Genomic DNA, 72,089 nt, shown 5'->3' on the forward strand with positions numbered 1-72,089 from the left:
GGGCGTTAGCCCAAAACTTCCAGTTAGGTTGTTCATTGTTCCATTCACCTGAATGCCATTACACTATGTGTGATGTCCTACACCAGGTAGGCTCCGCCACGTTCAGTTATTAACGTGATTCTTGACTTGTAATTTGCTGCTGTTTTCTTCAGATACAATCTGTTGGGTGACCCATCTATTAATCAGATGTTTGCTAAGTTGCGTGAATTGGGCAAAAATAAGACGTCAACTATGATTATTCGACTGTACTATTATCTCTGAAAAACATTAGCTTGATTCTATATTTATGGGTCTAAAATATAAATTCCTGTCAAGATTTTCTGACACAGAAATAAAGAATGTATATTTTATTTTCTATCGAACAACCAACATGGATCTAACTTTTTTGGCGATCAGAATTACATACACAATGTCAGGATTCAAAACAATGCATTGTCACTCCAACATTTTGAAAGCGGTTGGCTTCTGAATGATTAAATGTTCAGGGTGAGCAAACAATTGAACAATCAAATAGAATTAGCGTTCTTATACATTTATACACAATCAATCAGTTTAATTTCTCACTGAAATGTAAAAGCTGCAGCTATTTGCCAGCGAATTAGAAATGGCTATAATTCAACATGCACTGTGAATATTAAACTAAATAAATGATTTGTGTTATCAAATGTCAGTGAACAATAATTTGAAAACGTTTAATTTTAGAAAAAAAAGTTATTTAATTTGAAATGCAGGCAGTGAACAAAAACGATACACATTTTATTGTGTGAGTGAAAAGTCAAACCTGTTCAAAGAGACTTGTGCCAAAGCAATGACAGATTTGTTTTCGTAATTGGAATACAACGTTTAAAATATTCATGTTCTGAGCAATAATTAGACTATATAATGAAGATGGTCTTGCAATACTTGCATTTTAAATGCTTATGCTGCACTGAATGATCAGATATGCGCGAGCATTTACAATGGGAAATAATCGGATACTGACTTTTATTCACATCAGACACATGATAGAGTGCAAAACTTTAAAGTACAGGAGGAGGCCATTGGCCACTGTGTGTGCATCGGCTCCAGGAATGTCTCCAAAGCCCTTCCCATTTGCTAGCCTTATCTTTGCAGCCTGTTAAATTCATATTTCCAAATACACATCCAGATCTCTTTTTAATCTTCACCCACAACTCTCCCAGGCAGTCCATTCCAAATCCTAACAACTCTCTCAATAAAGAAGTTTTTCCTTATCTCAAACCTGGGTCTTTTGCTAAAAATATTGAAACTAGAAATCAATGATGCTGTCATGCCAACTATCATTCCGATTATTTTAAGGTTATTTGTATTCTTCTGCAAAGTAATTTGGTGTCTGTATTTCTGTTTTCTGAATGTGTTTGTGTTGGGGGGTGTTGGTGCGAGAGAGAGAGAGAGAGAGTGAGAGAGGGGGGGAGAGAGAGGGAAAGAAAACAATCCTCTGTAATCTCTGGATTACTCCCCGTGCCATGTGGAAAAGAGGGAAGGATGTGGAAGACAGTAAAGCTTAACATATTGTTAACAAGCTAGTTCAAGGGTGGGGGTTTCAGATTTTTGGAACAATGGGACCTCTTGCAAGGCAACGAGCACCTGTACAAAAAAGACAGGTTGTATCTTAACTGGACGAGCACCAACATCCTTGTTGTGAGGTTTGTTAGTGCAAGTCAGATGGATTTGAATAAACCAGGAGAGTGAGAACCAAAGCAGCAGATCAGGAACTGAGTAGAAGATCGAGATGAGTAGGACATCAGACACGACCAGTCTAATGACCATGCCGAGAGAAGGAATCAAATCAGTCCAAAATGTGAGTTGGTAGTTGTAATAACTTATCGAGAACAGGCGCAGATTTATCAGGGATTAAAAAATAAGGATGGAGAGTGTGGGAGATGTGAGGGAGTGAGGTGTGTGAGATCAGGGAGACAGTGCACAAGAAAATGATAAAGTGGAAAGAGGTTGGGGTGGGGAATTCTGTGAGAAACAACTGGCAGAAGAAAACACAGGAAAACTTGCTGTTTGTCAAAGGGAATACCTGGGAAATAATTTATTATGTTTCAGAGAAATAACATCCTTATTGCTAAAGATCTGTATTATAATGGAGGAAAAGCTGTGTTCAAATTATGGCTGTAACTATAATAATGGTCGCAAACAGTTGGAATATTATCAGTGCTGTTGTTGGATAATGCTTGCACAGAGCATGTAAATTACCCTGGATGTTCCCAGAGATGGCTGGGCTGACTTTGGTTGAGTAAGTGCTGAAGCTGCATGAGATGCTGCTGCTTTGTAATATAGCTACTGACTGAGTACAGTCAAAGGAACAAAGCAGCAACTGCCATTGCTTATTGTTTCAGAATATACCAGAGTGTTCATGGGGGTCACTGCAAAGAATCATGCAGTGAAAAACAGGCCTATCACGTCTGTGCCAGCAAGTGCATATCCAATGGCTTTTTAAACGTTTGAGAGGTTACCTGCCTTAACCACCCTCCTGGACAATGCATTCCAGATTCATACTATCCTCTCAGTTCGAAACACATTCCCAAATCCTCTCTCAAACCCCTCGCTTTCTCTTTAAAAGTGAGTGCCTTTATTTTTGACCCGTTGACTAAGGAAAACAGCTGCTGTATGTCCATCCTCTCCATACCCCTTATGCTCTTGTCCACCTGTACCATATTCCCTCCTCAACCTTTCCTGCTGCAAAGAAAAACAAGCAAATTTATCCGTCCTCTTTCATACTCACTTTTGAGTACTCACTTGTCTTGTTACTTCTGACTTGCATCTTTCAAATTTATCGGTGTTAAATTTCATCAGGCCATTGTTCTGGCTATTTGAATAATTTGGTTATATCCTCCTGTAGCCTAACACTTTCCTCCTGACTGTGATCCACCCAGCACATCTTTGTGTCATCCACAACATTGATCATCATTCCACTGATCCCCACCTCCACATTCTCACAATCGTCATTTCTGAATATCACAAACAACCCGTGATTTCCTTCCTGTCCTTCAGATGTTATTCAGAGGATGATTTGACAATTCCAGTTTCTTGCTTTCCCTATTTTGGTGAATTTATAAGTGATGTAATTAACACATTTTATGAGGGAGCCACAAATAGCATTTTCGACACCTTTGTTGAATTCACCTTTTACACTCTGCCTCTCCGCATGTTTTATTTATAAACCTTGTAATAATTTGGGATAAGCCAGTGCATTTTGCGTGGCGCTGTTCTTTGTAACATTCCCTGCAATAGCCAGAGCTGAAGAAATTTTTCATCTGCAGGATGGACGTGGACTCATTCATTGTTTGTTTAAATCAGCGAGTGTGATGGGGATAAATATTCAATTAATTTCGATGTTATAGGCAAACTGCAGACGATCAAACCATATTCTCATATCCACCTTGAATTGGAAGCAAATACATGCTAGAAAATAATCAAAAATGTTGAAACACCACAGTAGAGGAGAAAAAAAAACATGTCGTCTGCACTTGATGGAGATATAGAAATATATAGTACATGTACAACCTGAACAAGAATCAAGCGATAGAAGAGAGAGTACAAGAAATCTTTTCTTAATTTTGAATGGAATCCAGATCCCTATTTTCTTGAACAGGGATGGTTTCTCATCCAATCTCACCATCCAGTCCCTTCTGCATATAAACCAACATTTTCCGTATAACCATCAGTTCTGAGGAAGGGGCACTGGATATGCAACGTTAACTCTGATTTCTCTGCACAGATGCTGCCAGACCTGCTGAGCATTTACAGCAACTTTTGTTTTGTTTCAACATTTTCATCACAAGTTCTCACAATAAAATACATTATCGATATTTAGAGCCCTGTCAAACAGAGGAATTTGGACAATGTGGTCCTTTCTTGTTTCTATTACAGTTGGTGTGTCTGTGACACCAGAATTACAGCCGAAATCCGTTTCTTTTTTAAGATAGAAAGTAAAAAAAAATCTGAACATCTTGTAAATCTCTGGAAATCTATTTTTTTAAAATGCATTTTAGAGGCAGCTGAACTCCATGAAATAATCGGGATAGATTTTTGATGATGGAACACTCTATGTCCTTCATTGAACAAGCTTGTCTCCCCACTCTCCAAAAGCTTTCAATGCATAACATAGAATTATTACAGCAAAGGTGATGAAAACTCAGCCCATTCTCTCTTCCAGTTTGGAATGAGCGATATCTCTACTATTATTCTCCTGTATTGTCCCCATAGCCCTGCACATTTTGTTATTAGTATCTGTTTTTAATTGTAAGCATCCTGCAAGATATGAACAATATGATCAATTTCAAACAAAAACAGACTTTGTAGGGAAAATTCAGCAGGTCTGGCAGTATCTGTGGAGAGAAATCAACATTTATGCTTCAGATGCGGTGACCCTACTCAATCTGTATTCCCAATGATTAAATGGTGTGTACATAAAATATAAATTATGAAATATCCTTGTTGTGAACTATATTTAATTCTATCTGACGTTAAGAGTGATGATGACTGGGGAATACCATTGTACTCCCCTGCAGTCTCCACAGCCACTGCCCCCATTCTGTCCTATCTCCCAGCCAAACGTGACTCATTAATTCACAAGTCTTAAAGAATAAGCTCACTTTTGGTTTTGGACTGAGGGAAAAAGTGTAAAAATCGTTGCTTTATAGCAAATAACACTGCATTAAGATGTGTGTCAATTTGTATAAATTAATTACTGAAACATATTATGAATGGAAGGTCCAACGTTTCTTTATTAGAGCAGGGGGAGGAACATTCAGGTAAGTCCACACTTCCTGTCTATGTGAAGAGCAACTGTGCCCAGTGACAATGTGTTGGCTGGCGTGTGTTCCCGTGGAGAAGAGATCAGCACAGTAACAAGTCCTGATTGTGTTTTTTTGTGGAGGGGTGGAAATTCGGGGTAAGATGGTTACAGCATTGCAAACGTACAACAGAGCAGAGTCATCTAGCCTGGGATAAGAAAGCATCCATCATTTTCCCTCACAATTGACTTCACTAGAGCAATTAGTAACGGGAGATGTGACCAATAGCCAGTGATGTCAACATCCAGTCCAGTCCACTTATATTGTGAACTGAAAGTGCTGTATTGAAAGCTAGAACTGTTTTCTCAGTGACTGTGATTGGTATCAGACTCCATGCATTGTAACTGTGTCACTGGAGCGTTCTCCTCTCCTATTGGTGAAGGGCTTTACTCAGTGCGCTATCCCAGTGTCTGAGCAGATGTATCACCTCCAACAATAACAAAGATCAGCAGCTGCACAGACGTGGAGAGGACAGATCTGAATCTGAGAATAATGGACTGGATAATTACACCAGTGGAGAGGAGGCTTTCCTTGGGCCTTTTCAACATTTCCCTCTATTGGGAATTTCTACCATATCGGATATCAGCAGTACTGATTATTATTCTGGGCGGGGTGGAGGGTGTGTTACTAACCTATTCTCGCTATTGTTGGTGTTCTCTACCTCTGTCCATTCATTAATCCCATAAACAATTTTGAACTTCATTGCAATTTCTCTTACCTATATTTGTCAGAGAAAGAAACTATTGTCTTCAATTCAAATTGCAGTCTCCATTCATCTGAATTGCAGACCACTCCCTTACAAACATCTGAGAACAAAACTGTGGACAACCTCAAGATCCCTTTTGGCCCTGAATTGATTTATGTCTCGTGCTCTCTCTGTCACCAACCCTGTCCACTACCAGATCATGATATCCCCAATCTCCATCTCTTCGTCAGTGCTGTGTCTGAACAAACCATTATCTGCACGTTGGTAAAATTCAGACTTTATATTTCAAGCTCTCTTCTGGCCACTTTTCCAGTTGCAAGTATTTCAATCTCAAAATTGTTCTTGTCTCGGATATTACTTCATGATTAGGACAATGTATCAGAGTAGGAATGTCGCTGAATATAATTCAGGATCAAAACTTATTGAACGAAAGACATTGTTTCAAGCGACTTGTTTCAAGTACTACCACAACTGATGGCAGAATTTCAATAAAAATGATAAGAATTTGAATAAAGTGCATTTTACGAAAAACAACCATAACACCCAGATTTTGTCTGAAAATCTTGCTGTTTCACTGATTACCTTAAAGAATTCTAACGTTACTACCCGGTTTTGGTTAAGTGTGACTTCAGACCCATATCAATGTGCTTGATTTTATATTGACTTTTGGAATGGCCTCACATTAAGGGCAATTAGTGATGAGTAACAAATGCTTCCCTGGCAGAGATGCCGATTTCCCATGGAATGACAAATTTGAAGTTTAAACCAAATAAAAGAAAATGCTGGGGATCTGAAATTGCATAAAAAATGCAAAGCAAAGAACAGAAAGTGCTCGGAGCTTTCCTGAACTGAAAACAGTTGGAAAATCGTGTGAATAATGCTGGTGAAAGGGAAGTCTGCTTTGAAAGGGAGAAGGAGTGAGCTAAATCGATAGAGAAAGAGAGATATAGAAGAAAAAGAGCAAACAACAGGAATGATGATCAGCTGGGATGGAAATAAAATGTGAGATTCACCTCATTTATTTTTGGCTTTTCCCATCTTCCTGAATGTCTTGCCCATGCCAGTACATGTATACCCCGCTTTTCAAAAAATCGCTTTTTGCCACTTCCCTTTCCGAAAAACCTCAATTACGTCCTGTTTTCGCTAACTAAAAGAAATCCGAAGAGGATTTTCACTTTTACCAAGAAAGATGATTTTTTTCCCACATAAATTAGTGCTACTTCACTTTACGCCATATCAGCTTATGAAAGGTTTTGTAGGAACACTCTACTTTCAGATACTCAGGGAAACTATATATATCTAACATCATTTTTAAAGCGATTTGATCCCAACTGTCTGTCTTCCGTGAGTGTCGTCATCTTCTTAAATTTATTAATGGGATATAGGTATCGCTGGCTGGGCCTGCATTAGTTCACTTATTTGATTGCCCTTGAAAAGACCTTGAGCCTCAATGCCACTTAGACAGAGTGAGGCATACAAGGTGACAGCTGCACAGGAGGTGTGCAAAGCAAGAGCGACTTTCGCAAGATTAATATTATTTGGAAAGTTAGAGACTTCAATTCGCCAGGGTAATTACGGTGGGGAAGAACTTGTTCCTGAGCATGCTGGTCCATGTTTTCAAGCCTTTGTATCTCCTCCCTTTTGGAAGAGGTTGTAGGAGATCATTATCAGTTTTGGAGAGATATTTGATGCCAGCAAAAGGCTGGCAATGAGAAGTCTAAATGGATGGAAGATTGTCTTCCATGATAGTCTAGGCTGTGCACACAACCGTCTGTAGTTTCTTATGGTCATGGGAAGAGCTGTTACCGTCACACTATTATGCACGTGAATAGAATGCGTTCAGTTGCCAGTATGCAGAGCACTGGGAGGAGATAGTTCCAAATTATTTAGATGTAAGAATTGGTTGTTAAATGGATATCCAAGTTCTGCTTGCTGTTTTGACAGCAATTGAAATTTAACCAATAAATTTAAATTATGTCCAAGATACCAAAATTGAGTTTATTTTATTGCCAACATCCAACCAAAGAGCCATCACATGCTTCAAGAGAATAGAGACGCCATCACCATCACAACGAGGGAGAAATAGACAGATACGTATAAGGAGAGAGAGAAAACAGCGAGGGAAACAGAAGGACAGTCAGTAAAACAGAGAAAGAAAACAAAACAAGAAACAAACAGTCACATGGACAGGGAGAAGGGGAGATAGTAAGTTCAGGGAAAGAAACAGAAGATAGAGAAAAGGAAAATACAAGGAAGCAGACAGTGTGAGAGAAATAGTTAGATACAAAGCACATAGTGAGCTGAGGATGGGAATGGAAGGTGCTGGGGATGAGAACCAGAGAGAGCTCGGAGTGAGCTGGGGAGAGGAAGATGAAGATTTACTATGACATGTACCAAGGTGTACAGGCAGATCATAGGAAGCAAGGATGTGCAGAACGATTGCTATAAAACATGTCTGAGAGGCATTCAGGTTACGTTGTACAGGGCGTGCGCGATGCGAGATCAACATGAACAAGATCGTCATTATCTGAGATTAGAAAGTACATTCATCAGTCTAATAACAGTGAGGAAGCAATTTTTAATTAACCAGCTGCTCTGTGTTTTCAAGCTTCCATATCTTTTAGCCTGATGAAGTGGTTGTGGGAGACCATTACTGGGGTGTGATTGGTCTTTGATAATGTTAGAACAAAACATTCTAGCACAGAAACAGGCCATTCGATGGTCCAAGCCTGCGCCGATCCAAATCTTCTATCTGAACCTGTCGCCTATTTTCTAAGGATCTGTATCCATTAGCTCTCTTCTCATTCATGTATCTGTCCAGAAACATCTTAAATGGAACCACTGGTCACAGTTCATCATTTTGAGAAACTCCCTCCCACTACTATTTTCTGTCTTATGTTGCCCAGCCAGTTCTTTATCCACGTAGCTAACCCACCATTTGACTTCAATTTCTCCATAGCCCCACCGTGGGGAAACATACCAAACGCCTTCTTGAAGTCCATGTACATGACATCTATAGTTTCTCCCTGATCAATCAACTTTGTACCTCCTCAAAGAATTCTATTGAGTTGCGAAGACATGACCTTCCCTGCACAAAACGATGTTGTCTATCACTGATAAGACTATTTTCATCCAAATGAGAGTAGATCCTATCCCTCAGTATCTTCTCTAGCAGGTTACCTACCCCTGACATCAGTCTCACCGGTCTATAATTGACTGGATTATCCCTACTACCTTCCTTAAACAAGGGGATTAACAATTGTCCAGTCTTCCGGGACATCAGCCATGTTCAAGGATGCTCCAAACATATCTGTTAATGCCCCAGCTATTTCCTGACTCCCTTCCCTCAGTAACCTGGGCTAGATGTTGGCAGCCTTTCTGCGACAACGAGCCATGTAAATGGAATCAATGGTTGGGATGTTAGAGTCCGTGTTGGTCAGAGCTGTGCACCCAACCTTCTATAGTTTCTCACGGTCCTGAGTAGAGCTGTTGCCGTACCAGGCTGTTATGCACCGGGACAATACGCTCTCAAAGGTGCATCTGTAGATGTAGCGCATGCTGAATTTCCTGTATCACCTCAGGAAGGAGAGGCATTGTTGAACCTTCCCGACTGTTGGACCTATGTGAGAAGTTCAGGACAGGTTGTGAGTTATCATCACTCCGATGCACTTGATGCTCTGCACTCACTCAAACGGTTGATGTAGATGGGGTATGTTCCCCTACTTTCTTCTCAAAGTCAGTGATCAGTCCTTTATGTTTACCGGATTAGAGAAAGAGGTCATTATCAACAGATCATGCCACCAAGCTCTCTATCGTCTTTCTAGATTCTGACGCGTTATTGTTTAATATCTGTACTACTATAGTGATGTCATCAGCGAACTTGTAGCTGGCGTTGTTTGGAATTTGGAAACTCAGCCGTGGTTGTACAGGGAGTACGTCGGGGGTTGAGGACACAGCTGTGCTTGCACAGGGAGGACATTAAGGGGCTGAGGACACAGCCGTGTAAGTACAGGGAGAACAGTAGGGGGCTGCAGAAACAACCGTGGGTGTACAGGGAGCACAGTGGTTGGCTGAAGGCACAGCCGTGGGATGTACAGGCAACACACTAAGGGACTGAGGTCACAGCCGTGGGTGTAGCTGGAGTACCGTAAGGGGCTGAGGGCACAGACATGGGTGTACATGGAATACAGTAAGGGGCTGAGGGCACAGACGTGGGTGTGCATGGAGGACACTGGGGGGGGGGGGGGGCTGAGGACACAACCGTGGGTGTACAGGGCGTACAGTAAGGTGCTGAGGGCACAGCCTAGGGTGTACAGGGAGGACAGTAGTGGGCTGAGGGTACAAACGTGGGTGTACAGTGAGTATTGTTGGGTGTTGAGAACACATCCTTCAGCAGTGGTGATTGTTATTGTGGAGGAGGTGTTTTACATATCTTCACGATTGTGTGTCAAAAGCCTGAGGAGCCAGTTGCAGAGGATCGAACCGAGACCAAGGTCGCAGAGTTTTGTGATTAGTCTGTAAGGGATAATGATTTTGAAGGTGGAGCTTTAGTCAATGAGCAGAGTCGGGTGTAGGTGTCCTTGTTGTCCAGATTTCCAGGGATGCGTGCAGGCTCGGGTATGGCATCTGTTGTGAACCCGTTACATGAGTCGGCACGTTATAGGGCAGCAGGTCAGGCTGGGAGACTGGAGTTGGTGTAGGCCATAACCAGCCTCTCAAAGCACTTCATCGTCTATAAGGACACGTTCCATGTGCTTTATCACTTACGCGGATGATGATGGCCTTCTTGAGTCAGATTGGGGCTTCGGCTCCTGGAGAGAGAGTCTGAGGTTGTATATGAATACCTCTGCTAGTTGGTACAAACAGGATCTGAGTGCTCAGCCAGGAACACTCTCCAGGCCCATCACTTTCTTTGATTTGACTCACTGAAAGACTGACCATGCCTGCAGCGGTGACAACAGACACAGGTACATCTGGGACTTTCACGGCAGGGGTCAGCCCTTAGTTACAGTCACACAGTCATTTATGATCGACATCCCCACCCCCCACCTCCCTCTGTCGTCTTCAACACACAATGTCATTGGTTGGTGTGAGCACCACACAGTCAGCATTGAGACAGATTGCCATTAATAGACTGGGATCATGCGCCATCAAGTTCTGCATCACCGGAATGGGGTAAATTCATAATAAAATGGTGGGCAGTGGTGCAAGGAGTGAAGACTTTGCAGGTGTCATTCCAGTCAAGCTACTGCTTAAACCTAAATGGAGTCACGCATCTTGAGTGTTGTGCCTTTTCAATGGTGGGCAGTCCTTAGGTAGTCAGGAGGTGCCATTTATGTGAACCATCTGACCTGATGGCAGTTTTGCAAGGTTTGCAGATGATACAATGATGATTGGATGGGCAGGTGATATTGAGGAAGTGGAGTAGCTGCAGAAAGACTTGGATAGTTTAGGACACTTGGAAAACACACGGCTGTTGGAACACAATATGGAAACATGTGAGATTATGCACTTCAGTAGGCGGAATACAGGCAGACACTATGTTCTAAAAGGCTTCATGAAATCTGAAGCACAAAAGCAGTTTGGAGTCCTCGCCCTCTCTTACGGTTAATGCACAGGTTCAGTTGGCAGTTAGGAAAGCAAATGCAATGTTAGCATTCATTTCAAGAGAGTGAGAATACAAAAGCGGAGACATACTGATCAGAATGTAATGGACTATGGTCAGACGGCATTTGGATTATTGTGAGCTATTCTGGGGAAGGATCTACGGGTGTTGGACACGATTTATCCTGGGAATGACGGCTTGTCAAATGAGCGACAGTCGAGGACTCTGTGTCTGTACTCAATGGGATTTAGAAGAATGGGGGGGGGGCGCATCTGATTGAAACTGACTGACTACTGCAAAGATTGATACGGTTAGAGTATAGAAGATATTTCCACTTGTCTTAGAGACTAATACAAAATGGCGCAGTTTCAGACTGAAGAGATAGGCTGAATAGCCGAAATCTATTGCTATATCTCATGCCCTTATGGTCATACAGTCTATTATTCAGTGCAGAGTTGAAAGTCTCAGACCTGCTCTTGGAACCCTTGTATCTGTGCGTTGATTTGACTTCACCTTCTGGTCAATGGTAACCCCTGTAGTCCGGACGGTGGGAGAATTCAGTGCCAGTCAGTAGCGCAGCAATATGTTGGATATAAGCTGCTATCTGTGAGTCTCATCTGGCGGGAGTACGTTGTCTCTACGATGATTGTCATTTTCAGTTTGGTATTTTTGAAGGAGCGATCCTGTTATGCTAGTGTTGTTGAATTTAACAAAACAAGTGCAATTTATCACAGCACTCAGCAACAATATGTCATGGAACACTGAACACGCATCTAATAACAGAAAGGTCTAAAATGTCCAGTATCAGAAACACTGCTTTCCTGTTCATGTTCAAATTAGACAACCTGTCACATTGAGGTGTTCAACTTGGAACTTTTTAAACTTATTTTTTGGTTATGGGAATCGCTGAATGGGCCCACCATTTCTTGTCTGACCCTAGTTGTCCCCTTGAGAAGGTGGTGCTGAGCTGCCTTCTTATACCGCTGCAGTCCACCTGCTGTGCGTTGATCCACAATGCTACGAGGTAAGGAATTCCAAGGTTTTGACCCAACAACAGTGAAAGAATGGTGATATATTTCCAAATCAGGATGTTGACTAGTTTGGAGGGGAGTTTGAAGGTGGTGGTGTTCGCAAAAGCCTGCTGCCCTTGTCATTCAAGACGGAAGTGTTCGTAAGATTGGAAGGTGCTGTCTTGTAGATAGTACACACTGCTGCTACTGAACGTTGGTGGTCAATGGAGTGAATGCTTGTGGATGTGGTGCCAATCAATTGGGCTGTTTTGTCCTGGATGGTGTTAAGCATCTTTAGTGTCGTTGTGGCTGCACTCATTCAGGCAATTGGGGAGTATTCCATCTCACTCCTGACTTGTGCCTTGTAGATGGTGAACATGCTTTGGGAAGACAGGAGGTGAGTTACTGGCACAGTATGCCTAGTCTTTGATCTGCTCTTATATTTATGTGGCGAGTCCAGTTCAGTTTCTGGTCAATGGTAACCCCAAGTGTATTGACAGGGTGAGGGGGAGGGGAATTTAGTGACAAATATGCTGCTGAATACCAAGTGGTTATATTGTTTCTTATTGGTGATTGTCATTGTCTGGAATTTGTGTGGTGCGAGTGTTACTTGTCACTTATTAGCCCAAGCCTGGATATTATCCAGACCTTGTTGCATTTTGGCACGGACTGCTTCCGTACCTGAGCACTTGCTAATGGTGCTGAATATTGTGCCGTCATCGTCGAATATCCCCATTCTGACCTTATGATGGAGAGAAGGCCATTGATGAAGCAACAGAAGATGTTTGGATCTAGGTTTCATCCAGAGGGCAACTGAAGATGTTACCTAGTATGGTGACGAAACGTCTGTAAATGACCATTCCAGCTCATGGAGCAAATCTACGTCCACATTATCCTGATGGACTACGGCAGAGATATTCTGAAAGTGAGATGACTGACCTCCAACAACAATGACCGTTTTCCTATCTGTCAGGTATAACTCCAATAATGAAGTAATTACTCACAATATCTTTTTGCTTGGGTTCCTTGATGCCACAGTTGATAGAATGCAGCCTTGATTTTCAAGTGCTGGGATTCAGTTAATTTGTCTATGTTTGAACAAAAGCTGTGATGAGGTCAGGAGCTGAGTGGCCCTGGTATAACCCAAACTGGGCGACATTGTGCAGGTTATTGCTGAGCTGGTGCTGCTTGATAGCACTATTGATGAACCCTTCCATCACTTTATTGATGATGGGGAGTAGAGTGATGAGGTGGTATTTGGCTGGGTTTAATTTGTTCTGCGTTTTTTGTACAGAAAATACTTGAGCAGTTTTTTTTTCCCATTGTTTCACTCTCTATTGCACTAGGGTAATCCTCTGGCTTGATGGTAATGATCGAGAAGTTTATATGCTGTGACATGACATTACAGATTGTGCTGGAGTATTGTTCTGATATTGATGGATCACAGCGTCTTATGGATGCTCAGTCTTGAGTTGCGAGATCTGTTTGAAGTCTGTGCCATTTAGCATGGTGATAGTGCCACACAACACAATATAATTTATTCTCAATGTGACCGTGAGACTTTGTCTCCTCAACGACAATGCGGTGGTCAGTTTTACTGATGCTGTCATGGACAGATGCATCTGCAGTTGGTAGATTGGTTAGTGAAACGGTCTGAACTGAATTGATGGTCATAATATGTAAACTTTGGAAAGGTGCAAGTCAGTGTTTTCAGTTCCAATCAAAGAATCCATTCCTTACAAATTATAACTAGCAAATTATTATTTACAAATTACGCACCAATATGCGAGGATTAAAAAGACTGTTCTCCTTGATTTATTTTACTCCTGTACAAGTTTACATTTCCATATCCTCTCCAGTCAACAATCCTGTCCAGTACCACCATCGTGACATCCCAGTCTCCGCCTCAGCCTCAGTACAACTCCTGGATAAACCATCGTTTTTGCCTTTGTTCATCTCCACATACAGCTGTTTCAAGTACCTTTTTATCACTTATCCATTGCAAAATAATTGCACTTGAGATGTTTACGTTCTCTGCACAGATATGGAAAGATGGGAAAGATGGGAAGACAGTGTAATCATAATCAAAAGCCACAAAATAATAATCTGTTGATATCGGCTTGCCTCATGTCCATTAAAGAAGGCAATGAGTCATTCTTCCCTGGTCAACTCTCCGTGTGACTGCAAACCTACAGCACTGTGATTTACTCTTTACTGTCCTGTAGAACAGCTGAACCAGCCACTAAGTTCAAGTTCGGCATAACATGCTGGCCTGACCAGGGCTGCACACATCCCGTGAGGGCAGATCAAAAGGAAAGATAATTCCCTCCCTCTGCGTGTATCCCATATTCCTGCAGCTGAATTCCTTTCAGGTAGGTGGCCATTCACTATTTTAGATGTATTCTTTGTGACTGAGTCTCTCCCCAAGAGGGATGTCTATCTCGATAGGCACCTCTGGTGCTGGCTTTATTGTTGCTAACCTACAGATGTAAGGATGTTTTAAATTCCACATCAGTGGCAGTGCATTGTAAATGAATGGTTTCCTGTGTCACATGAAGGAAATGGAGCCAGCTAAGCGAGGGAAAGAATTATTGTGATCAACTCCGAAAGCGTTGTTGAGGCAGTGTTTGGGGTATTGTGGACAGATTTTATCTTCTTTATAAGGAGTGATCTCCTTACCACAGAGACAATGAACAGGAGTTCCACCGGATTAATCCCTGGGATGTGGCACCATGAGGAGTGAATAAAGGTTGATCTGTAGCGCTGTGAGATAATAAGAGATGATTGCTTTGAACCTCGAGGGGGATGGACATTTACTTATATTCTAAACATACAATGAGAATGTGATAGGTTCCATGACTGTATTTCACTCAGGATGCATGATGCTGGATAGTTTAAGTGCCTCTGTGGACGTTACGCCTACCCACAAAAACCCCCCACTCCCTACGGCGATTGAGAGAGATAGAGAGGTCCAGCTTTTGAATAAACTCTCCCCACATTAATACAGTGCAGTTGGTGTGTGATCTTGCACTGAATGTCATATTATCCACCACCCCGGCAGCAGCCACAATACCTTCATTCTATAACAGTCAATTATTTCCACCAGCTTCTGACCTTCATGAAGAGCATGAATCCATATCATCAGAGATGTAAGGTGCATCCTTAAGGTATAGACCACACGACTATAAGACATACGAGCAGAAATTAGGCAAGTTTGCCTATTGACTCTACTCAACCATTCATTCATCGCTGATAAGTTTCTCAAACCCATTCTACGACCTTCTGCCCGTAATCCTTCATCCCCTGGATAATCAAAAAAACTCCGTCTCAAATATATTCAATGACCTGGCCCCACAGCCTTCTCTGGCAATAAATTGCAAAGGTTCACCATTCGCTGGTTAAAGAAGTCTCTTTATCAACGTTCTAAAAGATGTTCTCTTTAAGCCAAGGCTGTGTCCTTTCGTCTTAGTCTCTCCTACCAAATGGAAACATCTTATGAACATCCACTCGGTTCAGGTCATTCAGTATTCTGTATGTTTCAATTACATTTCCTCTCTTCCTTATAAACTTTATCAAGTATAGACCCAAGACTCAAACATTCCTCATACAATAAACCTTTTCACTCCTATGATTATTCCCGTGAAAATCTTCTGAACATGCTCCAGGGACAGTGCATCCTTCCTGAGATATGGAACTCAACAGTAAGCGCAACACTGCAAATGTAGTCTGACCAAAGCTGTACACAGCCTGTTCTTTCATTCAATTTCTCTCGTAATAAGTGCCATCAATAATGACTGCAGTTGCCCTCCTAACTACTACCTCAGCCTGCAAACTTATCTTAAGAGAACCCTGCACTAGAACTCCCAAGTCCCTTTGCACTTCAGATTTCTGAATTTTCTCCCCATTTAGGAAATAGACCATGCCTCTATTCTTCATGCCATTTTCAGACATTTTCAGACATTGGAATGCATCTGCCAACCCCTTTACTTGGCCAATTCTTTCTTCAGCCTCTCTTCCTCCTCTCTCCGACCTGACCCTCTACGTATCTTAGTTTCGTCTGCAAACTTAGCCAGAGTGCCGTCAGTTCCATCATTTAGATTGTTAACGTATAAGGTAAAAAGTTATGGTACCAATACTGTGCCTTGCTGACCACCACTTGTCACCTACTGCCATCCTGAGAAGGACCATTTTATCCCCACTCTCTGCTTTCTGTCAGACAGGCAAGCTTCTATTCACGCCTCTACCTTGCCTCTAACACTACGGACCCTTATCATAATCAATAATCCCCTGTGTGACATCTTGCCAAAGGCCTTCTTGACGTCCAGGTAGATAACATCCATTGGCTGTACCTGATCGAGCCTGCTCATTTTTTCTTCAAAGATTTCCAACAAATTTGTCAGGCATGACCTTCCCTTGATGGAACCATGCTAACTTTGCCCTATTTTGCCAAATACTTCCAAGTATTCAGAAACCTCATCCTTCACAAGGGATCCCAGGATCTTACCCACGACAAAGTTTAAGCATTTGTTTTTGTCTTTTCTTCCTTACTCCCTGGGTAAAAACAGATGTCACATTAGGGGGTTTCCAATGCTCTGGGATCGTTCTTTTCTCGAGTGATTCCTGAAAAATCACCACCATCACCTCAACTAACTCTTCAGCTATCTCCCTTATAACACAGGCATTTAATCCCTCTGGTTCAGGTTATTTAACCAACTTTAAGCCATTCAGCTTTTTCCTATCATGTTCTCCATTGTGGTGGTCACCATACTCAGCTCGAGCCACTCACTCACCTGAATGTTTGAGATATTATTCGTGTCTTCCACCATGATACTTATGCACGGTAATTATCCAATTCCTCGGCCATTTTCTTTGTCCCCACTACTATCTCTCCAGTGTCATTTTCCAGCAATCCAATGCCATATTTTGACTCTCTTTTGTACTTTATATATCGAAAGAAACTCTTTCATTTCTTGCTTTATATTACTGGCTGGCTTACCCCGATATTTAATAATCTCCCTCCTTATTCTATTTTGTTTGCCCTCTGTTTTGTCTTTGTAAGTTTCCCAACCCTCTGGTTTCTCACTGCACTTTGTCACATTATGTCCTTTCTTTTTTTCTTTAATGCTATACCTGACTTCCTTCGTCAGTCATGGTTACCTCATTCTCCATGTATCATGCCTCTTTTTACTAGGGGTAAATCTCTGTTGCATCCTGAATTACTCCAAAAATCTCCTGCCATTGCTGCTCCACTGTCTTTCCTGCTGGGCCCTTCTATCAGTCAATTCTACCCAGCTCCTCTCTCATGCCTCTGTAATTGCCTTTATTCAGCTCTAATACCGTTACCTCTGATTCTAACTTTGCCATCTGAAATTGCCGAGTAAATTCAATCATATTATGATCATTGCCTCCTATGATTTCCTTCTCCTTAAGCTCCCTTATCTAAAATGCCTGCACAAGCTGCTCCAAAAAAACAACTTATCGACATTCCACAAATTTATTTTCCTGCAAACCACTACCTACCTGAATTCCCAGCCCACCTCCGTAATGTAATCCCACATGATCACTGTAACTTTGTCTTTCCTACACTTCTTTCTAGCTCCTGGTATATCTTGCACCTCAGCTCCTGACTACTGTTTGGAGGCTTGAACAGAGCTCCAACTATATTTTCTTAACCTTTTTGATTCCTCAAGTCTACCGATACAGATTCCACACCACTTGACCTTACTTGATTTCGTATTATTGATTTAATTTCATTTCTTTCCAATAAGACAGCCCCATCCCTTCTATCCAACTGCCTATCTTTTGATAAGATGCATATCCTTGAATATTCAGCTGCCAATTCTGATCCTCTTGCAGCGACGTCTCCGTGATGGCGACCTGCCAATTTGTGTATAAGTCACAAGCATTTTTATTTTATTCATTATACTGCATGCATTCCGATATAACTGTTCAACCCTGGATTAGCCATTCCTCTTCTCATTGTCATTTGTTTGTCCTGTGTGTTTGAAGTTTGATGGCTCACACTTTCCATACTCCCTGTGTATGGTGCTGCGTCTGTGCTGGAGATTTGAATAACTTGGAGTCATAGAATCATAGAGATGTATAGCATGGAAACAGATCCTTCGGTCAAACCTGTCCATGCCGACCAGATATCCCAACCCAATCTAGTCCCACCTGCCAGCACCCGGCACATACCCCTCCAAACCCTTCTTATTCATATACCCATTCAAATGCCTCTTAAATGTTGCAATTGTACCAGCCTCCACCACTTCCTCTGGCAGCTCACTCCATATACTACCACCTTCTGCGTGAAAAAGTTGTCCCTTAGGTCTCTTTTATATCTTTGCCCTCACACCCAAAACCTGTGCTCTCTAGTTCAGGACTCCCCGACCCAAGGGAAAATACTTTGCCTGTTTACCCTATCCATGCCCCTCATAATTTAGTAAACATCTATAAGGTCACCCATCAGCCTCTGACGCTCCAGGGAAAACAGCACCAGCCTGTTCAGCCTCTCCCTGGAGCTCAAATTCTCCAACCCTGGCAACATCCTTGTAAATCTTTTCTGAACCCTTTCAAGTTTCCCAACATCTTTCCAATAGGAAGGAGACCAGAATTGCATGCAATATTCTGACAGTGGCCTAACCAATGTCCTGTACAGCTGCAACATGACCCCCTAACTCCTGTACTCGGTACTCTGACCAATAAAGGAAAGCATACCAAACGCCTTCTTCTTGAGTTCTGCAGTCTTAACCCCTCCTTTAATTCGGGTTTTCTAATTTTCTCTATAACTGACACCACCCCACCCTCACTTAGCTTAAAGCCAAGTCTGCCGCCCGAGTTATGTGATTTGCCAGGACTCTGGCCCCAATACGGTTCAGATGAAGACCGTCCGATCAGCACAGTGCCCCCCTTCGCCAGTACTGGTGTCAATGTCCCATGATACAAACCCATTTCTCCCACACCAAACTTTGAGCCACGCATTTTCCTGCTGACCCTGTGCTAATTAGCTCATGGCTCAGGCCATAATCCAGAGATTATTACCTTTTTGATTCTGTTTTCTAATTTAGCTCCGAGATCTTCGTATCCCTTAGTAGAACCTCTGCCCTAGTTTTATCTCTGTCGTTGGTACCTACACAGACCACGACCAATGGATCTTTACCCTCCCACTCCAAGTTCCTCTGCAGCCCAGATGAGACATCCCTTACCCAAACACCAGTAGGTGACGCCGCTTTCATGACTCTCCATCCCGGTCACAGAGAACAGTGTCTAACTATACTATCTCCAATTACAATAATATTTCTCTTCTCTTGTTCCGCTTGAAAGTTTCCCTCAACTCGGTGCTGAGGCTAATCAACTCACCCTCCCTGCAGTCTCCATTCTCATCCACACAGGGAACAAGATTCTTGAACCTGTTAGACATGGACAGGTGCTGAGACTCCTGCAACTCTACCTCCTGGATCCCTCTACCTGCCTCACTCATAGCCAAACCCTCCGCTTTCAACCACTGGCTGACTTTGAGTCAGTTGATCTAAGGAGTGTAACTGTCTCTTGAATTACAGCATCCAGGGAACTCTCCCTCTCCCTGATGCCTCGCAATGTTTGAAGCTCAAACTCCAGTTCATCGACTCTAAGCCAGAGTTCTTCTAGCATGCAACATTTATTCCAGACATGGTCACTGGGAACCACAGTGGGCTCCACCACTCCCACATCATGTAGAAACAACACATCACCCGACCCTCCATCCTTACTTTATTTAACTACTATTGAATTGTTCCTTTACAATTTTTAGTTGTTTTGGTACATCTGCTTATACAAGTTACAACCAATAAATTAACATGATTCAATTTAACACAGATTCAAATTTAACACACTCCCTGTTAGCAAATCATATCACATCTTCCCTTTGTCAAATCTGCTCATTATCTTCTGAAAGAATTCTGACAGACTTGTCAGCGGGACCATTCCCTGATGAAGCCATGCTGACTCAGTCCTATTTTACCATGCACCTCCAGGTACTCTGCAATCTCATTGCTAGCAGTGCATTCTAAATCCCTAATAATGGCCGATGCCAGGCTATACTGCCCTATGATTTCCTGTATTTTGCCTTTCTTCCTTCTTACACAGAGATTTTAAATCGTCTATTTTCCAGTTCTCTGGGACTTTGTTTGATGATAGTTTTTCCTGAACAGTCGCGACCAATGGTTTCACAATCTCCTCCGCTAATTCCTTCAGAACATTGGTTGTTATCGTTCCAGTCTGTGTGATTTATCCATTTTCAAACAATGCAGCTTCTCTAGTACCTTCTCCTCAGCGCTGATCACTACATCCATTCCTCACCCTTGACTCGCTTGAAGTTCTCGAACGTTCATAGTATCTACCATTGCGAGGATTGACAGAAAGTACCTATTCAGGTCATTCTCCAATTCTTTGTTTTCCATTTCTCTGCAGCCAGCCTCAATTTCTGGTAGTCCAATGTTCACTCTCCCCTTTTATGTATCTTAACAAAACTCCTGCAATCTCCTTTTCTAAGGCAAGCTAGCTTACATGCTTCGTGTTCATCACTTTATTGCTTCTTGAATTGTCCTCTGCTGCTGTATAAAGGCTTCCCAATCTTAGACAGGCTGCGTAAGAGCATTCCTGTTAACTAACTGTCGAAAATATACTAATGTAACTGTCCTAATCCTATTATCCATCATTAGATAGCGTGGTGACACAACATTGCTGCCTCACAGGGCCAGGGACTCGGGTTCAATTCCAATCTCTGGACCCTGTCTTTCTGGAGATTTTGCAATCTCTGCATTTGGAGAATTTCCTCTTTTCTCTCTCCACAGTATGTTTCTGTGTTTGTTTCAGGTTTCTGCCATCTACAGTATATTTGCTTGTGTTTGATGGAGAATTGCTGCAAATATGACGGGTTTATTGTAAAAGTAGCTCTGGTCCTCAGGCTTCCTGAGTGCTTGGGAATCTTGCCCAGCCACTTATGTGAGTGCATGTCCCTGATTACCTACTCTGTCTCTCTCAATCCCTGAGTCCATCCGTCACTGCATGCAGCCTTTCATCGAGCCACCCCTGGATTCCCCACACCCCATTGCCTGGCACTGGATGCTCCCTCCGCAGTGAGCGCACAAAGACACTGGGCACTTTCTGACGCGCTAGGGATCCGGGTAAAGACCCAGCCATTAAAAGGAACAGAATAGCTACAATCCAATTGAACAGCAACCCAGAGTAAACAGGCTGACTGGCACCCATCTGTTGTGACATTTTCAGGTCTTTTGGACTAATTTCTGTTTATCCTCGTCCATGTACAAATAGATGCTCCATAAGTATATCTTGTCACATAGGTTTGGTGGAGGTGACAGATATCAGATCCTATGGTCATTACGACTGATTCGTTGGGCTCCACTTTCCTAGTTAATGAGATCACATTTAAGTTTTGATTGTCAAGTCTATCAATTTTAAAGTAAAGGTCTTGCTGGAGTTGTGCTGAAAGCGTATTTGAATGTTGGGGAGACTATATTATGCCACGTGCCAGTGAGGTTAGGAATAGGAAGGCAGTATAGTTAAAAAACATGACCAAAGAGCTGGTAGGGTAGGCAGCACTTCCAATATGTGGATCATTGGGATTCCCGGGTCGGTAGGATAAACGCAAGAAGGACGAGATGCAGCTGAACTGGCAGCAATCTCAGATACGTGGGTCATTGGGAATCCTGGGTCAGTATGAAATAAAAAAGAAGGACGGGATGGACGTGAACTGGCAGCAATCACCTGGCAGGCAGGTTTGCTATTGTCACTCAGGAGGGTTTAAACTAGTGTGGCGGTGGGGGAGGGACGGTGGAGCCAGAGCAGTACGTCCACAAGCACAGTGACTGAAGAGCAGTTGGAGACTAATTCCAGTACAACTAAGACCAGCAACAAACTGGCAGAGGGGAGTGAAAACAATGGGGATGGCAGTCCGATGTATGCTGATTTTAATGTGAGCAGTGTGACAGGCAAGGCAGATGAGTATATATAACCATGATACAAATATGAGAGATTTGGTTGAGAGAGGGATCAGAAAACTGTCAATCCAATGGGTCAAGAGCGAGTTGAAGAATGTGCAGTGAGAGGCTGGAGACGATTGTTTGAAGCAAAATAATTACCCAGCAGTTTATTGGAATTGGACAGTGTGGGATGCAATGTACAGATTAAAGGGACAAGGGAGGAAACTGAAATTGTCTGTTTACAATATTTTCCGCTTTACTGACAGTCCTTTGTAATCTCCTGTTACCAGAGAATAGACGAGGAGGATGTACATCAGGGAAACTCAAACCAAATATCAGGTCAGGATCTGATGGGGTTTGGCTAAAGTGTATTTATTTCAATGGAAGAATATAGGTAAGGACGATGAACTGGGAGTCTGAATCCATACATGGGTCTATGATGTTGTGGCATTACAGAGACTTGCTTGAACGAGGGAAAGGACTGACCGTTCAAAGTATCCAGGGTTTCATTGGTTTAGGCGAGACAGAGAAGAAGCTAAAAGATGTGGACGAGTTATTTTACTGATCAGGGAGAATGCTACATCTGCACGTGAACAGGGCATACAGGAGGGACCATCCAGTGCAGCAATATGGGTCAAGCTCAAAAATAAGATGGATGCAAGCACTGCGTTACTATAATCTCTCCAACAGCCACGGAGGGATTGAGGAACAGATATGTATGTCGATTAAGGAAAGGTGTATTAAAAAAAAGAGTGGTCATAGTGAGTGGCTTTAATATCCCCAATAATGAATGGAAGTCCATTAGAGCAAGGGGCTTAGACAGGGCAGAATTTGTTAACTGCAGCAGTATATGGATAGTCCAACGAGAGGAAGAACCATACTGGACCTTGTATTGGCTAATGAGCCTGGCCAGGTGACTGACCTTTCAGTGGGACATAATTTTAGAAACAGTGGTCACAGTTCCTTCAGATTTAAGATAGCTATGAACACGGATATGTCAGGACCTTGTGGGAATCAACTGAATTGGCGGAAGGCAAATTACGTCAGCATCAGACAGAGCTAGGACGTGTCAATTGAGAGGAGCTGCTATCAGGCAAATCCAATTTTGTATGTGGGAACTGCTTGTAAAATCCTAACAGCAAAATCATCTGGTGAACGTTCTCCCAACTGCTCGAATTTCTATCTATTTTTTGAACTGATATTTCAAGGCCGCTGCATTTCAGACAACAGGAAGAGATAAAGGATGATTCTGCATTGTGTCCTTCGCAGGATCAGCTTGTCTGTCCAGGCTCCTTAAATCTTTATTGTTGGTCAGAGAACTTCAGAATTGATAGAGCACTGAAGGAGGCCATTTAGCCCATTGTACACCGACGAGCTCTCCAACAGCACAATTTGTCAACAGAGAGAACAAAATGTGTGTGCATGTGCGTGTGTGCGTGAGAGAGAGAAAAATTAACAAAGAAAAAAGGAAGTGAAGAGAGATAAAAGGAATGGAGAGAAAACGGAGCCACAGAGTGAGTGAGAGCAAGATCTGTCAGACGAGTCTGAAGTTATATCAGAAGACAGCCTGAGGAGAAATACACAGAAATTTCATTTAGAAACTCCCTCAGACTGCAGGCCCTTTGTCTGGTGTCGTACCCTGTGAGCACTATGCTGTCATCCCAGATCACTTATCTCCAATAATTTCACAGAACCGGGTTGCTGACGCTGAACAGGATCCAAAAGAACAATAGATTAGATCCAGCGAGAAGGTGAATTAATTTAAATATTCTTGGCCAATAGGAACTTGTAGTCCCTCTAGACACGGTGTGAGAGACAGGGCGAGAGATTCTCAGTGAGGGGGATCACTGACAGGTTTTTAAATTCACATTTCAATTCATATAACTCCACATCGTAAGTGTATTTTAACAAACTTGCATCTTTGCAGTTTTCATGTTTTGGTAGGTACAGAAAAGCTTGTTTTTTGTCCCTTTATTTTGTGTTGGGACCACAGTCCAATTGAATCCTAACTAAGGCTGGAGACAGAGGTCGAAACTGATTAGGAGTGTGTGTGTGTTGGCAGGATTGGGGGGGTCCATTATAGGGTTTAATTAGAAAAGAGCAGGTAAATGTACAGAGCTCAGGAGAGGTTATTAAAATCTCCAGCACAGACGCAAATAAGACAGAGTGTATGGGAAGTGGAAGCAATCAGACTTCAAGCACACTGGACAAACAAATGTAAATGAGAAGAGGAACCGTTAATACAAGATTGAAGGGGTTATATCTGAATGCACGCAATATAAGGAATAGAGTAAATGAACTTGTGGCACAGATTGAAATTGGTAGGTATGACGTGATGTGCATCACAGAGAAGTGGTTGCAAGGGGATCAGGATAGTCAAGGACTAATATCCTATCGAAAAGACAGTTAGCAGAGGGAGTGGGTTTACATTATTAACAAATGAAATTAAATCAATAGTAAGAAAGAAAGTAAAGTCAGATGGTGTAGAATCTGCGTGGGTAGAATTGAGGAATCACAAAGATAAGACAATCACAGTTGGAGACTTCACAGGCCTCCAAAGAGTAGTCAGGAGCTGGGGTACAAGATACATCAGGAGATAGAAAAGATCTGTAGTAAAGACAAAGGTACAGTGAACATAGGGGGATTTCAATATGCAAGTGGAATGGGAACCCATTTTGGGAGTGGATCGCAAGAAAAGGAATTTGAGGAATGTCTATGGGATGGCTTTTTGGAGCATCATATGGTGGAGCCCACTCGGGAACAGATGACACTGGATTTAATGACGCAGGCTAGATAAGGGAGCATAAGGTGAAAGAAAACTTCAGAAGCAGTGATTAGAACATGGTTGAATTTATTCTGCAATTTGAGAGAGAGAAAGTAGAATCAAAGTTAACAGTATTTCAGCTGAATAAAGGCAACTGGAGAGGCACAAGGGAGAAGCTGGGTAGAATTGACCGGGACAGGGGTCTAGCAGGAAAGACAGGGAACAGAAATGGCAGGAAATTCCAAGATTAATTCACGAGACACTGCAGAGAGACATGCTGAGCAATAAAGGCATGGTACAGGGAGAATGAGGCAACCAGGGCTGACGAGGGAAGTCAGTGATTTCATATAAGTAAAAGCGCAAGCAATGTGAAGGGCAAAGGGAAACTGGAGAATGGGGCCAACAGAAGGCAAGGAAAAATAAATAAGGTGGGAGAAGGTTAAATATGGGGGTAAGCTAACCAGTAATATAAAGGAAACTTTAAGAGATTCTTTAGATATATAAAGTGCAACAGAGATATAAAAGTGAATATGGACCACTGGAAAATGATGCTGGAGAGACAGTAGTGGGAAACAAAGAAATGGCTGAGGAACTTTGCATCAGCCTTCACAGTGGAAGACACGAGTAATTTCTCAAGAATTGAAGAGACTGAGTGGGCAGTCCTGAATATGGTGGTCATCGCCAAGAAGAGCATGTTAGAAAACGGAATGGCCTGAATGTGGATAGCTCACCTGGACCAGTTGGACTACACCCCAGCCTTGTAAGGGAGATAACTGAAGAGTTAGTGCAAGCGTAAGTGGAAATCTTTCAGGAATTACTAAAATCAGGAAACGGAAAAGTGGATGTATAATTGCTAACCTGACACCACATTTAATAACGGAGTTAGGTAGAAGATGGAAAACTGCAGACTGATTAGCCGAACCTTGGTTGTGGGTAACATCCTGGAATCCATCGTGAAGGATGGGATTTCTGATACTTGGAGGTGTTTGGTAAAAGAGGACAGAGTCAGCATGGTTTCATCAAGGGGAGATCAGTCCTGCCAAACCGGCTAGAAAACAGTGAGGGAGTTATGAGCAGATTGGATCAAGGAGAACCAATAGATGTTATCCTTCTGCACTCAAGAATCCTTTGACAAAGTGCCATGCATGCGGCTATTGAGAAAGGTATGGGCCCATGGTATTAGAGACAAGGTGCTAGCATGGATAGAAGTTTGGCTGCCTGAGAGAAAGCATAGAGTGGAGATAAAAGTGTTTTTCTCAGGATGGCAACCAGTAACAGGTGGTGTTCCACAAAACTCAGTGTTGGGACCACAACTTTTCACTTTGTGCATTCATTATCTATATGAAGGAACTGAGGGCATTCTGGCTAAGCTTTTAAACAGTGCAAAGAAGGATATGGGGACAGGTAGCATTGAAGAGGTGGTTCGGCTGCAGGAAGGTGCTCTCGTGCATCTCCTCAACTTCCCACACCTCCGCCCTTGCACTCCACCCTTCCAACAACAAGAAATTAGAACCTCTCTGGTGTTCGCCTTCCATCCCACCAACCTCAGGATACAACGCATCATCCTCCGCCATTTCTGTCACCAACAGTCAGACCCCAACACCAGAGATATACTTCGCTCCCCACCCCTATCATCATACTGCTGAGACCATTCCCTCACAACTCCCTCGTTAGGTCCACACGCCCCCACCAAGCCACCTTCCACTCCCAACACCATCCCTTGACACTGCAAGAGATATGAAACCTGTGCCAACACCTCCCTCCTCACCTCCACCCAAGGCCCCAAAGGATCCTACCACACCAAACAGTGAACATCCTGTGCATCCAAACACCTCTTCTAGTCAGTCCATTGCTCCTGCCTCCTATACATTGGCGAGACAGGATGTCAACTTACAGATAGGTTCAGGGAACACTCTTGGACCCATAAACCCAACAACCCCACTTCCCTTTGGCCGAATATTTCAACTCCCCCTCCCACTCCGCCAAAGCCCTAAAAGCTTTTGGCCTCCTCCACTGCCAAATTCTAGCCACCTGACCTCTGGAGGAAGAACGCATCATCTTCTGCCTTGGGACCCTCCAAACACACGGTATCAAGGACAATTTCACCAGTTTTCTTATCTCCCCTCCCTCCACCTTATCCCAGATCTAACCCTCCAACTCAGCACCGCCCTCTTGAATATCCTACCTGTCCATCTACCTTCCCAAGTATCAAATCCACCTTCCACTCTGACCTATCACTATCATCACCCACCTTCATCTAGCTGACGCCTTCCAAGCTACCTTCCTCCCAGCGCCACCCCCCTTCCCTCATTTATCTCTCTGCCCCCTTCAGCCCACCTCACATTCCTGATGATGGCTGTATGCCTGAAACGTCGATTCTCCTGCTCATCGGATGCTGCCTGACAGGCTGTTTATCTATGACCACACTTTTTGACTCTGATCTCCAGCCTCTGCGGTCCTCACTTTTACCTGCTGAAGGACTTTCACAGGTTTGGAGAGTGAGCAAAGAAGTGGCAGTACAATGTAGGAAGGTGTGGGAAAGCATTTTGCCAGGATGAATAGAGGCATGGCATATTCTCTAAATAGCGAGCAAATTCAGAAGTCTGAAGGGCAAAAAGACTAGGGAGTTTAGTCCAGGCGTCTTGAAAGGTAAACTTGCAGTTTGTTAGTAGTTAGGCAGGCAAATACAATGAAGGTACTTATTTCAAGAAGGCTTAAATGTAAAAGCAGGGATGTACTTCTAAGGCTCTACAAGACTTTGGTCATGCCACATTTGGATTATTGTGCGCAGTTTTGCTTTCCATATCTCAGGAAGGATGCATTGGTCCTGGAGCGTTTTCCAAAGAGATTCACGAGAATGGTGCCAGGAAATAAAAGCTTAACATATAAAAAAATATTTGAGGGCTCTGGGTCTGTATTTGGTAGAATTCAAAAGGATGTTAGGAGGTCTAATTGATACTTACAGAATACTAAATGACCTGGGAGAGAGGGGATTTTGGGAAGATGTATCCAATGTCGGAGAGACTAGTACCCGAGGGGACAGTGGAAAGAGAAGATCTTTTCGAACAAAGATAAGGAGAAACCTCTTCAGCCAGACAGCGGTGAATCTATGGAATCCACTGCGACAGAGGGCTGTAGAGTCCAGGTCATTGAGTATATTTAGGAGTGAGACAGATAGATTCTTGACTGGAAAGGGGATCAAGGGTTACAGGTAGAAAGTGTGAGAATGGGGTTGAGAAGCTTAACAGCCATCATGGAATGGTGGAGCAGGCTCAATGGGTCTAATGGCCAAATTTCTGTTCCAATGTCTTCTGGTTCTGTGGTTAATATTGGCTCTCCTCATTCCATATTGGAGATGTACCCTTGAATTTGATCTTCATATGATTTATGAAGAATACAATTCCAATACTGATGGCTGGTAAATATCATGTTCCCTCCCTCCACTCTCAGCAGCCATGCCCCGATATCATAATCACACTGCAATTGAAATCCAGTGAAAGTTACTTCAATAAAGTTGATTGACATCGATAACATTAACAGCATGACCCTTACCTGCCCTCTCTGATCCTTGAATAACCATCTGAATTGTGTGTCACATCATATTCTCTGTTAACATACCATGCCATTTGTCTGTTATCACTCATGTTGTCATAAGCAATTTTCTGTCAGATTATGGACTAAAAGGTTCTCTACATATTTTACGGACATTATAATCACTGATCAGTAGTTACAGACTATATGTTTCGATTTATAAGCCAAGAAACTTGTTTAAGTTCTGACAATCCTTTGACATTACTGCCATATCTAAGGCAGATTGAGTGATTACATTCAATCAAACGACCATCTCAAATATTTCTTCCTGTTCACCCCCCACACATATCCCACGCCAAATGTGTAAAGTTTAAAAGTTCTTTTGAATTTTAATAAAATCATTATTGTATTCAAAGGGGTGAACTGGAGTTATTTGTTCAGTGACTGTGATTAATATCAATCTCAGTGGATCCTAATTATGGCAGTGGAGAGTTTCCATGGTTGAAATATAAATGGGCTTTGTTCAATTTGCTATCACATAGTGTGAGTAGGAGCATCACTGACAGCACTAACAGGGATCAGCAGCACGAGAGAGAGCGCGGGAGGAGAGATCAGAATCTGAGAACATTAGACTGGAACGTTACAATAATGATTCATAATCTGAGGACCATGGATTAGAATGTTCCAACAATGGATCAGAATCTGAGAACATCAGGCTGGAATGTTTCAACAATGGACAGAAGTTTATCCTTGGGTCTTTACTGGCTTTCTCGGCCTTGGATATCATTAGCATCACGGATCCAGCATATCCTTTGGATTATTCAAGGTGGTTACTATCCCATCCTTACGATAGTTGGTGTTCCTGGTAAGTCATTATATTTGTCTACTAAACCGGGTTGAACTCAATTTCTGCTCATGATATACAAATTTTGGAAAGTGCAAGTCAATGTCTTCAGTTCCAAACAAAAAATCCTTTCCTTATTACTGCATTGGATAAATCTTTTCTGTGTTGCTGGTTTTAATTAAGCAGGAGAATTTATCCTGAATTGTAAGACTACAAACCCCCAGCAATGTGTTGTACTCTTTACTGTCCTGTGGAACAACTGAACCAGCCACTCAGTTTAAGATGCTGCCCTGACCAGGGCTGCATACGTCCTGTGAGAGAAGAACAAAAGTAAAGATAGCTCCCTTCCTCTACCTGTTTACCGTATTTGTACAGCTCATTTCTATTCAGGTAGGTGATCATTACATCTTTTAGGTGTATTCGATCTCATTGAAATTCTCCCCGAGTGTGATGCACATCTCCATAGGCAACTCTGGTGCTGACTTTATTGTTGCTGACGTAGAGATATAAGGAACTTATAAATTCCATGTCAGTCGTAGTGCATAGATAAATAGTGGTGTTTCATAACACAGGAAGGAAACGACGATGACTAAGTGAGAGAAAAGGATTATTGTGATCATCCATGAGTGTGTTGAGGCAGTATTTGGGGTACTGTGGATAGACTTTCTCTCAAGTCTCACCAGACTAATTCCTGGGATCATGGCAACATGAACAGTGAGTGAAGCTCAGTGAGAGAATAAGGTGATTGCATTGAACATTAAGGGGGATGTACAATCACTTATGATGTTCTAAACAGACACTGTTACGGTGATAAATTCCATGGCTTTTTTTCACTCGGGTTACATGATTCTCAATAGTTTAAGAGCCTCTGAGAACGTTCCACCCAACCACCCTCACTCCCTATTTCGGTTCAGAGAGAGAGAGAGGTTCAGGCTTTTGAAAAACAAACTCTCCCAATGTTAATACAGATCAATTGGTGCGTGATACTGCAATGAACGTCATGCTATCCATAATCCCGACAGCAGCAACAGTACCTTCATTATAAAAGAGTTAACTCTTCTCAGCAGCTTCTGACCTACACAGAGCACATGGGAGTGTCTTCTCGGAGATAGAAGATGCCTCCTTGAGACTTTACACAAAATATTTGGTTTCCCTTATCACTGCCAGCAAACCATGTTAAGGTAGCACACGTTCTACACACAATGGAAACATGATTAACACCATGGAGCCCCCTATCAATGCAGTCTCGGTTTCATTGGTTTGTCATGTTAGAGTATCAATGACGCCCTCCTGTTTCTGTATAACTATCTCGTGGGGCTGAATAGCCTCCTCCTGGTCTCATGGAACAGGTTTAAGGGTCTGATTAGGCTCTGCCTGTTCCTGTTTAACAGCTCGATGTACTGACCAGACACTTTCTCTTCCTGTGGAATAGGCAGGTGGATTGAATGTCCCTCTTCTTGTTCAGTAGTTTCCATGGGCTCAATGGCTTCCACATATCAGTGTGCAACCAGCCTGGGATGCTGATTGAGCTCCTCTATTAACTGTGGAAATGTGCAGTGTCTGGCAGCGCTGTTACATGAATGTTACCGACACTTTAACAGCACAAACTGAATGCTGCCCAGGTCTTGCTGCACATGGACACAGGATGATTCAGGAGCTGAGGGGGCACAAAATCTCTGAATATTGTGTGATCTTCAGTCATCATCCTTACTTCAGATCTTATGATGGGGAAAGACATTGATATAGCAGTTGAAGATGTTTGTGCTGAGGAGGCTAAGCTGAGGACCTCCTGCAGAGATATCCCGCAACTGTTCGGGCTGTTCGCCACCGACCACAAGCATCTTTCTTTGTGCTCGGAAAGACCCAGACAAGTGGGAGGATACACCTTATTTCCATTCAGCTCAAATAAGTGGGTGGTCCTGATCCCATCCTCAGTCAAATATTCACTTGATATCAAAGCCATTCACTGTTTGCTGAGCCCCTGTGTTCACCTCTCGTTCCTATCAATTAGTTGACGATGTATGTGTAGGGAATGTTTTCCTCTCACAGCGGGTAATCTATGTCAGGAATTATCTGGGCTAGCGAGTTATGGGACCTACATCACTGAAAGTATTTAAGGAGGAGGTAGATGGATTTTTGACCTGTCAGACAGCTAAGGGATGTGAAGAACTGGGCATTAAAAAGGGGTTAATGCCAATAATAGATCAGCCATGATGGTAGACAATGGCTTGATCGTACGACTTAGCTGATCCGGATCCTTACGTCCTCATATTCTGTAATTACAAAGTTAATGGTTGTAATTTTCCTGAACGTTCTGTTATTGAATGTTGCAATCAGACAGAGCAAAGTATTTTGTGAGTCATCTCTGGATGAGATATGAGGGTTGTACTCACAGTGAATCTGGGCTTGTATTATGACCAACAAATAAAGCACAAGTTGCAGAGAGGAGACACTCTGCAAAGAGACCAGAGGCGTCTTTCGAACCCAGCCTGGATTTCCAAATAGCATTTTCCAACCCATGGAAAACCGTGTGTGTGTGACACTCTTGAGGGACTGAATGAGATGCTGTGTTACTGTGGATCAGGTATTTGGAGCAAGTGGCCTCCAAATACTCCTTGCAGGAGCTGTGAGTGGTTGGATGGAACATAGGAACATAAGACTGAGCAGCAGGAGTGTACCATTAGACACTTTGTCACCGCTCCACCATGCACAAAGATAATGGGTCATTTTATTGTGGTCTCCCCAGCACTTTTCTGTCTGTATACCATTTTCTACATTCTCTTTTCTGTCAAATGTCAACACATCCAACTTTGAATAAGTGTAAACATCCAGGCACCACAAACTTCTGGGGAGGGAATTTCCACTTGGACAGCCCTTTGAAAATTTCTCATTTGTGTTCCAGCCAATGTTGGAGGGTCACTGTTTCCTTTTCCGTCCCACTCCTCCACTGGTTACACCAATCTTAAATGTAACCATTTTAATGAGGTGGCCAATGATATCGGTCTCAGAGTAGGTCATTTTCTAGAAAAAAAGTGTAAGACACAGAACGTTGAACTCATATCAAATGGTAAAATGACAGAGTGCTCCAAATATTACTCTACCTTTGAGGTTATTCTGTTCAAATAAGCTACTGGTTGTGGGATTTCTTTCTGGAACAGTTGTATTTGGATGAATTCCCTTTGTTTCGGGCATATGAGATTTCCAATGAATCCTCACCAGGAATCCATCACAAGTGGCAAAGATAACTCAGGGAGTTTATAGACTGACACTTTGCTATCTGGTGGAACAAGGTAAGAGAAAGGGATCAATATATATGTATATGTGTGTGTGTGTGTGTGTGTGTGTATGTGTGTGTGTGTGTGTGTGTGTGTGTGTGTGTGTGTGTGTGTGTGTGTGTGTGTGTGTGTCCGTATGTGTGTGTCCATGTGCTTCTTTTCTGTGTATTTGTGTGTCTACATCTGTGTACCTATGTATCAGCCTCTGTGTATCTATCTGTGTTTGTGTCTATTTGTGTGCAACTGTATATGTCTTTGTGTGTTGCAATGTGTGTGTATGCCTATCTCCTTATATGTGTTGTGCATGTTCGTATGCTGGGTGTTTACCAATACGTCTGTGCATTTCAGTCTCTGCATCTCTGTGCAGTGAGGGATCTGTTTTTGTTTGGGAGTGAATGGACTGACGTTGGAACTGACAGTGGGTTTAAAGTGAGAACTGAATGTTACTCTTTACTCAGTTAATGGGAAGTGGATGTTTCCGAAGCTCCGCATGAGCCATCTTGTTTCTGTCCGGCTCATGCCAGGCTCCTCCCCACATGGTGGGGGAGAAGGGGGTGTGAGGGAACAGATATCAGGCACAGCACCACCCGGCTTGGCGCTTTCTGTCCCATTCCAGACAGTTTCTCCTGGAATAGAAGAAAGGGAGAGAGGGAGGAAGAATGGAAATGGGTAATCCTGCTGTTAGTGCTGGTGGATGTGGGGCTGGGGGGAATGGTGAGGTGTTCGGAATGAGTCAGTCGACAGTTGTCAATCAATTTAGTATTATTAGTGTGGGGGGTAGTGTGTAGTTGACAGAGAAAGTGAGGAAGAAAGTTGCTAAATTCAATAGTGAGTTTCGAAATGCCTGAGCCTTATTTGGTAATAGAGTGTGAGCCTTGTTCGGGGTCCGTGCTCGAACAGGGACTCAGGGAGTGTGAAGGAGCAGATAGAATATGGTGACCCTTATTGATGCTTGTCCTGCATCACAGCGTCAAGGTGACCCTTCCAGAATGTCTTGTCCAAGTCTATCACCAATAACGCCACAGACAATGTCCCTCAGATTCAGTTTAAAGGGAGCTTACAAATAACAAGGAGAAGCAAACATTGGTGCATTATATATCGAAACTAAAACTGTCGCAGAAATTCTGAGCGTCATATGCTCTGAAAATTAGACATGCAAATATCATGGATACTGCAGTCTTATTGGATGGTCTCATGTTGCATCTCAACTGCGTTAACTAAGTGACTGCTCATGCTGTGAAAAATAAATTCCCTAAATGTATATCAGGTGGGTTGAAGAGTATGTATTGAACCAAACTAGAGATCAAGTTTTTTCGGATTTGGTGTTGTGTGGTCAGGAGGACTGATCAATGTCCTTGCTCTGAAGCAGCTTTGGAGGAGTAGTGTCATTAATATGTTGTATTTTACATGGTGTCTGCATACAATATAGAATGTTTGTACATTTTAGTCAAACATGATGGAAGCATGGAGCCGAGAGGGTCAAGTTTGTTCCAGTGAATTGGGAAAATACAAAATAACATTCAGTGGGAGGTAAGCAATGGTTGTTAGAGTCATAGAGTCCTATAGGCCCTTCGGCTCAAACTGATCCATTCCGACCAAAATGTCAATTCACACTAACCCCATTTCCCAGCCACTGCCCCGTATCCTTCTAATCCTTTCCTATCCTGTATTTGTCAAAATGCATTCGAAATGTTGTGAATGTACCCACCTTAACGACTTCTGCTGGCAGCTCATTCCATATGCGTATCACCCTTTGTGTAAAAAAGTTGCTCCTCAGGTTCCCTTTTATTCTTCCCCTCTGACCTTAAACTGATGCCCTCTAGCCCGCGATTGTCCAATCTAGGAAGTAAAGGCTGAGCGCATTCACTCTATCCATGCCTGTTATGATCTTATACCCTTCAATAAGATCCTCTCCCCAGTCTCATACACGCAAACTTAAAAAGTCCTAGCTTTTCCAACCTCTCCCTATAACTCAGAGCCTTGAGTCCTTGGCAACATCCTTGTAAATTTCTTCTGCACTCATCCTCGTTCAATAACATCATTCCTATAGCTTAGTAAACAAAACTGAACATAACGCTGTAAGTATGGCCTCATCTGTGCCCCGTATTCTGCAGCATAGCTCCCAAAATTCGCTACTTACTGCCCTGACTGATGAATTCCCGTGTGCCAAAAGTCTTCTTCAATGCCCTGTCTACCTCTGAATCAACTTTCAGAGAACCATGTACCTGAATTCCAAGGTCCCTCTGTTCCACTACATTCCTTAAGACCCAGCCATTCACCATAAAATTCCGATATTGATTTAAGTTTCTAAAATGCAATAACTTACACTGATCTGCATTAAAATCCATTTACCATTTCTCAGCCCACTTCCCCAGCTGATCGAGGTACTGCTGTACGTTCTGAAATTTCTGATAACCTTTGTCATTCTCCATGTAACTACCTATTTTATTGTCACCTTCAAACTTAAAAATCACGCACGTACATTCTCATCTAAATTATAGATATATGTAATACATTTTGGTGCCAGCATCGCCCTGATGCATTCCATTAGTCCCAGGCCTCCAGTTTGACAAGCATCCTTCAACTATTACTCTTTGCTTCCTACCATCAAGTCAATTTTGTATCCAATTTGGCAGGTCCTCCTCAACTTCATGCGATCTAACCTTCCAGAGCAGCGCACCATGTGGAAGCTTTTTGAAGGCTTTACGTGAATCCATATAGACTATGCATACCACCCTGACCTCCTCAACATTGCTGGTCACTTCGTCAAAGAATTCAAACAAATTTGTGAGCTGTGGTGTCCGATGCACAAAGCCGTGCTGACTTTGATGATAGACTTTTGCCCGAAACGTTGATTTTCCTGTTCCTCGGATGCTGCTTTCTCTGCTGTGCTTTTCTAGCACCACTCTAATCTTGCTCCGAATCACACCCTGTCTTTCCTAATGCACGTATATCTTATCTCTCAGAACCTTTTCAAGTAAGTTACCTACTACAGATTTTAGGTTTAGTGGTCCATAGTTCCCAAGTTTTTCTTTGTAGCCCTTCTTGAGTAAGGGCACAGCATTCGCAACCCTCCAGTCTTCCGGGACCTCACCTGTTGGCCAGCGATGATGCAACAATATCAGCCAGGGCTCCCGCAATTCCTTCTCTGTCCTCCTGCAGTGTTCCTGAATAGATCTGGGCAGGACCAGGAGATTTAGAGAAATAATGCAAAGTCTGAATAATACGTCTATTTATTTCAGGTATAAACATCAAAGAAAGGGAACGTGACACAATGTTGTTTAACATAACAAATTAGAAAACGTGTTAATCATAGGAAGTGGCTTCGGAAGAATTTCAGTCATTGTGGAAACCTGAGAATTCTCAGAAATTCACGATCCAGAATCAAGGGCCATGAAATTTATAAGGAAATCAAAAATAGAATATGAATGCTAACAAACAAGAACAAAAAGACTGCATAAATCTACAATCTATATTTCAAAGGAAACAAAATAAAAGCAAGGTCAAATATGGAAATTGGTAATCGGGAGAGGAGAAAGTTTATTGTGAAAGACAAGGAAATGGCCAAGAAAATAACCAGTTACTATGCATCTGTCTTCATGGAGGTAGATCCACAAAACCACCCAGTAATACCAAGTGATCATGTAGTGCTCGTGGAACTGAAGACATAAAGTCAACTTATATCAGTAACAAGGTGGTATTTGAGAATGTAACTCGATTGAGCATTGCTAAGTCTGGCAAACCTAATGTACTTCATATTAAAATATCTGACATAAATTGGTAATAGAAATATTAATTGCACTGTCGATGACTGTGTTTCATTTTCCTGTGCATTCTGCAGAGGCTGGAAGGCATTGTGGATAAATGGAAGTTAGCAAACGTTGTCCAAGCACTACAGATTAATGAAAGGAATCCAAGCATCTATAAAGGGAAGAGGACATAGTTTGGAGAACTGCCGAACATTTAACTTGACATCTGCAAGTTGGAAACTTTTGGAATCTATTATACAGTATGTGAAATTGGATATTTAGAAATTAACAGCAACAATGGAGAAAATCCATATGTATTTCTTACAGATGTCTAACTCGATGTGCTATTAGTTTTTAGACCCCATCAACCACCCTCTGAGAACAGGAACAGGAAGTGACTTCGCCACAGGAAATAGCATCACCAATACAAAGAAATCCAAACATATAAATGGAAAGCAGGAATTTTAAGCATTGTTTTGCCTGAGGTCCACTGAAGATGTTACCTAGTAAGATAACGAAACGTCTGGAAATGTAGCGAGCAAACCTACATCCATTGTGTAAAGTGTTGGTGACCCAATCTGAGAAAGAATATACTGACCACAAAAAAGTGCAATGGACATTGTCCAGATTAATCCCTCAGATGGCGAGATTGCCTGATGAGGAAACTTGGCCTGTGTTCTTTCGAGTTTGAAAGAATGAGAGGAGGGTCACAATGAAACTTGGAAACTTCATAAAACATATGCCAAGTTGGAAATCAACAGGACGTTTTCCTTGGCTGTCAGTTCCACATTCAAGGCAAATAATTGCAGTTTCAGGGACAGACCATTTAAGACCGCAATAATGAGGAAATTCTTCACTTGGTGAGAACTGACTAAAACAGGGACATAGAAACCTGCTGGTAGGGCAAGATTAGGGAGAATCCCCAGATATTCTGCAAGTGTGTCAAGTGGAGAAAAATAACAAAGGAACAGGTCAGAGTCATTTGTGACTTGCCAAGTTGCATCCAAATCACCTTACTGTTAGGAGTCAGAGGGTAGTGGTTGAAAGCTGTTCGTGTGTCTGGAGACCGGTGTCCAATGGTGTATCACAGGGATCAGTATTGTGTCCCTTATTATTTGTGATACGGAGGTGTTGGTGTTGGACTGGGATGGACAAACTTAAAAATCACATAACACCAGGTGATAGTCCAGCAGGTTTATTCAGAGGCACGAGATTTCAAAGCGTACAACCACCTGATGAAGAAGCAGTTCTTCGAAGCAAGTGCCTCCGAATAAACCTGTTGGACTATAACCTAGTGTTGTGTCATCTTTAAACTGATTATTTGTGGTATTCATAAATGATTCAGCTGTGAATATAGGCGGCGGGGTGGGGGGGGGGGGGGAGGGGGGGCGGGAGTGCGACAACTCAGTTTGAGTTTGATACAAAGATTGGCCGGGTGGTTGGCAGTGAGGAGGAAGGTCTTATGTTACAGGAAGATACAGATAGAATGGTCAGATGGATGGATCAATGGCAGATGGAATGTAACCCTGATGAATATGAAATGATGCACTTTGGAAGAAGGAACTGGACAGGGGAGAACTCAATGAATGGCAGCACACGAGGAAGGTCAGAGGGTGCTTCTCCACAAATCCCTGAATGTGACTAAACTGGTGAATGCACAATTTGAGAAAGCATAGGGGACCGTAGACATTGCCTTTTTTCATCAAGGCATAGATTATAAGAGCTATGCGGAATTTTGCTTTTGCCAAGATGGAATACTGATTGTAGTTCTGGGAGCCACATTACAGGAAGGATATGATTGTAGTGGAGAGGGCTCAGAGGCGATTCACCAGGACGTTCGCTGGGATGGAGCATATTAGCTATGGAGAGAGGCTTGATAAGCTCGGGTTGTTTAGTTTGGAGCAGAGAAGGCTGAGGGGGCCGTGATTCAGAAGGATAGGATTCCGAGGGACATGGACAGGATGGATAGATAGCAGCTTTTCCTTTTAGTCAAAGGGCCAAGAACAATGGAGCACATTTTAAAGTGAAGGATTTGAGATGTGGAGAGGAATTGAGGATTGTTTTTCACTCAGAGGCTGCTGGGGTCAGGAATGCATTTCCTGAGAGAAGAATTGTCATGGTAACTTCACAACCATTAGAAAATACACGGTTGTGAACTTGAAATGCCATAAGATTCACGGCTACAGTTTTGTGTCGGAAAGTGGGGCTAATGTAGACCGTGCTGTATTGTTGATGGGACAAAGTCGGTGGTTCTGTGTTTGTATGGCTGTGGAAGGTCAATCATTGAGTAGCTTAAGGTAGGAATTGATGGGTTTCTGTAGAGTATATTAACAAGGGTTTTAAGATTGAACTTATAATAACTTCTGAAAATATGTCAATGGCAAAAGTACGGGAAAAAAGGTGCAGCTTTCTTACAGTCTGATACCAGAGAATTGAGGACAGGGAAAAGGCAGAACTGTGGACCAAATATTTCAGTTATGTCTTCACATAAGAAAACGAAGCAAAAAAGAAAACTTCCCATCAAAACTAGTGAACATTAGTCTGTTTAGAAAAAGGGAATAGAATGAAATTAGCAAGTGAACAGTTTTAAAGGAAGTATTGGAACTGAAAGTAATGAGCACAGACAAAGTCAACAGAGATTGATCAAATGGGAATCATATTTGAGAAAGTGCCTTTAGCATAATTATGGAGAAGCAATCAATGAAATATGTGCATTTTCAGAAAGATTTTTGATAAACCCTATTATGCAAATTCAAATCCTATGGGTCTGGGACTAATATGGCTTTAGAATGGGAGAGCTGTCAGGAAGCAGTGAGTAGAAATAAAACAATGTATTTTTTTGAATGGAAGGATATAGCAAGGGTTGGGGTTTGGTCCCCAGTTATTCCCAATACACATCATATATATGATTGAGTGGATCAAATACAATATTTTCAAGTTTGCAGATGGCACTAAACAATATCAGAATGTGAGTGGGTGAGCAGGATGTCAAAATGCTCCAAGGCGATTGAGACAAGTGGAGTGTCTGGGCAAATACGTGGCACATTAGGAGCAATGGGGAGGGGAGGCGTGGGATATGTGATATTGTGACCTTTGATGGGAAAAACAGAACTGGAGCCTATCATTTGAAAAGGGATTGGTTAAAAAATGTTGATCTATAAAGGAACTTAAGCTGCATGTTTGTTTCTTCTGTGCAGCCCTCCAAAGTCAATGTAGGGCAATGAGATCTGAATCATGAAGTCAATACTGGGAATGGCATTGGCACGCTGACACAGACCACAGACCCAACAAGTGGGGAGCTGTAACATTGAAAAAGGATCTGGATCTCCCTGTACACTAGTCACTGAAAGCAATATTGCAGGAGCAGAAAGCAGATAGGCAGATAAATCGTGTATTCACCTTCATTTCAGGGGGATTTGAATACAGGAGTAAGGGTGTTTTACTGCAGCTGTACAGGGCATTGGTGAGACCTCATCTCGAACACTGTGCAGTATTATGTACAGTTTTGGTCTCCTTACCTAATAAAGGACAAACCTGACATTGAGGGAGAGCAGCGAAGATGACCAGACTGATCGTTGTTGTGGGAGCAGAACCTGGGGCGGCTGGGCCTGAATTCGATGGGCTTTAGGAAAATGAGTGGAGATATCAGTGAAATATATAATACTCTGTCAGGACAAGACAGATTGGAAGCAGGGGTGACAATTCCCCTAGCTGGGACATCAGATCAAGGGGCCACAGTATTAGGTAAAGACAGACCACTCTGCATTGAGATGAGAATAAATGTCTGCACTCAGAGACTGGTGAACCTGGGGAATTATCTCCCAGATCAGACTGTGGAAACCAAGGCACTGGATATAAAAATGGATTTCTGGAAACTAAAGGGCTAGGGAGAGAGCAGGGTATGATATGAAGATAGAGGATCAGATATCATTACAGGTTGCTCTCAAATAACGTGGTAGCTGTGTTCCTGTGCATCACTGTGTTGCAGAAAATCATGCAATATTAATAATGTGGTCTATGGGGAAAAGAGAATAATGGGCAAACCGCAAAATATCAGTAAAAACCAAAATTAAAGTTCATCTAACACACATACAATAGGACAGTCTAATTAAACCTTTAAATCATATATGGTAATGAAATAGTGCTATAAATGCAACACTTTCACAATACATTCACTGGCTACATCCCTGTACCTTTCACCTAACTCTTCACCAGAAAGTGCGCAGGACTGACTGACCACGTGATGCCAACATGGAATTCCAGTTCTCCTGAAGATTCTCCCCCGGTTTGAAATAAAGTTCCTTCTAATTGGAGAGTGCAATTCCCCGTTTCAGGCTCAGGTTCAAGGCTTTGGCAGAGTGGATTGAATTCCTGTTTTAGCTGAAGACTCAGTGGGTGCATTTTGCAGACAGAGGATCCTGAAGCTGGGTTTTGTTGTTCAGCTGGTGCCTGGCAAGGAATCGCGTCACAGTGAACGGGAGCTCACTTTATAGAAAAAAGGTGCACAATTCAGGAATCGCATTGCAGTCAAATCACGTTTAATAAACCCGGGTTATCAGAGAACTGCTTGTATATTGAATCGAGGAGCAAGATTGATGGACTGAAGGGACTACAACAGTTCTTATTTTATATTTCACAATGTTTAAACATATTAATAGGTATGAACACTTGTCAGGAAAACTGTATTGAGGAGATTTTCTCAATGAACTAGAATGGGGAAGGCTCAATGTGTTGAATGGCCTACTCCTTTCCCGATGTTTCCGTGCAGCCTGTGGGAAAGCTCTGTCAATGTTGTCACAAGCTCTCAGATGTTAGGAAGGTGGACTCTGCAGGATCAACAGGACTGTGGCTCCCGTTCCCTTTTCTGATATCGAGGCTGGTGCTGGGTATTCTTTTTGGTTTTATCCTTTAAGACCTTGGAGCAGTGTGATACAATTGAGTGCCTTGCTTGGTCGTTTCAGGGACCATTGAAGACTTTATCACATGGCTCTGTGTCTGGAGTTATTTTTAGGCCAGACCAGGAAAGCACGGGAGATTCACTTCCTGAAAGTACGTTGGGGAAGGAGATCGATGTTTACAATCAACATTGGATGCAAGGTCACTGCTGCCATCACCAGATTCTAGATTGTGATATTTTTTTTTTAACTTCCCCCAGCTGCCAAGAGCATTATCCTGTATTGGATTAGCAATCCAGTGACATTCCCACAACAGCACCATGTCCACAAAGGAACCTATCCGAAATCACACTGAGCGGGTTATTTCTGTACTGCTTGACAGCTCTGTCAAAATGAACTCCCACCAATGTGATTATCGTGAAGGAAATGAGGGAGTGTTAAATGGTCAGAATGTAATTATTAATCTATTAGGTGACGAGACATAGTGTGAGTAATTTCCCACATTGCCAGGGAGTTGTCAGAATTGGAGCTGGAATGGAAAAGCTTCCCCAGGGACACGGCTTGTTGTGCAGCACAAGTCTTCAGTACCATTGCGGGAATCGTGTCAGGGCCCATTGCCTTTGTCGTATCTACGTGTCCAACTGTTTCTTCATGTCAAGTGCAGCGAATCGAATTCGTTGAAGCCTGGCATCTGTGATTCTGTGATTCTGACGAGGGTGATTTGGATAATCGATTCAACACCTCTGGCTGAGGATGGTGCAGATACTACACCCTTGTCTTTTTCATTAATGTGCAGGGCTGTTCCATTACTTAAAATGGGTATATTTCTTGAGTCCTTTCCTCCAGTAAATTGTTTAGTAGTACACCGACATTTATGTCTGGATATGGCAGGACTGCAGACCTTAGATCTGATCTGTTGGTCTTGGGATCATTTCGTCCTCTCAATCAGATGTTAGTTCTGCTGTTTGGAATGAAACCATTCAAGTGCAGTAGCTTTAATGGTTTGTCATCAGATTTAGGTGCTCCTGGTCCTGACATTGGCATGTTCACCCACACACATCATTGAACCATCACTCGGCTTGGTGGTAATTGTAGACTGATGGAATATCCTGGGGAAAATGATATTGATTATGTTTGAGTACAATCCTGCTTCTATTGCTGCTGTTTTCAACAGCATCACGTGATATCCCAGTTTGAGCTGCAATTCCTGCAATTCAATTCTACTGACTGCCCCCCAGTTCACATCGAGACCCATTCACCCATCAGCCGTGAACTCAGTGACATCACCTGGTTTCTGATGCGGAAAGACTTCCATTTTCCTACTCCCATTCTGCTGAGGGTCTCTCCTTGATGTCATGCTTCCAATTTGTTACATTACTCAAACCCTTTAACATATTCATCTGAATCTTCTCCTTTATCTTAATGTCACCTTCTGCGGTTGAATTGAATGTGTTTCTCTCTGGTTTTCTCCCTGACCATGATGAAGAGCTCTGTGGTGTCAGTGATGCCAGCCAGATGCAGTTTCAGAGCCAATGAATGTGTGCACTTTGCATTACCGTTCAGTTCCCAGGGTACGACGCTCCGTTTTGGACAGGGCATTTGAGAAGCTTTCACAAATTGGAACTTGTTCAAAAATTGCTGAAGAAACAAAGCAGGTCTGCGGGCGTCTTTTGTAGTGAATGTAGAGTTAATCTTTTGGGTCCAGTGACCCTTTTAGAAGCTGTCAGTTTCTCCAGCAATTTTTGTGTTTTTAGTTCCAGTGTCCTTCGCTATTTCTTTAATTGAAAATTTGTGCTGTGTCTATTCGTTTCTGGAGAAGCCCAGCAGGTCTGGCAGCATCTGCAGAGACAGAGAAACAGCATTAGCCTTACAAGTCCGTGTGACTTGTTCAGAACTGAAAAAGGTTAGAAACTGGGCTTTCTAATCCCTTGCCAGAGTTGAGGGATGCATGACTTGGAAAATAGGGCATGACATAAGATAAACGGGCTATTAGCAGTTGTGAACGAGAAGATGATGCAAAATGGGTTTAAATTAAGATGTGAATGAGGGAAAGGGGTTCTCTCTATCTGAGTGTAAGATAAAGAAAACACAACCACACAAGGTCACAGAGAGAACAGGTGAGAGAATGTTGACCATGTGGTATTATATAGATCTAGAAAGAGATAGGTTTTCACTCTATAGATCATCACCTCCTTCACCCTTATGACTTCAGGTGATTGACCTCATATTGGCACTAGTAAGAGTTTCAATCTGCCCTAGTTTTGTAACATAGAGCAGAACTGACAGTATGAAGTTTGGACTATTTTCTTTACCTGTCATCTTTATAATTCTTTCAAATTTGAAGTGCTTATTGTTAAACATTTTATCTTGAAATTAGTATCAGATGGAGTGTAGGAGGTTGAGGGGTGACATTCTCGAAGTTTATAATGTCATGGGAGGCATGGATAGGGTGAATAATCAAGGTCTTTTCTGCATGATCGGGTAGTTCAAACGTAGATGCATAGCTTTAAAGTAAAAGAGGGAAAACTTGAAAGGGTCAAAGGGGCAACTTTATTTACACAGAGGGTGATGTTAGTGTGGAATGAGCTGCCAGAGGAGCAGCCGTAGATGCAATAACAGCTACAATATTTCAAAGACATTTGGACAAACATATGAATGGGAAGCGTTTAGAGGCATATGGGCCAAGTGCAAGCAGATGGGATTAGTTTAGTTTAGAAAACCTGGTCAGCATGGACAAGTTGGGCCAAATGGTCTGTTTGTGCACGATATGACTGTATGAATCTTGAAAGCGAGGAAAATGTACGAAAAGATATGATGTAATACATTTGCAAGAAATATAAAAGCAAGCATCGCGAGCTTCTCCGTCTGTGTAAAAAAAAAATGTTTGTGAGATGAGGCAGAAGTACAGTAAGGAAAGTACATTGAGGCCACAGGGAACAGGCAAATAACTTACACCAGTATTTTAAATCGTTCCTCATGGGGAAAGTACTGTAAGCATTTAAATGGTATAAACAAAATGGTAATAGGAGGGAATTTCTTGAACTGTCTGTAACAAAAGTGACAAGGTTTTAAACTAACAGAGAAGAATAAGGATAGCAGGTCAGCATTAATTCATAGTTAATTTTGAAAGAAGTGGTCATAGAGTGACTAGCGGCACTGTGGGAAATATTCCATACCACTCTGGATTACAGGAGTGTTCCAGCGAAAGTGGAGGCCCTCCAATGTGGCGCCTGTCTTCAAGAAACGAATGAGACAGAAAGCAGGAACCATTTTGCCTAACCATTATTGCTGGGAATCTTCTAGAGCCTGTTGGTAAGGAAGGAATTGCAGGGCAGTTAGAAAAGCTAAACTCAGAGTTGGCATGGTTTTGTGAAAGGGAAACTACTTTTGTTCTGTAAAATCATACATTTTTTCTGGAGATCCCTGAGAATGTCAAGATTAGAGTCATGCTGGAAAAGCACAACAGGTCAGGCAGCATCCGAGGAGAAGGAAAGTCAATGTTTCAGGCAAGAGCCCTTCATCAGGAACTCCTAAGAATGTGACAAACAGCCTTGATAAAGGGAACTGATCAACATAAGGCTTTCCAGAGATTTTCCACAAGATATCACAAAATAAACGTTTTGACACAAGACAGAGACTTTTAGTTTGATGGATAATATATTAGCATGGGATGACGGTGGGTTAACACATAGAAATCGGAGAGTCAGGATTAATGGATCTTCATGATAAAGGTGTATCTACTGGATTACCACAAATATCAGGTCGATGGCATCAGTTATTTAAAATCTACACTGATAGCCTGACGGCGGGAGCTGAGTGCAATATACATCCGAGTTTCAGGATGGCACTGAGAACCAAAATTCCGGCTGTTATTTCATGGAGAGGACTCCCAAAAAAGGAGCAGTACAAAGGGATTGGAGTGTTCCTGTGCATGAAACGTAGCGTCAGCATGCTGATGTTGCAAGTAACTAGGTTGGTTCATGAGGCGGGTTCCTGGCATGAAAAGGTTGATTTATTGAGTGCATCGAAAATGGTGAGGCGATTATTCATTGTGGTTGAAATGCATACGGGTGATATTACTAAAATGTACAAGATACAGAGAGGGTTTGACAAGGTAAATGCTGAGAAGGTGTTTCCCCTGAGCCTCGAACTCAAGGAGATAGATACCGAATAAGGAACACCAATTTCAATCTTCTCTCAGAAGGTAGTGAATGTCTGAAATTCCCTATTCCAAAAGAGTTGTGGAGGGATACAACGAATTGCGTGGGAAAGCGGAGTTCAGACCTGGAGCCGATCAGCCATGTTCTTATTAAATGAGCGTTCAGGCTTGAGGGGCCGAATGACCGAATCCTGGTCCTTTTTCTTGCATTCTTATGTTATGTTTTTGGAAAGTAACGGGTTATTTTCCTGTAAATCGTATTGTACGATGTTGCATTCAGGGAGAGCAGAAGATTTGTTTGAGTTAACCCTTGGTGGGGTATGGTGACTTTATTCACTGTGAATCTGGTTCTGGAACATGACTCACATATGGAGTAAAAGTTACAGACAGGGGAAGCCTGCAAAGAAGGATTGAGGTTGGTGGTCACTTTCTGGCCCAGCCTGGATTTTCTAAGTACATTTCTGAAACTGCACCTAACCATTGGAGTGGTCTCGATCTGCCCCTGTGTAGCAGGTCCCAAGGGCTGAATGGAACATCAGAACACAGGGCTGAGGGACACAAGGGGGTCATTTGGACCTTTGACACTACTCCACACGTAAATAAGGTCGTGGCTCATCTCATTGTGTTCCCAGCTGCACTTTTCTCTCCATGCACCATTATCCCTGATTCACCTGACTATAAACAATAAAACGAGGCCAGCCTTGCTTTAATATAAAGATTCAACCATCCCAAACTTCACTTCTGAGAAAGTGAATTCACACTTTAATGAAATCCAACTTTGAGAATTACTCCTGAATCCGGTTGTGACTGAAGTTGGAGGGTGTCAACAGTTTCCTTTTCTCGTCCCACAGCTCATAACACATTTTAAAAGTAACCAGGTTGGTGATATGACCGATTATAAAGGTTTCAGACTGGGCCAGATTCAGTGACAGGAACAAGTCAGGCAGATTTCTTTCATCAACGGCAGGTAACTAATAGGGCTAATGGAGCAGTATGGTGGATTTGTGGTTCGCACTGCTACCTCATATCAGCAATGAGTTGAGGTCAATTCCAACCTCATCCGACCCTCTATGTCAAGTTTGAACATTCTTCCCGTGTCTGTGTGGGTTTCTACCCAGTTCTCCAGTTTCCTCTCATATTCCAAAGATGTGCAGCTTAGATTGATAGGCCATGCTAAATTACTCAGAGTGACCAGGAATGTGTCGCTTAAGTGGGTTAGTCATGGGAAATGCAAGGTTACATGGGTAGGGTAGGGGGACAGGTCTGGGGAAGATACTGTTCGGTGGATTTGTGTGGACTCGATGGGCAAAATGCCCTGCTTCCACACTGTAGGGGTTCTATGACAATGACTTCAAGTTTGGACTATGCAAACACCCAGTGGGCATCTAGTTGATCCATTCACCTCAAGGCATTGTATATTTCAAGAAGATCAGCTCTCATTCCAAGGGTAACCTGTTAAAGTCTGCATATTGTCAGCCCTTCATCCATGGAATAAGTGAAGGGAAGCACATATGAACTGCTTCCAATATTACTATATCCTTTCTTAGATAAGGATACATAAATAAAACTAATCTCAAACATCGATGAGTTGGTTTATGTTCATTTTCTCAGGGTGTAGTGAGTCTTTGGAACTTTCTTGCCTGCAGACTATTCGAGGCAGAGATATTGAATATTTTTGAGGCAGGTTCACGAATCACAAAGAAGTCAAGGATTATCGAGGAGTGGGCAGCAATGTGCCTTGTGGGGAAACTGTAGACAGTGGGACTGAATGGCACGGCTCCAGAATATCCAGGAATTAATCGAAATGATAACATCGATAAGGTTTTAAGGGGGAAACAAGATGGCAGCGATATGAAAAGTCTACTTTGCTGGGCTCTGAATCACAGTGGTAATCTAACCTACCCTACCACAGTCATTTACTTAAAATGGAACACACAATGAGCTATAGAATCCTCACTAATTTCGTTTTGTCAAGTGGAAATGACAAAACACGGGAAAGGATCGAGTAACGTCAGAAGCTTTCAGTATGCCTGAGGCTGTAGCTGTAACCCCCTCTGCTCGTTCGATGGACCCAGTTACTCACCAGGCCTTGGTCACCGAGTTCACCAAGTTCCGTGAAATGATTGAAGCTATGATTGAAGAAAAGTTCAGCAGGAAACTAGAACCACTCTCAGCCGTGCTCCAAAAACGTGACGAGCAACTTGAAAGCCTTGGAAACAGAACGGATGAGGTCGAGCACCAAACTGCAGGGGCAGAGACTGTGATCGATTCCTCTAAGGAGCGGATCCTTGCCCTTGGAAAACATATCCGTACCTTAACTGAACAAGGTGACGACCTCGAGAACAGGGCAGAATGAAGAATGTTCATATCATCGGTCTGCTGGAGACATAAGGTGTTCGGCCAGAGATTTTTTTTTCGAGAACTGGCTGCCGTGATTCCTTCACTTCGAAGCTGAAGAGCGGCGGGTGAAGAGTGAGACAGTTCATCAGGTTACCGCGCGTAGGTCAGACTCAGACTAACGCCCTCACCCTGTCCTTGTGTGATTACGTAGTTGCAGGGGCATTCAAAGACTTATGGAAGCTTCCAGAACACAGGGAAAAGATCCAACAAGGGCTCCAGAATTATGTTCTTCCAGGTCTTTTCAGCGGCAGTGATTCTAAAAAGAAAATCTTTTGATGATATCAAGAGAATACAAAGGGAACTTGAGATTCAGTATTCCTTAATGAACCCAGCGGTGCTCCGTATGCTTTCAATAGATCCACGCACTGGTGAATCTTTCAGTAGATCCATTGACTCTCCAGAGGACGCGAAAACTTTGTGGACACTATAAAGCAGGCTGGATGCTTTCATGGATATCGATAATCATGCTTCTCTCGTTTTAAAGGAAGTTTGTTCAATCTTTCTGCTATTAAATTATAGTTGGGGATGGGTAGAGTACACACTTTTAACTTCATTAATATTACTACTCCTTTTTTCTTGCTTAGATTGTGTGTCGGTTTCGGCTCAAGCTGGAGGGAGTTCTGAAGGTGATCGTGATGACTGAATACCTACCTAAGGGCAGTTCAATCCCGATGTTTGTGATTAATTGCCCTGGATGCAGTATTACCAATGGGGTAGAAGATAAAGATTTGTGACGTGCAAATGCCTCCAGTGGGCGGGGGTAAATGCCCCTCCTGAGAGCCATTGGCACTTTGTATCCTTTTTTTTGTTGTTGTCTTTGTATGTATTTAGTTATGGAACATTTTGAGTGCTTGTTAGCTGTAGTAGCTTTAGTTAGTCTTTTTAGGCTCTATGAGTTTTTTTTCATTGATGCTCAGCGATTTGTAATTCGAGTTCTTCCTCTCTGAAGTTCAAATGTTGTTTCAGTGTGTTATAGCCAATGTCATGCTTAAATGGTGTATCTGGAGCATTAAGGGGAGCCAGTTAATAGGAAAAGGGTACGTTCTAGCCTTAAAAAGGAGAGGGTGGTTATTGTCCTACTGCAGGAGATGCATCTTGATGACAAGGAACATTTCACATTACAGCAGGGTGGGTTGATCGGGTTTATTTATCGTCTTTTGATACTAGGAGTAGGGGAGAAGCCATACTGGTGAGGAAGAATCTTCCACTTAAATTACGAGATTGTATGAGACACCCACGGGAGGATCATAATCCTCAAAGATATATGGGGATTGAAAACGTATTTTGAATGTTTAAGGCCCCTGGCACACAGCCTTAAATTCCTGATAGATGCATTTTCAAATTAAGTTATCTTTCTTCGCAGCACATTATTGTAGGAGGAGATTGCAATTGTCATTTGCACCGACGGTGGACAGAATGGCCAAAAGCCCCCAGTACCATCTTAACAATCTAAGCAAATTTTGTGTGGAACTGTGGCTGGTGGATGTTTGGAGGCAGATCCATCTCATGTATAGGGATTTTACTTCCTTCTTTAACCCGCAGAAAGACCACACTAGGGTTGATCTCTTCCTCACCTTGCAGCGATCTTCGATTCGGTGGTGTTCTGTACAATTGGGAATATTACCATTTCTGACCATGCAACAGTATACTTATTGGTTAAGTTTAAGGGCAATATAGCAGGTTCGAGACACTGGCGAATGGATCTCTTTATTCTTCAGGATAGTAAGTTCATTTAGTATTTCTGTAATGAATTCAGATCTTTCTTAGCCATTAATTCAGATTCAAACAGTAACCCATCCATTCTATGGAAAAGGGCTAAGGCTTATGCCAAAGGAATAATTATTTCTTAGGATGCGGCAGATACTGGAGCAGGAACGCTTGCTCCAGGCACAGTTGAAGGCAGCCATGAGGGCATATTGTGATAGACCCTCGGTGGCTAGGCTGCAGAGAATCGCAACACATCGGTCTACAGTGAATTCTATGCTCACACAGACAGCCAAGAAGAAACTTACTTTTGCAAAATAAAGACTGTTTGAGCATGGTGATAAGCCGGGCAAGTATTTAGCATATCTTGCGAGTAAAAAGAGAGCCACAAAGCCATTACCTCAATTCGGGAAGGTACTGGAACCCTTAGCTGCAATCCCATAAAGGTTAAAGCAGCATTTCGGAGATTTTACTCCGAATTATATCAGACTGAGCATTATGAGGATTAAGAAGGAATCTTTCTTCAAGAACTTGGATCTTCCAGGGGTAACCCCCAAGTGAGTGTCTTGCCTTAATGCACCATTGTCAGTGCTGAAGAGTATAAAGCAGCTTCAGGGCGGAAAGGCGCCCGGTCCTGACGGATTTCCAAGTGAATTTTATGTGAAATTTATAAACTTATTGTCAGGGCCGATGCTTACCATGTTAGTCACTCACACGGTCACGATTGACTCCCACCATCCTTAAGAGAGTTTCATGTCTCTCTTATTCTTAAAAAAACGAAGACACTGGAAGATTGTGCTTCTTAGAGGACCAACTCACTTTTAAATGTTGACTTCAAGATCCTGTCTGAGACCCTTACATTACGGCTGGAAAAAGGGTTTCCTTCCATTGTCAAACTGGACCACACCAGCTTATAATGGGCTGCAGATGCTCCAACAACATTAGAAGATTACTCAATATGGTCCAAGCGTGTCCAGAACAAACTATATAGGTATTAGTGATCCCTTTAGACGCAGAGAAGGCATTTGATTGGGTTGAGTGGCTGTATGTCTTCTATAACTTAGAATAGTTTGGTCGAGGCAAAGTTTTTATGAAGTGGGTAAGGGTCCTTGAAAGCGATCCTCTGGCCACGTTTCTCACCAATGGTTTGATATCCTATAACATTAATATTCCAAGAGGCAGTCCAAGGTAGACCCCTTTCACCAGTGTTGATTACGTTGGTCATTGAGCCACTGGTGAAGGCCATCTGCAGGGACCCCAAACTATCTGCCCCAGAAGTGGGAGAGAAGTCACGTTAATACCATTAATTTTACAAAGTCTGAGGCCATGTGTATGGGCAATGTTGGGGAAATACCTGAAGTCGATGGAGAAACCTGATTTATTTTTCAATGATCCCGGGGGTATGGGGATATTCCCTATTTAGGTATATTCATTAATCTTATCTTTGAACTTATATTTAAGTTGGAATTTGTCCATTTGTTTGACAAACTTAAACAAGACCTTCGAAGATGGGAGACACTTCCAATATCCTGGCTAGATCAGATAGCTCTTATTAAAATGAATTCCCTCCCTTGTTTACTCTCCCTCATGTGAATACCTTATTTGATGTTTCCCGGACAGACATTTAGGAGACTTAATGGATGATTTAGCTCTTTGATTTGTCACCATAAGCGATCCCTTATCAAGTTAACCAAATTACAAAGACCCCACAGTTTGCGGGGAGTAGGTCTCCCAGATATTAAAAGCTATCAATTACGCTCTTCTTTACCCGATGTTAGTGAGGCCTCAGCGTCAAAATGGTTAGATATTGAACCTTCTCAGGCAAAGCGCTCCCTTATTAGTCTGCTATTCATAGACAAAATGAGGACTGTTATGGAGTATTGACATTTCCCAATGAGTATCAATAATTTTAAAACATTGAGGGCAATGTGTCCGATCGAAGGCAATATAGTCAAACCTTATTTCTTATCCCAAAACGTGGTATATCGTGTTTCCGACCGGGGATACTGGATTCCATGTTTAAACTATGGGCAACTCATCGGTGTATCTTGCTTTGATGATTTATCTGAGGGAGAAACAAGGATGTGCTTTGGTCAAATAAGTCGTAACTATAGACGTCCGAGCAGAGATGTCTTCTGTTTTCTTTTTATCAGATCAGAGATGTGATTTAAAAAAGAACCACGCTTTTAACAGACCCGTACAGATCCGATATATAGAAAAGGGTGCTGAGTGATAAGAACACACTCTCTGTCAGTACCATTGTTGGAGAGTGGTCTCTCAGACGAGACTTTGTGCCTTTCTGAGGTCTGCAAAGAGAGTTGGGCGTTCAGATCTCTTTGGACACAGGGGAGGATATTTATGAAAATGCAAGAAGGATTTCAATCTGTAAGAATACTCTTGCCATGTAGTTGAAGATTCTTCGTAGAGTCTATCTGGCCCCCTATCCTCCCTCAAAATTCAAAATGGGAGTATGTCTCAAATACAGAATGACTATGGGCACTCTTACTCATTACTTGTTGACCTTGCACCAGCGCTATATGAGCGGTGTGTTATGGAGAGGATCTTGGGGACAGAATTGGAGATGGATCTGGTTTCCCTTTTTGTGGGCCTGCCCAGTGTACCTGACACCATTGTGCATAGGAAAAAAAATACTTCAATACCCTCGCTCTTTGTGTTCAGAAAAACATTCTGTTGTGTTTGGTGCCTGAAAGCCCCCTTGGTCTGTTGAGTTTTCGCAAGCTCGTCATGGAGCATAGCCCTTTGAACTTTTTCAAAGGTATGGTGCAGCAGAAAATACAGGATTCTTATAAGACATGGCAGCCCTTTTTGAATTACCAAGATACAGGCCGATCGGCTACTCTAATAAGGACTTTTATTATGACAAACTTTACTAATGATGCTAATGTCCAGGCAGGAATAATTACGGGCAAATGAACGTGTATTAGTTAATGCTCCTGTAGGTTGAGAGACAAAGTTTTGTCACACTGAGTTGTATTATTCATTTGTTTTTATTTTTATTTTTTCTTCTGCCCGTTTATTTACCTTTTTGTTTTGTATGTACATGCACAATGGTGTAATTTTGTTCAATTTGCATTTCTTTTGAGTTGGGTACTTATTGGTTCATTGTAGCATTAATAATATTTTCTCTCAATAACAATATTTTTGAAAAAATAACATGTTATCCTGGATAGAATAGAGTCCCAAAGGACCACTTTCTCATTCGTGAGACCACAAATTGTGGTTTATCCTCAGGGTCAATACATCTCGGGTGACAGGGTAAGGTTGGGAGGACGTCTCCTTCATGGTAACCTCCGTCAGTTTGGGGAATTTAACCTGCGCTGTTGGTATTCCTCTGCATCACAAGCCAGCCAGCCAGCCAACAGAGTGGGAGACTGCATAATTACTATAGACAGAAAAAGCCAAACTCAAAGTAAAGTATAAACTTTGATAAGAAGGGAAAAGGTACAATTCAGATGTCGTTCAAGATAATGGCTTAGGAAAGAAAAAAGCCGCTGGAAATTGTATTTTATAACGAGACAGGTGATTAGATGCTTTCTTTGGTTGAATATAATAATGTGACACAAGCGAAATTACCAGAATTACTAATTGTGATTAGATATCGATAACCGTAAATTAAGAGTATATTTTTGATTGGTCTGTGTGAAGAATGCTAAGCATTGCATAAAAGTAAAAAGCTGATGGAGCATATTTTTTGGAGGGTCCATCCCCATGGGAAATGCCTCCCGAACACATGCTTGAAGAAACTCGTGGTAAAAAAAGTGCCTGAGTGTCATTTGGTCAGTGACAGGAAACCAGGGGGGCGAATGATCGAAAGTTCCTGCAACGTGAAGCTCAGGTGACAGTCAGATCGCCCCCGATCTTATTAAATGATACAGCACATATTAAATGATACAGAAGGGCTGAATGGCCTATTATGGATTTTAATTGCAAGTGATTAAAAAAATACTCTGTTTCTTCCCCTAATGTTTTACACAAAGAGGCACTGCTATTTTCCTAAAACTGGGAATTATTTGGAATATTATCTGGAACATGCCATAATCAGCATTTTCCAGAGCATTCTAAAATCTGTGGGGGTATTACAAAGGTAAGCAATAGAGGGGGAGAGAGAGAGAGGTGGGTATGTGCATGCTTGCAGGAGTGAAAGTGATAGAGCATGAGCCTTGTTCGGGGTCGGTGCTATAACAGATATACAGTGAGTGTAAGGAAGCAGAGAGAATACAGTGACCCTTATGCTGACAAAATGGGGAAGGTTATTGATGCTTGTCGTGTGTTACTGAACATTCTTCAGACCGCAGATACTGCACTGAGCTCGGTGGTGAGCTCAGACCATGCTCGGTGGGTCTGGTGGTGTGGCCCACTCTGGGAAGAGACGTACTAACTCATCCACCAGGATATCCGTGACCCTGTTCACAACCCGTGGTGTAATCGGCCTTATCTGCCTTATTGTACAGGGCAGCTCCAAACTGAGGAAAGTTCAATCGTGTGCCCATTGTCCTTTTATAGGTGGCACCAGTTCCAGGGATCATGGAATATCCAGGGGCATAAGGGTCGATGGTGGGTACCTCCAGCCAAGACGGGTGGGAGAATCGGGATGGTATTGAATGAGAGGGATACCATGGGGTAGGGTGGGTAGTTAATGAGGTGAGTTCGATAAGAAAGCACCAGGGAATTAGCTCGGCCTCTTGCAGACAATACCCCTATCACACTCAATGAAAATCACACAAAGATGAATTATTCTTGGATTCAGCCCAATGAATTGAAGACTCTGCTGAACCACTCCCAGTTACAAATCTGCAGAACAAATCCTCATCCAAAACTCTCCATCATCTGAACTCACACCTATATCCTGTTCACCATCATTCCTGGTAATACTGGCATATTTTGCCGGAGGTGTTGAGATGTCTATATTTCAGCATTCTGAAACCTGTGATTACATCCTTCCGTAACATAATTTCTCAATCTCATCTTCTCTGTCTAAACCCAAAACCATTTTCCTTTGCAGTCATGCACAGAGACAGGCCAAAGTGAGGTCTGCAGATGCTGGAGATCAAAGTTGAAACTTTATTGCTGGAACAGCACAGCAGGTCAGGCAGCAGCCAGGGAACAGGAGATTCGACGTCGAATCTCCTGTTCCCTGGATGCTGCCTGACCTGCTGTGCTGTTCCAGCAATAAAGTTTCAACAGAGACAGGCCATTCAACCAAAACTGGTCCTTAATAACCAAAATGTCCGTCCACATTAACCCCATTTCCGTGCACTTGGCACATATCCTTTTCTGCCTTTCAATTCCATATATTGTTCGAACAAAGTGCAGCGAGGTTTTGTGACATCAAGAAAGGCCTCCGGAAAGATCTCACCGAATCTACCATTTATCTCACGCCAGCAATCAGATTACACAGAAACAATTTGACTGGAGGTTATAAACAAGAAGTAGAAACCAACACTGGTGGGAGATATGTATGGAAGTAAAAACTGCAGGGAAAAAAATTGTATATGTTATAAACAGGAAATTAGATACACAAGCGTTTGCAGGAAAAACCCCACGGGTCTGGTACTATTTGAAACATGAAAGTCGAAAGTTTGGCCCTCGAATACAACAGCAGGTCAGGCCACATCCAAGGAGCAGGAAAGTCAATGTTTCGGTCGAAAGCCATTCATCAGGAATTCATTCCAGAATTCACGTTTTCCTAATCCTCTGTAGGAAGAGAGTGAGTCAACATTTTTAATTTGGGGATTCTTCGTCAGAACACTTTTTGTTTCCGATCTCGAGTATATGCAGCTCTTTGTTTTATTTTAGATCAGCAATTATCTTGCATGCTGCAGTATTAATGGACAATTTGATCTGGGAAGAAGGGGAAGGGGTGAGGGCAGAATAGCAGGCAATGTGTCAGTCACAGCTTAAGGCCCTGTCATTCAGAATGTGAAATCTGTGGTGGAGGTAAAGGAAGGCTTGTCGGATTCACCGCACTGGAATTTTACATCATTTGAACAGATGTGACGGATCCAGAGAATGTGGGAGGATGCAGACTCGCTCGCAGCTGGTCATTGAGTGGCACAGTGGCTAGCAATACTGCCTTACAGCATTAATTACCTGGGTTCGATTCCACCCTTTGGTGACTCTCTGTGCAGTGTTTGCACCTTATGCCTGTGTGTGCGTGAGCTTTCTCTGGGTGTCTGGTTTTCCTCTCACAGTCCAAAAATGTCCAGTTTAGGTTTAGTGACCTCACTGAATTGATCCACAGTATCCAGCGATGTGCAGGTTCGGTGGATTGTCTATGGGAAATGTAGAGTTATCGGGGTAACGTTTGGGTTTGTTGATCTGGATGATATCTGGAGGGTCAGTGTGGACTCGGTACTTCTATAATTTCTATGTAGCTGTCCCAAGATCCTACCTATAAGTGCTAACACAATGTGCCTCAACAAAATGGTACACCTTCCATTTGTCTAACATGAACTCCATCAGCCACTCCTCGGCCCTTCAGCCTATCTGATCAGCGTCCCGTTTTACTCTGAGTTAACCATCTTCACTGTCCACAACCTCACCAATATTGGTGTTATCTGCATAGTCACTAACCATTCCTATTGTATTCACATCCAAATCATTTATATAAAATGACAAAATTCATTAGATACTTGTGGTACACTGCGGATCACAGGCCTCCAGTCCAAAAAAAAAACAACAGTTCACAAACATTTCCTTCGTCTATTACCTTCGAGCCAATTACCTCCAACTCTCACTCTAATCCATGTGATCTCACCATGCTGACTAGTTTACCATGCAGAACCTTTTTGAATGCCTTGCGAAAGTCTATATTCTATTCCACAGTTACATTTCTGTGTTTTCATCAAACTTTTTCGTCACTTCTTCAAAATGCTAAATTAAATTAGTGGGACACAATTTCCCACACACAAAGTTATGTTGACAATCACTAATCTGAATTTACATTTCCAAACACAAGTAAATGCTGTCCCTCAGAATCCCCTCCAACAACTTAACCATCAATGATGTCAGTCCCACTTGTCTACAGTTTCCTGGCTTTTTCTTACCAACTGTTCTTAAACAATTGCACAACCTTACCTGTGACTATCCATGATACAAATATCTCAGCCGGAGACTGAACAATTACTTCCCGAGCCTCCCAACGGATCTGGGGTACATCTGATTAGTTCATAGATCAGTGCAGCACAGTACAGGCCCTTAAGCTGTTGATGTTGTGCCGGCAGTTTATCCTACTCTAAGGTCAGACTAACCTTCATTGTACTAAAATCCATGTGCCTAGCCAAGATTCTCTTAAAAGGTCAGAGGGTTTTATCCACCTTAATGCATTTTAAAATATCCAGCTCCTCATCTTCTGTAATATGGACAATTTTCATGGTATTACTAATTATTTCCCTAAGTTCTCTACCTTCCATATCCTACTCCCCAGTAAATACTGACGCAAAATATTAGTTTAGTATTTCACGGATATCCTGTAGTTCCACCCATAGGTCACTTTGCTTATCTTTAAGGGGTCCTGTTCTCTCCCTAGTTACTCTTTTGACCTTAAAATATTTGCACAATCTCTTTGGAATGTCCCTTACCCTACTTTCGAAAGATATCTTATGTCCCCATTTTGCCCTCCTGATTTCACTCTTTGGTATTAGCCTACATCCCTGGTACTCCACGATGGATTCACTCGATCCCCACTGTCTGTACCTATCATTCTGCTCACCATTCAGCATTCCCTCCACTTACCAGCCGTACCCTGCTCATAGACAGGAACATGCTTTCGCTAGACTCTGTAACTCATTTGTGAAGGCCTCCCACTTTCCTGCCAATAGCTTCTCTAAAGAAGCTATTCAAAGTGCCAACATAAATCGTTCAAAGTTGGCCTGACTCAATTTAAAACTTTAAAAATTATATCTTCTCCATAAGTATTTTACAACTAATAGTTACTGCATAACAGGCTCAAGAAGCAGAATGGCCTCCTCCTGTCCCTCTGTAACACACTTGAGAGGCTGAATGGCCTTCCCTTTCCCTTTGTAACAGGGGCGTGTGGACAGAATTAATTCCTCCTGTTCCTGCGCAGCAGTCTCGATGCTCTGAATGATATCCCAAGGTTATGGAAGAATTTGTCAACAGTGCACATAAAACCAGGAGCAAAATTACACAAAGTAAATGGACAATAAATATATACACTGGTTTATTGGCTCTGGAAATTACCCCACCAGTCACCTTATGCAGCCGGTCTGTTACTTTTTCACTGTGGCCCTTTATAAACAGTATGTAATATACACAGTCCTGAAGTGTTCTTGCACTACTCCCACATACATGGAAGAAACAATAAGAAGATTGAAAGATTTATGGTCCATCCCTCAGCAACGCCCATCCATTCCACCCATACCGAGAAAATGTTCCCTTTTAATGGGATATGTAAGGTGATGTCAGGAAGGGGTTAACTGGACCTATTTGTTCAGTGACTGTGATTAATGTTAGTCTCCATGGATTGCAATTACCCCAGTGGACGGTTTACATCTTTTAATGATAAGTGGGCTCCATTCAATGTGTTATCCCACATTATTGTGGGAGCATCGCCGACAGTGTTAACAGGAAGCAGCAACTCCAGAGAACAGGGGAGAGATCAGAGACTGAGCACAAGAGTCTGGATTGTTTCAACAATTAATCAAAATCTGAGAACATTAGACTGGAATGTTACTGCAATGGATCACACTCTGAGAATATTAGACTGGAATGTCCCAAGAATGGACAGGAGTTTAAACTGGGATGTTTGGTAGCTTTCTACATATTATGATCGAAGGTCATTATCGTGGCGGATCAAATATGTACTTTACATTATGCAATATTTTTATTATCCAATCCTGGCTTTTGTTGGTGTACCTGGTAAGTCGCACTGTTCAGTCATTAATTCTATTAATCATGTTTGACAATAATACTGATCTTTCATTCACTCTACTCTCCTTGCCACTGTTATTGTTCCTGCCATGACTCTGAATCCAGATATTCACCTGACAAACCACTACTAAATTGTTAATTCACTCTCTCCCTCCTTGCTTCTGGCAGTGTTACTCATGGGTTGCTATGTTGACTTGCTCAGTTTCAGCTGTGAACCATGATTCGTTGTATCACTGCATTTGCTATCTAAATATTGAAGACATTGAGGTCACTATCTTCTGTTCTGGTTACAAACTGCATTTCCTTCCTCTGACTCCATCTCATCCCTGGCCAATATTTGAAGTTGAAATAGACAAATGACAACAGTGGTGATCCCTTTGGCCATGAACCAAATCCTGACACTACACCCTGACCATTCCTAATTGAAACTACTGATAAATCCAGCACATACTTCACTGGCTCATCCCATCTGCTATTTGAACCATGAGCTGTGAAATGCGGTCTTAAAGATGGCATTTGTCAGTTGCTGACACTCAGCTGCAAAACTGCAGAAACAAATGTGAGTCAATACTCCACAGCTCATATCTGATATCACACAGAACTCCCCATCCATCCATCATTCCTGTGTGTACTGATCTATAATGCTATTGGGTCTGGCAATGCTTTTACTTTAATATTCTCAAGCACGTCATTAACAGCTGCCCATGAACTATCTCTCTCTGGTCCTTATACCAAACCCTAACAGTTGTTCACATTTAAACTGGTTTCATCCATGTGTGCTCTCTCTTAGACAATGATTTTCACATCTCACACTGCCCCAGAACGACACACACATGCACACATAAAACCCCTTGCCTAGAACTGATGCATGAAGATACAGAGACATTAATTTGTGGGAGCCCATTTACTGTCACTCTCAGTTTGGGCGGCAAATTGTCCCGTATGAGTCAGCTACGTAGTGCAAATGTAGCAGCAATATACTGGCAAAGTTTTGCAATACTCCCCATGCTGGGCAGCTGGTCCAGCTTACTGAGCAATACACTAGCATAGTCTGCACAGCTCCCCATGCTGGTCAGATAGTCCACCTTACCGAGCAATACACTAGCATAGTCTGCACAGCTCCCCATGCTGGTCAGATAGTCAAATTTACTGAGCAATGCACTGTGATAGATTGCACAGCCCCCCATGTTGAGCAAATAGTTCAGTTTATTGATCAATGCACTGGCACAGTCTGCACAGCTCCCCATGCTGGCCAGATAGTACAGCGAACTGAGCAAAACACTGGGATAGTCTGCATAGCTCCCCATGCTGGGCAGATAGTCCGGTTTACTGAGCAATACACTGGCATAAGATGCATAGCTCTCCACGCTGGGTTGTCTACTTGTCACAGTGTATAGTTTCTGCGTTTGTTCTGTGAGGCAAATTCAGAATTTAGTGGAACAAATTTAGTAAGTTGATCTGGCAATGCCATTATTCAATATTCTCATTCTTGTGATTTGAGCCGCCAAGGTCTCACTGCTCCAGTTAGACCCACTCCCTTGTTTGTTCCTCAAATTTCAACAACATGCTCTGTTTCTGCATAAATTGTCCGTTTCTATCTTTAATGTGAATATCTCTGTCCATCTCTATCTTTCTCTGGCCTTGGTTTTTGGTTGTGTATTGTATCGAATACTGGTATCATGAAGTTCAGAAATAATGTGATGGTGTGTGTCAGGCTATTGTTCACTTCCCGCTGTGTCCCATGTGTTACTCCATGGACAGGGGAGTGCGTGACGGGCTGTTGTTCACTTCCTGGTGTGTCCCTTAAGGTGCTTCATGAAGAGGTGTGTGTGTGTGTGTGTGTGTGTGTGTGTGTGTGTGTGTGTGTGTGTGTGTGTGTGTGTGTGTGTGTGTGTGTGTGTGTGTGTGTGTGTGTGTGTGTGTGTGTGTGTGTGTGTGTGTGTGTGTATGTATGTGTGTGTGTAGAACAGTTGTTCACTTCCCGGTGTGTTCCACGTTGTGCTCCATGTTGGACAGCGGTGTGTGTGCTGGACTGTTGCTGGTGTATCCCATGTCGTGATCCATGGACAGGGGGTTGTGTTTCGGGTTGTTGTTCAGTTCCCGGTGTGTCCCAAGTGGTGCTCCATGTTTGACATGGAGTTTCAGCATCTTTGACACATGTTTTTAAAAACTTGGTCTGTGCCTGTCCACTGAACGCCTGTTTTTGTCCCTCACAGCTGATCGCGTGGTCAGAAACATGAGGAGGATTCTGAAGTATAATTATAAAGGAGTAGCTGTCTCCCTTTTAGTGAAGGGAAATCTGACTGTCTCCTGTTATTGAAAAGTTAGTGGAGGGGATGGAGATGGTTTCCTGGAGGTTGTGCTGTGAGCGACCTCAGACATCCAGGGAGCCCAGAGGATTTAGTGAGCCAACTCTGGATGGAGCATGGGCACTGTAGTTACAGCATCAGTGTCTGTAACATGAACAATAAATGGAGCAGAGGCTGCAGAGCATGGAAGCTCTGAAACCACGGACTGGGTGTGTGTGGGGAAAGGGATCTGCCAAATCTGTCTGTGTCTTAACGTGAGCACAGGTTCTCACTCTCATCCTTAAACATACACATACACACACCCTCTTTCGCTCACACACATGGAAACAAACATACACATCCTCTCTCTCTCACTCGCACGCCACCACCCCCCCCCCACCAAAACACACACACACACACACACACACACTCCACATCTCTCGCACAGACACACCTATAAATCTGAGGGGCGAATTTGCGTTTGCAGATTTATATTTGTGGATAGATTGTATATTGTTCAAAACAACATTCAATTTGTACGCAGACAATCATTGTGGCAATTTATAAAGTCCTGCTTTGGAAATAAAACCAGTATTACTCCAGGGTAAAACAAGTCGGACTCCACACAAGACCTTCCATGATTTGTGCAGAGAAGGTCACATCTTAGCAAACATGATAGAATTCTTTGAGGAATGACAAAGTTGATAGTGGAGAAAGGGCTGTAGATGTCATATACATGGACTTCAGTCAGGCGTTTGATGAGATGGACTGATGGAGAAGGTGAAGTCGCAGGGGTCTATGGTGTACTAGCTAGATGGATTAGAGAACTGGCTGGGCAACATGAGACAGAGATTAGTAATGGAAGGGAGTTTCTCAAAATGGACAACTGTTCTATGTGGTGTTTCATAGGGATCCGTCCTGGGACCACTGTTTGTTGTGATATACTTACATGATCTGAAGGAAGGTATAGGTGGTCTGATGAGCAAGTTTGCAGATTACACTATGATTGGTAGAGTAGCAGAAAGTTTATGGGACTGTCAGAGAACACAGCTGAATGTAGATAGATTGGATAGTTGGGTGGAGAAAGGGCAGATGTGAGGTGATGCATTTTGGAAGATCCAATTCGAGAAGGAAATATACAGTAACTGGAAAAAGCCCTGGGGAATATTGATGTACAAAGAGACCGGATGTTCAGGTCCATTGTTCGCTAAAAGTGGCAGGTCGATTGAATGATCAAGAAGGCATACAGCATACTTTCCTTCCTGCATTATATAAACTGAAGAGTTCAAAGTTTGTGCGAAGATTTGTAGCTCGGGTGCTCGTTGTTGTGGTTCTGTTTGCCGAGCTGGAAGTTTTTGTTGCAAACGTTTCGTCCCCTGGCTAGGCGACATCATCAGTGCTTGGGAGCCTCCTGCGAAGCGCTTCTTTGATGTTTCCCCTGGTGTTTATAGTGGTCTGTCCCTGCCGCTTCCGGTTGTCAGTTTCAGCTGTCCGCTGTAGTGGTTGGTATATTGGCTCCAGGTCGATGTGTTTGTTGATGGAGTTTGTGGATGAATGCCATGCCTCTACGAATTCCCTGGCTGTTCTCTGTCTGGCTTGCCCTATGATAGTAGTGTTGTCCCAGTCGAATTCATGTTGCTTGTTGTCTGCGTGTGTGGCTACTAAGGATAGCTGGTTGTGTCGTTTCGTGGCTAGTTGATGTTCATGTATGCGGATTGTTAGCTGTCTTCCTGTTTGTCCTATATAGTGTTTTGTGCAGTCCTTGCATGGTATTTTATACACTATATTCGTCTTGCTCATGTTGGGTATCGGGTCCTTCGTTCTGGTGAGTTGTTGTCTGAGCGTGGCTGTTGGTTTGTGTGCCGTTATGAGTCCTAGGGGTCGCAGTAGTCTGGCTGTCAGTTCCGAGATGCTCCTGATGTATGGTAGTGTGGCTAGTCCTTTTGGTTGTGGTATGTCCTCGTTCCATGGTCTTTCTCTTAGGCATCTGTTGATGAAGTTGCGTGGGTATCCGTTTTTGGCGAATACCTTGTATAGGTGTTCCTCTTCTTCTTTTTGCAGTTCTGGTGTACTGCAGTGTGTTGTGGCCCTTTTGAATAGTGTCCTGTTGCAGCTTCGTTTGTGTGTGTTGGGGTGGTTACTTTCATAGTTTAGGACTTGGTCTGTGTGTGTGGCTTTCCTGTATACCCTCGTAGTGAATTCTCCGTTCGGTGTTCTCTGTACCATCACGTCTAGGAATGGGAGTTGGCTATCCTTTTCTTCTTCTCTCGTGAATCGGATTCCTGTGAGTGTGGCGTTGATGATCCGGTGTGTTTTTTCTATTTCCGTGTTTTTGATGATTACAAACGTGTCATCGACATATCTGACCCAGAGTTTGGGTTGAATTTGTGGTAGGACTGTTTGTTCTAACCTTTGCATAACTGCCTCTGCTATGAGTCCCGAGATTGGTGATCCCATGGGTGTTCCGTTGATTTGTTCGTATATCTGGTTGTTGAATGTGAAGTGCGTTGTGAGGCACAAGTCCACTTAAACTACTGGACTTGTGCCAGATATCCTTAGTAGCCACGACACGACCAGATATCCTTAGTAGCCACACACGCAGACAACAAGCAACATGAATTCGACTGGGACAACACTACTATCATAGGGCAAGCCAGACAGAGAACAGCCAGGGAATTCGTAGAGGCATGGCATTCATCCACAAACTCCTTCAACAAACACATCGACCTGGAGCCAATATACCAACCACGACAGCGGACAGCTGAAACTGACAACCGGAAGCGGCAGGGACAGACCACTATAAACACCAGAGGAAACATCAAAGAAGCGCTTCGCAGGAGTCTCCCAAGCACTGATGATGTCGCCTTGCCAGGGGACGAAACGTTTGCAACAAAAACTTCCAGCTCGGCGAACAGAACCAGAACAATAAACTTAAGAAGTGGAGAACCACAGACCAGTTAACTCGTCACCCACAGGAGGGAATCTGTTGGAATCTATTGCGTACAAGAGCAGGCAGGCCATATTACAGCTGTATAGTACTTTGGTTCGGTCACATTCGGAATACTGCGGACAGGTCTGGTTGCCACATTACTGAAAGCATCTGGATGATTTGGAAAGAGGGCAAAGGATTTTTACCACAATGTTGCCTAATATGGAGTGAACGACACATAAAGAGAGGTTTGGTAAATTAGGATTAATTTCATTAGAAAGACGGAGGATGAGCGAAGACGTGATTGTTGTCTACAAAATCTTGAGAGGTGTAAACAGGGTGGATAGCAAGAAGCTTATTCCAGAGTGGGGGACTCAGTTACTAGGGGTCAAGAATTCAAGATGAAAGGGGAAAAGTTTATTGGAGATATGCTCGAAAAGTTCTTTGTGCAGAGGGTGGTGGGTGGCAGGAATGCATTGCCAGCTGAGGAAGTAGAGGCGGTGACGATAACGTCATTTAATATGGGGAAGCAGAGGTATACAGATCCTTAGAAAATAGGCAACAGATTTAGATAGACGATCTGGATCGACACAGGCTTGGAGGGCTGAATGGCCTGTTCCTGCGCTGTGATTTTCTTTGTTAATTTTAAATGCTGGCAAAAAGCGTCTGTTAATAGTTGAAAGGAAAATGAAATCATGATCAAATATGGCAAAGCGAATGTATGGATACGAGAATTTATTGTAGAGAACAGAAAAATGACAAGGAGACGAAACAGTTACATTGCATCTGCCTTCAAAGAGGAAGATCCAGAAAATCTCCCAAAAATACCAAGTCACCACGGGACCTTTCTAACTAAAGACTAAAATAATTCACATACAGTTACGAGGTAGTATTTGGAAACAGAACTGGGATGAGTATTGATAAGTCTGACAGACCAGATATAATTCAAACTGAAATTTCAGAGAAAACAGCAATACACATATTGATTGCATTTGGGGCCATTGTATTTCTCTGTATTCACTTCGGAAGGTTATAAATGCATTCAAATGAATTACGAAGGGAAGAAGTGGTAGAGTGGAGGACTACAGGCCAGTTAGTTGTTATCCACAGTAGGGAATCTGTTGCAACCTATTGTAACGAAGATCTTATTGGACACTGAGAAAGTAATAGCAAATTTCCAGTGAATTGTTCTGCATTTATGAAAGGGAAGTTATAATTTACAATGTTTTTCTTGAAGATATCTCTTGTATTTGTAAACAATGGCGAATCAGTGAATGTGGTACAGTCAAATATTCAGGAGGAGGCTTAATCAGCACACACAGTAAGTTAGCAGAAAACATTAAAGCAAAGTGTATTGAGAGGAACATATGCAAACAGGGGAATGTAAGCATTAGAGAAATTATTGGAGAACATAGGTGGTGGTAGAAGGTTGTTTGTGTGACTGAAGACCGGTGTACGCTGGTGTGTCGCAGGTTTCAGTGCTGTGTCCCTTTAAACGCCTTCATTTAAAGGGAATCCGAATACAGACGATGAAGAATCAACTCGACTCAAAGTGTTAGCTTGCTTTCTCTTTACGATGCTGTCTGACTAACTGCGATCTCGAGCATGTGATTGTTTCAGTACAGATTATGCTTCTGCAGTAATTTGCTCCTATTAGAAGTAAAAACATTCTGCACGAGTAACACAAAGAGTTGGGGAGACTGTACCTGTACAATTGTGATGTTGTGATCTAAGTAAAATATACTGATCACATATACTGAATGGGCTTTCTCCAGATCAATTCCTCAGATGGCACGATTGTCTGCTGAGGAGACTTGGTCTAGGAAAAAGGCGGAAATTTGTGTGTGAAACTGGAGACGCTGATTGATTGTTATATGACAACTTCACGTCTGTTTTACTTGGGAAAAGGAGGAGGCAGGTACAGAATTCAAGAAGATGGACTGGGAAGCTCTTTTACGATTGATGTAAGATGTGAGCAGGGATTGATGAATTGGCGAATATAAAATTGGACCAATGCCCATGTAGAGATCAGTTACATCTCAGGTTGCTGTTGGAGACAAGGGATGAAAGGCGCTTACGCAAATCTTTAAACAGAATCTGGTCACAGGTGAGGTTTCCGAGGACAGGAGAACACCCTTTATAGGAAGTGTTGTATAGATAGAGCAGGGAACTATACACCAGTGTGTTTCAGATCAGTGTTAAAGAAATTTTTGCACAAAATAGGCGGTGTTAGAAGGCTGTTTGTGTGACTGGAGACAAGTGTCCCCTGGTATACCACAGTGATAAGTGCTGTGTCCCTTATTACTTGTGGTATTCATAAATGGTGCAGGTGTGAATGTAGAGGGGGAGTGGGAGTGTGATACGTAAGTCTGTGTTTGATACAAAGATTGACCGGGTGGTTGGCAGTGAGGAGGAAAGTCTTATGTTACAGTAAAATGCAGATGCAATGGTCAGATGGGTGGATCAATGGCAGATGGAATGTAAGTCTGATAACTGAGGTGATGCACTTTGGAAGAAGGAACTAAATGGGGAATACGCAATGAATTGTAACACAAGGAAGCTCATAGGGAGCTTTTCCACACATTCTCGAATGCGACGCGGGAGGATAAAAGGTTACGTAAGAAGTCAATGGAAGCAGTAGGCATAACATTTACTCATCGAGGCATAGATTACAAGATCTATGTAGCACTTTGGTGAGGCCAATATGGAATACTGTGTGGAGTTCTGGGAGCCACATTACAGGAAATATGTGATTATTCTGCAAGGGGGTGCAGAGATTCACCTGAATGTTTCCAGTGATGGAGCATATCAGCTATGGAGAGAGGCTGGATAAGATCGGGTTGTTTAGTTTGAATGAGAGAAGGCTGAGGGGGACGTGATTCAGAAGTATAAGATTACGAGGGATATGGACAGGATCGATAGACAGCAGCGGCCAAGAACAGGGGAGCAGACTTTTAAAGGGAAGGATTTGAGGTTTAGAGATGATTCAAGGATTGTTTTTCACCCAGAGTGTCATGGGATTTGGAATGCACTCCTAAGGGGGCAGTTATCACACGTCACCCCGTAGTGTTAGGTAAGGGGTAAATGTAGGGGTATGGGTGGGTTGCGCTTCGGCGGGGTGGTGTGGACTCGTTGGGCCAAAGGGTCTATTTCCAGACTGTAAGTAATCTAATCTAATCTAATCTAATCACAACCATTAAAAATTATTTGGACGAGCACTTGAAGTGTCATACCATTCATGGCTACGGGACCGATGTAGGGAATTTGGAATAATATAGATCGTGCTGTATTTTTGATGGTACAGAGTCTATCCTTCTGTGATTGTATGGCTGTGGAACGTCAATCATTGAACAGCTTAAGACAAGAAGTAATGGGTTTTGGAAGAGTACATTAACAAGCATGAAATGTAAAATCTTCTCAATGTACAATATACCAAGGTGAAATGTTGGAGAAGATAATTGTAGTTTCCTTACAGTCCAAAACTAACGAATGGAGAACAGGAAAATGGCAGACTATGAAGCATCTACTTCAGTTCTGCCTTCCTGATAGGATTTTTAAAAAATGCTTCCAAACAATTCTAGGTCTACTGAGAAAGAAAGGAAATACAATCAAATCACTAAATAAGCAATATTGGAGATATTATGTGTACTGAAATCTGATAAATCCCCATGCAATGTTAATCTATATCTCTGATTCCTAAAGGAGGTGGCCATGGGAATAATGGATACTTTGCTTGCCGTCTTCCAAATTCCAGATGATTGAATTGACAGATTTGAGAGCAGCAAATATAACCCCAGTGTTTCTAAAGGAGGCAGGGAGACAGCACCAAAGAAGCAGTCAGGACAATACAAGAATCTATGAGAAAGAATGCTTTGACAGGGAACTTTGAGAATTATGTTAATTTGAAAGTAATGAACGTGGATCAAGTCAATATCAAATTATTAATAGCGAATCATATTTAAGAATCCGACTGCGAAATAAATTATGGCGAAGCAATATATGCAGTGAATTTGAATTTTCAGAAACATTTTTGATGACGTCCCAATTGTAGTGTTGTGACGATACTACTCCTTTAACATGGTTATGCTGTCCTTGTTTTTCTTTCCTAGCAGTCTTAAAAGTAGCGAATCCGAAGAGTCTGGGTTTGACTACTTGGGAATACTTTGAAGTCTAAAATTAAAACACGTACAATGAGGAGTGAGCTATGCTAGGTCCGGTCCTGTGTAATGAGACAGGAATAATTAATGACCTCATTCTTAGGAATCAACTTGGAAGGAATGATCCCAGTATGGTTGAATTTAAAACACAGATGAAGAGTGAAGATAAAATTCAATACCAGGGTCCTGTGCTTAAACGAAGGAGACGACAACAGAATGGAGGGAGGACTTGGCAAAAGTCGACTGGAAACAAATACTTTATGGTGAGAGTTGACGAGCAGTGGAGGATTTTCAAAGTAGTTTTTCAAAGTCCTAAGCAAAAGCATATTCAGTGAAAAGGAAAGCCTCTAAGAAAAGGGGATATCTGTCGTGGGTGGGCAAATACGCAAGGTTATCAAATTGAAAGAGATGGAATGCAAAGTGGCCAAGAACAGCAGGAACCTAGAAGATTGGGAAAAGATTGAAGGCCAACAGAAAGCCACGAAAAGAGCTATAAAGAAAAGTAGGATAGCACACGAGAGAAAAAAAAACTAGCACAGTATATGAAGACAGATAGCAGATGATTCCCTAAATATATAAAATGAAAATGAGTGGCTAACTTAAATGTTGGTCCGTGAGAGAATAAGAAGGATATGATGAAATGGCTGAGGCATTGAAAAGGTATTTTGTATCAGTCTTCATAGTGAACGACACTAATAACATGCCTGTGATCGATGAAGCGATGAAGATTCTAGATTAGATTGGTGTTGGTAAAGCACAGCAGTTCAGGCAACATCTGAGGAGCAGAAACATCGACGTTTCGAGCAAAAGCCTTTCATCAGGAATGCTCTGAATTGTTGTGCTTTACCAGCACCACTCTATTCTAGAATCTGGTTTCCAGCATCTGCAGTCCTTGTTTTTACCAAAGAGATGAGGGTAGGTGAGGACGTGTGAATAATTATTATTACAGAGGAGGTAGCGTTGGGCAAGTTAATGGAGCTAAGGGTAGACGAATCCCGTGGCCCTGATGGAATGTATGCCAGGGTACTAAAACGATAGTGGGAGAAATAACAAGTGCACATGTGGTAATTTTCAAAAATTTGCTGAACTCTGGGGCAGTCCCAGCAGATTGAAAAACAGCAAATGCGATGCCATTGTTTAAAAAAGGCAGGTGGATAAAAGTTGGGGAATTATACTCCAGTTAACTTAATCTGAGTAGTGGGGAAATGCCTTGACTGTATTATCAAGGAAGAAATAGCAAGGCATTTTGATAGAAAACGGCCCATTGTACAGATGCAGCAAGGATGCATGAAGTGCAGATCATGCTTAATAACTCTTTTGGAAGTCTACAAAGACATTACGAGCAAGATAGTCAACGAGTCCGCAGTGGATGTGGTGTATCTAGGTTTCAAAAAGGCTTTGACAATGTGCCACATAGTAGGCTGCTGCATAAGATAAAGCTGGATGGCGTTACAGCTGAAGTATTTACATGGATAAAAGATTGGGTGACTAACGCGAAGCAAAGTGTGGGTATAAATGAGTGCTATCCTGGCTGGCAATCAGTGCTGTGTGGTGTGCCTCAGGGATCAGTGTTGGGGTTGCAATTAATCATAATTTATAGAGATGATTTGGAGTTGGGAGCATGCGTAGTTTGTCAAAGTTTGCAGATGGCACGAAGATGAGTGGCAGAGCAAAGTGTGCAGAATACTGTGAAACTTTGCAGAGGAAAATAGTTACATTGCATGAATGGGTAAAGGTCTGGCAGATGGAATATAATGTTAATAAAAATGAAGTATCTATTTTTGTTTGGAGTACCAGAAGAAAGGATTATTACTTGATATGTAAAAAGCTGCAGCATGCTGCTGTGCAGAGGGACCTGGGTGTCCGTGTGCATGAATCACAGAAGGTTGATCTGCAAGTACATCAAGTAATTAGGAAGGTAAATGATATTTTGTTCTTCATTGCGAAACGGGTTGAATTTAAAAGCAGGGAGGTTATGTTGCAGCTGTACAGGGTGCTGGTGAGGTCATACCTGGATTATTGTGAGCAGTTTTGGCCTCCTTACTTGCAAAGCGATGTACTGGCAGTGGAGGTGGTGCAGAGGAGATTCACTCTGGTGAATCTGGAGTTGAGGGAGTTGTCTTATGAGGACAGACAGAGTAGATCAGCAATAGATTCGTTGAAATTTAGAAGAATGAGGGGAGGATCTTATAGAAACATATAAAATATTATGAAGGGAAGAGGTAAGAAAAAAGTAGAGAGGATGGTTCCACTGGCAGGTGAAGCTAGGACAAGATGGAATAACCTCAATATTAGAGGGAGCAGATTTATGATTGATTTCTGAAAGAACCTTTTCACCCAGAGGCTTGTAATTCCAAGGAATTCCCTGCCCAGTGAAGTAGTTAACGCTACTTCAGTAAATGTGTTTCAAGCTGAGATAGATATGTTTTGAACAATGAAGTAAATTACGGATATGGTGAGAGCGCGGGTAAGTGGATATGAGTCCACGAGTAGATCAGCCTTGATGTTACAGAATGGTTGAGTAGGTTAGAAGGACCAGATGGCCTACTCCTGCTCCTAGTCCTTCTGTTTTTATGAAGTGGCCAGTTCTCCCAGCGCAGACCCTCTGGTTTGATTTGTTTGGACTGATTTTTCACAGACAGGCTGTTTACTGAAAGCAGGCAGCCAGTTGTGAAGCTATCAGGCCAAAGAAGAAGTCCATGCTGATCCCCCCTCTCTCTGATATCTCTCCTGAAAGAACCTGGGTTTGATTTTTCCACGGGGTATTTATGGGGATTGTTTCAAGTACTTCGAACAACACCTTAGATTATTTAGATACAGATTACTTACAGTGTGGAAACAAGCCATTTGGCCCAACAAGTCCACAACGACCCTTCAAAGAGCAACCCACCCAGATCCATTCGCCTACAATTACCCCTTCACCAAACACTACGTGCAATTTAGCATGGCCAATTCAGCTAACCGGTGCATTTTTGGACAGTGGGATGAAACCGGAGCACCCGGAGGAAACCCATACAGACACGGGGAGAATGTGCAAACTCCACACAGAGAGTTGCCTGAGATGGGAATTGAGCCGGGGTCTCTGGCACTGTGAGGCAGCAGTGCGTACCACTGTGCCATGATACCACCAATGGTTTTCAATCATTTTCAGATTCTCAGCTGAGAAGTGGAGTGCTACTGAAGACGAGAAATCTTCACCTGGAATATTAGTTAAGTAGCCAACTTTTAATATTTTTAACTATTTACTTATAAAACTTTAAAATGACAAAAGCTGGGAATAGTCACTTTAGTTCTACTTACTGTGGAACTAGTAGCATGGACATGGCTTCTAATTGGCTGCCTCTTGGTATTTTCATCCCTAGTCATGTTACACAGTAAGGCCCTACATTTTTGTAGGCTGGATTGAAAGTCAGTTCTTGGTCTTCCCATGTACCCACTCCTTATGAATTTAATTTGCTAACATCATTAAGTTAGGATAATCTGCTGGGTTTTCGGATAGTTTGTTATTCTGCATGCTATTCTCTTCTGTTTGTGTTTCATTCCGTAACCTTAAAAATAAATTTTGTTTTATTTAAAACTAAGTGGCTTGACCAGCTGCGTCACTCCTGGAATATCCGCCTGACACCTGCTTAAGGCAACAAGCAAAGTTTGAGTCTTCACTACTTCCTTGAAATGACTTGAGGTGGTCTGTCCTGGCCCATAACAGTGGGCAACAATGAGATCTAATATACTGGCATGGGTTGAGAATGGTAGAGAGCAGAAAGAAAAAGTGAGTCAGAATAAACAGTTCCTTTTTTTGGAGTGGAAAGCAGTTACCATAAGACCATAAGACATAGGAACGGAAGTAAGGCCATTCGGCCCATCAAGTCCACTCCGCCATTCAATCATGGCTGATGGGCATTTCAACTCCACTTACCCGCATTCTCCTCGTAACCCTTAATTCCTTTTGACATCAAGAATTTATCAATTTCTGCCTTGAAAACATTTAGTGTCCCAGACTCCACTCTGCGGCAATGAATTTCACAGGCCCACTACTCTCTTGCTGAAGAAATGTCTCCGCATTTCTGTTCTGAATTTATCCCCTCTAATTCTAAGGCTGTGTCCACCCGTCCCATTCTCCTTGCCTACGGAAACAATTTCCTAGCGTCCACCCTTTCAAAGCCATGTATTTTCTTGTAAGTTTCTATTAGATCTCCCCTTAATCTTCTAACTCCAATGAATACAATCCCAGTATCCTCAGCCGTTCCTCATATGTTAGACCTACCATTCCAGGTCTTATCCGTGTGAATCTCCGCTGGACACACTCCAGTGCCAGTATGTCCTTCCTGAGGTGTGGGAACCAAAACTGGACACAGTA

Source organism: Chiloscyllium plagiosum, unplaced genomic scaffold (assembly GCF_037043375.1).
Source record: "Chiloscyllium plagiosum isolate Xiang-an unplaced genomic scaffold, Cpla_swu_hap1 HiC_scaffold_29, whole genome shotgun sequence".
NCBI classification, from domain to species: Eukaryota; Metazoa; Chordata; class Chondrichthyes; order Orectolobiformes; family Hemiscylliidae; genus Chiloscyllium; species Chiloscyllium plagiosum.